This window comes from Solanum dulcamara, chromosome 3 (assembly GCF_947179165.1).
Source record: "Solanum dulcamara chromosome 3, daSolDulc1.2, whole genome shotgun sequence".
Taxonomy (NCBI): Eukaryota; Viridiplantae; Streptophyta; class Magnoliopsida; order Solanales; family Solanaceae; genus Solanum; species Solanum dulcamara.
Window position 1 is genome coordinate 22739013 of NC_077239.1, and position 72089 is coordinate 22811101.

Consider the following 72089-nt stretch of genomic DNA (forward strand, 5'->3'; position numbering starts at 1 on the left):
ACAAGAGAAGTACAAGTATAAAAGAAAATCAACTGACACTATCATATGTAAATGGGAACGCTTAAACTTCTAATGAGATCCCATAAGGGATGGATGCAATCATACCAACACTAATGCACCAGATCCCATCAGAACTCTGAAGTTAAACATTCTTGGGCGAGAGTAGTACTAGGATGGGTGACCCCTAGGAAGCGAAAGAGGAAATGAAACACAAATATCCGTACCTATTCCCTACGTTTACAAGTAATCCTAACCTTTGGAACTCTGATATTGATTGCTCGACGAAAGTATATGTTATGGCAACGGGATAAAGGAACTCTTTATATAGTCGGTATAAGATCGGGAGGAAGGTTTTGGTTGACATTCGAGGATGAATGTTCTAAACAGGGGAAGGATATTACACCCTATACTTCGGTACCTTGGAATGCTTCTTAATCTTCTTAAGTTTCTGGGAAGGCTCTTAAGTTTCTTAGAAGTCATCATGTGAGTCAGATAATCTATAAAGCTATCAAATAACTCTAAGGAGGGGAGAATGAGATACCCCAATAATAGGGAAGATTGAAAATAGGGTTATAAGAATCTGGAAGGAGTTGGAGGCCAAGTAATGGGTCATAGAACTCGACTTACTTACATAAGCTACCCACCTTTGATGTCTTACATACTCGAGCTACTTGAGTATGCATCGAGCTTAAGTAGCAAGAAATACATAGGCTCTTAAAATGAGACGAGATTGCGAACCCACGGAAGAGATGAAAGGAGGTGCAGCACCTACTCAGAAGAAAGCAGGTGATGCACCTACTTGGACCAAGTAGGTGACACACCTACTTAAGGTGGTCCCCATGCTGCCACGTGGCAGCTTTGGATTGGATGCATGAGTGAGGTGGCGCCCTAGGGGCTGCCACATGTCACCCTTATGGGGGCTGCTACGTGTCACCCCTAAGAGGCTGCCACCTGTCACCTCTTAAGGAGGTGTATATATGTACTACATTCTGTACATATCTTATTTCAGCACTTAGAACAGAAGAAATAAAAACAGAAACTCTAAGAGGTTAAGAGAGAGGGGCGAAAACTTTGGCCAAAGTTAACTTTCAGCAAGTTTGGGAAGCCATTTGTTAAGGTATGGCTTGGTTCTCTTCTCCCACGTTTTGGCAAGGGTTTGGACATTTTATGAGGGTATTAATAATGTAAAGTTAAGGTTTGTAGAAGCACCAAGTGGATAACTGTCACGACCCAACCCCGTAGGTCGCGATTGGGGTCCGATCTGGACCCCCCGTATACATATCTATCAGATGTGGTCACATTGAACTGTAAATAAACAGTATCATGTAACAAAGCCCCATTGGGCGATAACATTTTTATAAACCTGTAGACCTTTTCGTTTGTACCACAACACGATAGGGCACGCAAGATGACAAGGCTGCCATAACATAATAACATTTATCACATATCATGTAGACCCAGCTGAATCAAACTGACATACACAACCCACATATACATGTCTGCAGACCTCTAAACATATAAATGACAACATATGGCGGGACAGGGCCCCCGCCATACCCCTAAATAGATGAAATAATTTTTATACATCTGTGGACAGTATCAAAAACTAGGCCCCGATACAATGGAGCCTCTTCCAGTTGAGCTGCATGGAATCCTAAGCTGACAGACTCCCAAAACCTGCATCTGTACCTACGGGCATGAACGCAGCCCCCCGAGAAAGGGGGTCAGTACGATATATGTACTAAGTATGTAAAACATAATATAATACAACTGGAAGCATATCTGAGATAGAGAAACAGGGGATAAGATATCAATTCAGAAACCTGTACCTGTACTTTGTGAATTGCAAAAACATGTATGTTCGAGTCATATCATATAGCCGGCCCTTTCGGGGGTCCGGTGAATCATCTCTGTAAAACCATCATGGCCCCAGTGCCATCACTACCTTATTACAACACATCATCATATCTATACACGTATCCTGGCCCTCTATTGAGGGACTCAGGGAATAATGCAGTAAACTGTGTACGAGAACATATCCTGGCCCGGGACTCAAGGAAAGAAGTGTTATAATATACACGAGTAGAGTAGTGAGTAACTATATGCAATTTAAATCATTATCAGAGACTCAACAGAATAAGAAAGTTAAGCTTTTGTTTGAGGACCCGAGTAACGGTGTAGTCATCTCGAGTGTCCTCTAAATGCCATTATGGGCTGCCTCAAAAGTGATCTCGGGGACCCTAGACATGTATTAATGTAGGGCCAAATCATTTATGGAATCAAAACACTTAATCTCGTATAGTCTGTAAGACTTGGAGCCTGTACCTTTTTAACATATACCAGTTTCCAGGGAAATAGTTTGACTACTGTAGGAGTTCAATATGCAGAAGTAAATAAGAGATGTTTGAGAATAGAGTTACCCTAGAGCTCAGATCATATTCAACTTACAACTAAGACAAAGGCATGCCCAAAAGAAGAAAGAGAATAAGCTTTATGTAGTCTGTACTTTCCTTCAGGGGATCCGCATACACATATTTCGTACCCGGCCCATCATGGGGCTCGGTGAATCATTATGGCATCATAATCTCATTTTTGTATCAAATACGTGTCAAGGAAAATGAGAGATAGCTTTTCACACACTACTGTTTAACACGTAGAAACCTTACTAGGCAATACTCAATCCTTACAGAAATTCCAAAACTAAGCAGTGGATAGGGGTTATCAGGCGTACTTGGAGTTTTGGGAATGGAATTATCCCCACATTCCACACACAATTCACTTAAGGCTAAAACTTGCCAAAAGAAAAGAAAGATAGTTGTATGAGCTTATACCAAAATATGCCAAGAGAAAGCTTTACATACCTTGTCTGAATTATTCCTTATCCTGCTTGCTTCGCCGTCCTTTGAACCTATTCAACATGAAAGTAATATAAATATCAACCCCTCTTAACTTTCCAGCATCTTAGGTTACACCTTAGTATCAATGGAATCTATTTCCTTAGTCGTTTCCCCGACTAGTTTTGTTATTCGCTAAGGCATCGACGAAAATTGGGCAGCACCTCCCCTGTAATGTGCCCTATCCAAATTTCCAATCAGGTCCCTAAGACCTACAGCCAACCAACAACAACAACCTGCAGCAATTCATACCAACAATATACAACATAAACTCCAAACGACTTATTCAAAAATACGATATCAAAATAGGGCGTCTAGCCTTTATTTTGTGACGCCTTTAATTATACATAACGAGGGGTCATGTGTCTTCTACCAGCAGCACACTAACCCACATTATGACATATTTAGGCCAACAACAAGCCACACCCCTGCAGCAGCAACTCACAAGAACGACACTTTATTTCGATGACAATTCACTTCTAGCGACTCTAATTTAGTTTATTTCGAACGTCGAGCATTTCTACGACATTCTTAAACTTCCAGCAGCATACAAGGGGTGTAATACACCATATAACAATACCATAAACTCCAATTTAAAAGTAAAGGCCTTACCTTATGTTAAACTTGTCAAACTCGCCAAAACTATCCAAAATGTGAAATCTGGACAGCTTACTGTTTTACCTCTTCGCTTCGTTTCGAAGGGCTAATGGAGGGAAACAGGATTTACGTCCTTCATGAAAGTTATATACATGTGTCTTAGGGTCGCAAACAATTTCAAATCATCCCTACATCAATTTTGTACAAAAAGATATGACCAAAATACTTACAGCTGTCCGTGTAGAATTTCCAAAACCAAATCTGAGCAGTACCTCCTCTACGCTTCATCACCATATTTCGAGCTGATACATGTAAAACTGGATTTTTGAGTCTGAATTAAAGTTATAGATCCACGAAATACCTTTCCAAAACATATTAAATCACTCAAAACGAATTTGTACACAAGACGTTATACCAATATTACTAATCACTGTCCCTTCCAAAAACGGGTTTGTTAACTAGCGTTTTCTCTTATTTTCTCTTCCAAATTCCAATTGCAAAGCTGGATTTTTACTTCCATTAAGGTCTTAAAATACATATATACGTATCCACGTACTTAAGGTACACCGTATATAATTAATTCACGGAAGAAAATTGGAAAACTAACCTTTAAACTTCAAGAACCATGGCTGCCTCTCTATTTCTCTCCCTCACATTTTTTTTCTCTATGTTGGCTGATGTTTTGATGGATAACTGAAGTATATGATATATATCAACATATATATGTGGCTTTAGGGTGTGACACATGTCAACCCCAAGAGGTGACACATGTCCAGCCCCTATTGGGCCACCGTATCATGCTGCCAACTATGGGCTGCCACGTGGCAGTGGGGTCCACCCCCCAAGCAGGTGGGTCACCTACTTGACCTCAAGCAGGTGGGTCACCTTCTTGCTTGACGTGCTTCCACGTGTCGCTTCTTCATTGGCTACCACGTGTTGTCTTTTTTTCCCTTCCTCGTGGGCTCGTAATCTCGTCTTATTTTATGTACCTATGTAATCCGTGCTACGTAAGTTTGATATATGCTTAAGTAGCTCAAGTGCATATGACTTTTAACTTAGTAGCTTACATAGGTAAATCGAGTCCTACGACTCATTACTTGGCCTCCAATTCCTTCCGGACTCTTATGATTTCATCTCCAACCTTCTCTAGTATGGGGTATCACATTCTCCCTTCTTTAGAGCCGTTTGATAGTGTCGTAACTTAAGTGGCTCACATGCTAGCTTCTAAGTAACTTAAGGGACATTCCGAGTTCAAAGATGTGGGGTGTAACATCCTTCCCCCCTTTAGAACATTCGTCCCCGAATGTTAAATGCAACCTTCTGTAAGACTTTATATAAATTATAGAGGGGTTCCTTTCCTTTATGCTATCACATGCATTCCCATCTATATTATTAACATACGAGTTCTCAAGAGTTGGAGTTACCTGTAGACATCGGTTACAGGTGCAAATACTTGTATTCTATGTTCTCTTCAGTTTCCCGATCATCCTCTTTCTGGTTTTGGTTTTTCCACCGTAACTTGACGGAAGATACGTCTTTAGTCTACAATCTTCCAGTTTGCCGATCCAGGATGGTGGTAGGATTTTCCTCATAGGATTCCATCTACTGGACCTCATTTATGGAATATACCCTGGGTGACTCGTCAGTATCTAATGGACTGGGCGTATAGTTTCCAACTGAGGTGGTAAGCTTAACTTACCAGCCACGTTGCCCACCTTATGAGTAACTTGATACCATCTAATATAATCTGGGTCAAGTTCCTTTTCTAGGTGACCCTATGATGAACATCCAATCATCAACTTGAACTCTGTATGTCGACGTCGATTATCTGTATGTCATTCCTGCCGACTCTGGGCTTTTAGTCAATAGCTTGCTTAATCATGTCGAGGCCATTGGAATACTAGTGTAGTAATTATTATTGTAGGCAACTTGATAAGTGATGGATAATCATTCCGGCTACCTTCGAAGTTAATCTCCTAGCTTGTGACATATCTTCTAGCGTCTAATAGTGCGCTCAGTCTGTTTAGTAGCTCGAGGGAGAAATGCGGTACTAAGACCTGTCTGTGCTCCTGACCTCTTCTTGGACTGATCTCAAGGCGTTAATTATAATTGAAGTCCCTTTATCTGGATATTAGAGGAGGAAACCTCACGGAACCTTACCATTCTCCATGTTCTATAACTCCCTCTAATTTCAGCAGCATAGGTGCTCTTGATTGGAAGCAAATGGGCTGATTCCTTAGCCTAATCACAACAACTCATATAGCACCCTACTCTTACCAAGTATAAAATGGGTGCGTAATGACGTGGATAATTTGGGAACCGTTAGCCTCGTATAGTCTTTCTCGACTCTTTTCAGAACTTTAACTGGCATTCGATCTTTTGGGTCCTGCTTTTTCGCCCTCAGAGTTGGCTACCAGGTGGTGTCGAAATTCCCTCGCCCACTGGCCCATATAGCCATTCTGCGGTTTCCCTCTCATTAACTAGCTCTATGTTGACGAGTTGTGGCATTCGAGTGCGTCGTCAATTAGCAATTAGCTAATCCTTCTTATTTTGCTTAAGCCCTTGTTACAATTTCCTTAACGTATCTTATAATACTCTAGGTACATAATCTCATATCGTTTCTCTGTCACTAGTTCAGATTCTTCCATCTCGTGTGATCACACCAGCACTAACGCATTAAGTTCCATCAGAATATTGAAGTTAAGCGTGTTGGGGCGAGAGTAATATCGGGATAGGTGACCTCCATGGGAAGTCTTCGTGTCACGTTTCATTGTAACCTTTTCCACGAGGTGCGGGCACTCAACTTAGCTCCAGATTTACCTCAACGCTGTCTCGCGAGTCTTTTTGTTTTGCCCTGTCCTTTCATCTATTATCTTGCATCTAGTATCGGCGTAGACCTTTAGCTCCACGATCCTTTATTCACTTTGTGTTCTCCTTATTTTCTACCACAGGAGGGTTTCTATTCCTTTTTCTTTGGTTATTTATCTATCGCAACATCATTTGCGACTAACTCTATAACCAACATTTTGGCTTTTGGTCTAGCATACTGTTGTTATCCTTTGTAGTGTCTCTTGAATTATTCGATATCCTTTCATTGGTACATTATTCTGTTTTTATACGCAGCTGCCTTCTAGTGTTATGTTGTTCAGGGTCTCGTCACAAACTTCTTAACGCTACCTTATGTAGCATTCCGGCTTCCATCCAATTATTGGTAACTTCCGGACCTTTCCAACTTGGTTTACCAAGATATCTTATTGAAGTTTAGACGTCTATCTCACATTTATTGCTATATCAATTGCCTCCTCCTACCTTTGCCATTTTCTCATTAACTTCCCCCCTTTAGGGGGTACCCGCACTTTTCTCTGTTTGTACTTTGTTCTACGTCTCTATGTCCAGTGTAAATTTTTGTCCAATTCTTTTCATCAATCTATTTGGTACCGCATCATGTCTTCGTTTATCTACATGTTTATAATGTGACTATCCGCGTACGGAGCCTTGATTAAATTACGAAGCAACGAGAACCTTTCCATATCTAACATGATGTCTTATTTACTAATCAATACTTGAACAATGTGACCCAGGGAACAACTCGTCCAAGGCCACCTTCTACTTTTTCTTTTTCCAAGAATTACTTAGCACCTGTAGTTGTTCCAATCCCAATTAGGTAGTGCTAGTATTCCGACGATAACTATTCCAGGTTTTCTCGAAGTAGTGGTTTTGTCCCAACCTATATCCTTTGCTTCTTGGGGCAAATAGAAGTTACATCATTTGTTCATTAAGTTTTCCATCCTCGTCCCTTAAGGATTCCACTATTTTTGGGGCGACGTTATGTACACGCGTCATTTCTTTGTATCTTAAGCCCCATGCTCTTACTGCGTTCTCAATGCAGGCCTTTAACTTAGGCAACGCGTACGAAGTGCGTCTTACTAGTGGTTCCAATTTATCCCTTTATACTCGTATCACACTGTTCAGTTCATACTTACATATCCCCCTTTTAATTCGTATTCGCATTCAGTTCCTGACATTTCTTTGTGGTGCTTCTATTAGAAGTTCTTTCCCCAATTAGTCGGTGGAAAATTATAAACTATTATCATACATCATTTTCCAACCATTGTTGGAAGAAATCAGAACCTTTTAAACATCACAGTACTTCTTCTAATACTTGACCTACCTGGTCTCCTTTTGAGTTTATCCTTGAGTTATGAACAACTCATCTAATTTATAATTAGGAGTTGAGGGCTTGGTATTTTTTCAAAAAGAGTGAAACTCATTCGCGGGACATCTTATCCTTCATCCTGAGCCCTATGTTTATATTTCTACAGTACAAATACGGCTGGAGATACCGTAGTCTAAACTTTACTACTTAATTAAGCTTTTGTTCCTCCGAAATAAAATTCTTCCAGTAAAAAGGGTGCCCCTTGTCGGCGACCTGAAAGATACCTCTTACAGTTTTAGTTAAACACAGTAGGGGTATTTGGTATCAATTTCTCGGGCATCTCAAAAATCTATGCTTCATTTCCTTTTCCTTGTTCTGGGAAAATTTCGGCAGAGTTTCCTCTACATTTCTTACTTATCCCAAAACCTACACGCAGAAAATACCAACAATGCCTCACAGGGCCAACATATATATATATATACATATCATATCACAGCCGCATAGGGCTTTCAATGTCATCTCATATCACAGCCACACAGGGCTTTCAACGTCAACAATAATATAAAAATACTGGACTTACCTCATATGTCCAACTTCAAACTGCATCTGTTGATCTTTCTGTCTGCTTTCCTTTCAGGTTTCAACTTTATATTTCAATACCTTACCCGACGGATATCTTCCGTGGCTTTACTTTACTTACCTGCATGCTTCGTAACTTTCCATGTCGTCAATTACTTCCTTTTGTTGGTGTCGTCCTTCTATTAAGATCCAATGTTAGTATACGGAATTTTCCTATGACTCGGATCTAAAGCACAATCTTAGATGTAGAAGAAAAGTAACATCCTAAATATCCTATAGCTTCCTGTTTATAGATGTGGCGCGCAACACATCGATAACCAAGACTCTATTAGAGATGGTCTGTAGACAATCCGAGGACGAACTGCTCTGATACCACTTCTGTCACAACCCAACCCCGTAGGCCGCGACTAGGGTCCGATCTGGACCCCCCGTATACATATCTATCAGCTGTGGTCACATTGAACTGTAAATAAACAGTATCATGTAACAAAGCCCCATTGGGCGATAACATTTTCATAAACCTATAGCCCTTTTCATTTATACCACAACACGATAGGGCACGTAAGACGACAAGGCTGCCATAACATAATAACATATATCACATATCATGTAGACCCAGCTGAATCAAACTGACATACACAACCCACATATACATGTCTGTAGACCTCTAAATATATATATGACATCATATGGCGGGACAGGGCCCCCGTCGTACCCCTAAATGGATGAAATAATTTTTATACATCCGTGGACAGTATCAAAAACTAGGCCCCGATACAATGGAGCCTCTTCCAGCTGAGCTGCATGGAATCCTAAGCTGACGGACTCCCAAAACCTGCATCTGTACCTGCGGGCATGAACGCAGCCCCCCGAGAAAGGGGGTCAGTACGATATATGTACTGAGTATGTAAAACATAATATAATACAACTAGAAGCATATCTGAGATAGAGAAACACGGGATAAGATATCAATTCAGAAACCTGTACCTGTACTTTGTAAATTGCAAAAACATGCATGTTCGAGTCATACCATATAGCCGGCCCTTTCGGGGGTCCGCTGAATCATCTCTGTAAAATCATCTCTATAAAACCATCATGGCCCCAGTGCCATCACTACCTTATTACAACACATCATCATATCTATACACGTATCCTGGCCCTCTATTGAGGGACTCAGGGAATAATGCAGTAAACTGTGCACGAGAACATATCCTGGCCCAGGACTCAAGGAAAGAAGTGTTACAATATACACAAGTAGAGTAGTGAGTAACTATATGCAATTTAAATCATTATCAGAGACTCGACAGAATAAGAAAGTTAAGCTTTTATTTGAGGACCCGAGTAACGGTGTAGTCATCTCGAGTGTCCTCTAAATGCCATTATGGGTTGTCTCAAAAGTAATCTCGGGGACCCTAGACATGTATTAATGTAGGGCCAAATCATTTATGGAATCAAAACACTTAATCTCGTATAGTCTTTAAGACTTGGAGCCTGTACCTTTTTAACATATACCAGTTTCCAGGGAAATAGTTTGACTACTGTAGGAGTTCAATATGCAGAAGTAAATAAGAGATGTTTGAGAATAGAGTTACCCTAGAGCTCAGATCATATTCAACTTACAACTAAGACAAAGGCATGCCCAAAAGAAGAAAGAGAATAAGCTTTATGTAGTCTGTACTTTCCTTCAGGGGATCCGCATACACATATTTCGTACCCGGCCCATCATGGGGCTCGGTGAATCATTATGGCATCATAATCTCATTTTTGTATCAAATACGTGTCAAGGAAAATGAGAGATAGCTTTTCACACACTACTGTTTAACACGTAGAAACCTTACTAGGCAATACTCAATCCTTACAGAAATTCCAAAACTAAGCAGTGGATAGGGGTTATCAGGCGTACTTGGAGTTTTGGGAATGGAATTATCCCCACATTCCACACACAATTCACTTAAGGCTAAAACTTGCCAAAAGAAAAGAAAGATAGTTGTATGAGCTTATACCAAAATATGCCAAGAGAAAGCTTTACATACCTTGTCTGAATTATTCCTTATCCTGCTTGCTTCGCCGTCCTTTGAACCTATTCAACATGAAAGTAATATAAATATCAACCCCTCTTAACTTTCCAGCATCTTAGGTTACACCTTAGTATCAATGGAATCTATTTCCTTAGTCGTTTCCCCGACTAGTTTTGTTATTCGCTAAGGCATCGACGAAAATTGGGCAGCACCTCCCCTGTAATGTGCCCTATCCAAATTTCCAATCAGGTCCCTAAGACCTACAGCCAACCAACAACAACAACCTGCAGCAATTCATACCAACAATATACAACATAAACTCCAAACGACTTATTCAAAAATACGATATCAAAATAGGGCGTCTAGCCTTTATTTTGTGACGCCTTTAATTATACATAACGAGGGGTCATGTGTCTTCTACCAGCAGCACACTAACCCACATTATGACATATTTAGGCCCTTCAACAACAAGTCACACCCCTGCAGCAGCAACTCACAAGAACGACACTTTATTTCGATGACAATTCACTTCTAGCGACTCCAATTTAGTTTATTTCGAACGTCGAGCATTTCTACGACATTCTTAAACTTCCAGCAGCATACAAGGGGTGTAATACACCATATAACAATACCATAAACTCCAATTTAAAATTAAAGGCCTTACCTTATGTTAAACTTGTCAAACTCGCCAAAACTATCCAAAATGTGAAATCTGGACAGCTTACTGTTTTACCTTGTCGCTTCGTTTCGAAGGGGTAATGGAGGGAAACAGGATTTACGTCCTTCATGAAAGTTATATACATGTGTCTTAGGGTCGCAAACAATTTCAAATCATCCCTACATCAATTTTGTACAAAAAGATATGACCAAAATACTTACAGCTGTCCGTGTAGAATTTCCAAAACCAAATCTGAGCAGTACCTCCTCTACGCTTCAATCACCATTTTTCGAGCTGATACATGTAAAACTGGATTTTGGAGTCTGAATTAAAGTTATAGATCCACGAAATACCTTTCCAAAACATATTAAATCACTCGAAACGAATTTGTACACAAGAAGTTATACCAATATTACTAACCACTGTCCCTTCCAAAAACGGGTTTGTTAACTTGCGTTTTCTCTTATTTTCTCTTCCAAATTCCAATTGCAAAGCTGGATTTTTACTTCCATTAAGGTATTAAAATACATATATACGTATCCACGTACTTAAGGTACACCGTATATAATTAATTCACGAAAGAAAATTGGAAAACTAACCTTTAAACTTCAAGAACCATGGCTGCCTCTCTATTTCTCTCCCTCACGTTTTTTTTCTCTATGTTGACTGATGTTTTGATGGATAACTGAAGTATATGATATATATCAACATATATATGTGGCTTTAGGGTGTGACACGTGTCAACCCCAAGAGGTGACACGTGTCCATCCCCTATTGGGCCACCGTATCATGCTGCCAACTATGGGCTGCCACGTGGCAGTGGGGTCCACCCCCCCAAGCAGGTGGGTCACCTACTTGCTTGAGGTGCTTCCATGTGTCGCTTCTTCATTGGCTACCACGTGTCGTCTTTTTTTCCCTTCCTCGTGGGCTCGTAATCTCATCTTTTTTTATGTACCTATGTAATCCGTGCTACGTAAGTTTGATATATGCTTAAGTAGCTCAAGTGCATATGACTTTTAACTTAGTAGCTTACATAGGTAAATCGAGTCCTACGACTCATTACTTGGCCTCCAATTCCTTCCGGACTCTTATGATTTCATCTCCAACCTTCTCTAGTATGGGGTATCACATTCTCCCTTCCTTAGAGCCATTTGATAGTGTCGTAACTTAAGTGGCTCACATGCTAGCTTCTAAGTAACTTAAGGGACATTACGAGTTCGGTAAGGGTTTTCATTTCAATTTGGTGTTTATGGTGTGGTTATGGAGTGTATTACACATCTTATATGTGTCTAGAAGTATAAAAATTGCACAAGGATGCTTGACGTTAGAAACAAACTAAACTAAGGTCGTTATAGTTAAACCAAAGTCGAGTAGTGTGTTTTGGTTGTTGTGCTCTTCTTGAAGGTGGTTTTATTGTGTGTTTCAGGGCTGGAAAATATTATAAAAGGGGTGTAGGTTCATCTGGTTGCAGTCACACGACCCTCCATTTCGTAGGGTTAAAAGGTTTTACGAAATAGAGACTAAACACCCTATTTTGGTATCATAGTTTTAAGCGAGTTGTTTGGAAGTTGTGTTGTGTAATGTTGAAGTAGTTTACTTATATATATGCTGATGATTGTTGTTTTTGGTTTGATGCTAAGGTTTGGAGGTTAAAGCAGAAGTTTGGATAGGGCAAGTTATAGGGGAGATGTTGCCCGATTTCCGCTAACGTCGGAACTAGTAATGAACTAGTCTAAGAAAATAGATAAGGGATGGGTTCCTATGGGTAATTGGTGGTAGAATTACAAGATGAAAAGTTGAAGGTCACTAACCTTAGAATTACTTTCATGTTAAATAGGTTCAAGAGATGACGAGGCGAACGTGTTAAGAGTAATCCGTAAGAGGTATGTAAAGCTAATGCTTCCTTCTTTTGGCATGTTTTGGCATACGTATGTAAGGTTTATACTTTATTTTGGCATGTATTCGGCATAAGTGTATTAAGCTTATTCTATCTCTTGGCATGTTTTGGGCATAAATATGTAAAGCTAATCTTCCTTTTTGGCATGGTTTTTATGAAGCAAGTATATGACTTTTATATGATTCCAAGGGAGTTCCTATCCATAGAGCCACTAGGATGGACAATTTCTTGATTTCCCAAAGACATTTGATTACTCTTTTATACGAGTATATAACCCCAGAAGTTCTATTTTGATGTAATCCATAGTGACTTTCAAAAGATACTTGATATGACTCTTGTCTTAATTTTGAATGATAACTTATTTTAATTATTCCATTGAGCCCTATAATATATTTTTAAATATGGAAATGATTTCAGAAAGACTATTTTGACATAGACCATCGTGATATCTGAAAGACATGCACTACGATTATCGCTCAATTTCTCTTATATGACTTGTCATCAGAGTTATACTATCGAGTCTTTGGAACTGTTTTATATTTTATATTGCATTTAGTTTCTCACTACTCCTCTCGTGGATGCCTCAATGCTTCTTTCACTGAACCTGGGCCAGGATTTGTTATCATATGTACTTCTCTGAATTGTTCGTCGTGCCCCAACGTGAGGGGGCATGTACGACTTGTACATGGGATTTGTGGAGTTATGATATGCCATGTACATATATGATATGATATGATATGATGTGACCATCGGATATGATATGATTTCTTATGAAGATATTTCCTACTCTGGAGTTATGATATGTTGTGGTGCCAGTAACGGGGCGGCGACCACGATTTGTTCATCGAGTCCCATAATTGGGCCGGATATGGCATATATTTTCTGCATACATTATCTGTGGTTATAAAAATCATTTTAGTATTCTGGATATTTTGCTCATTTTTGCACCTTTTATTCTGGTAATGGCTTTACTTATTACAATCCATGGTTTACATATTCAGTATATTTTTTGTACTGACCCCATTTCTTCGAGGGAGTTGCGTTACATGCCTGTAGGTACAGACACTCAATTTTCTGATCTGCATACCTAGGACATCCACCCTGTTGGTTGGCAGTGCTCCTTTGTTCGAAGCCCAATTTTGGCACTAACTTTTCTGTTGTATATTTATACATAATGGTTAAGGGTACGACGGGGCCCTTTCCCGTCATATGATTATGCTATCATTTTGTAAAGGTTTGTAGACTTGTGTTGTGGGTTCTGTATATGTGTTTTGGGCTCATGTTCAGTGACGGCCTTAACGGCCTCCGTGTACTGCATCTGTTTTCATGCGCCCTGTAGCGACCCCTTTTTTATTTCTACTTTTGCTTATTCTGCTAACACGCTAAGTGGGGCTAAGGATACTTATGGGTGCCCAACTCAGGCACTAGTCATAGCCTACGGAGTTGGATCATGACATCACGGATCATATAGGGTGACTGTGCAGTGCACTCCATCCAATTTTAATTGGGGTATTTTGGTATTTTCCCCATCCTTTTATTGATGTATTTGGATGGTTGCTAGGTACAAATTATAGTTTATTAACTTATCCTAAACCCTCCTAAATCCCTCATTCGCTCTCATTCACCCTAAACACAAATCATATCTCTAGAATTTCTCCCAAGTTCATCTCTTCCACAAGCAATGTCTTCAAGGATTCACAGTTCAAGCCTCCCAATTCAAGGAACATTTAGGTCTTTAATTGATCAAGTTATGTGAGAATTCAACCATGGATCCCTTCCATCCATGGATCCCTTCCATCCATGGAGTCCTAAAGGTTTTTTAAATTATTCTCTTTTTATAGATTATCTTCTAGCCTTAATTCTTGTAAAATTGCATTGAGTCAATTTAATTATGGTTTATTTCAATCTTAATGATTAAATTACACATGATTCAACTTAGATTTAATGTTTTCAATTGATTTTTCATGGACCCATGCATTATGCTATTTTCAAGTATGAACTTATGAAGTTGATCATGGATTTTTATGAATGATTTATGAATGATTATGAAGGAATTATGAATGACTTGTGAAAAGTAATGAATGATGTTTTAAATGATGTTCAAGCAAGTATCTATGGTTGTGAAAGGATTTGTCACACACTCATATTAAAGGTGAAAGGTTTTCTCACCGACTCACAAATTCATAAAGATGAAGCATTTTCTCATTGTTTTATGAATCATCATGTTGATGAGCTACTCTTATGATAACTAATTGTAATATATTATTGTCTTTCCTAATGATGTTAATGACTATAATTTATGACTTTCATTGGGATATTGACTAAGTACTGAGAGGACTTTGAGGTGGGGTTCGGTCCGGAAGCGCAAAGAGCGACCCAATGAAACTCTACTAGCAACCTCTAGTCCCTAACTACATTGCACCCTATGGTTGAATTTACAGCCTAGCGAGTGGATCCACAAATAGCTTAAGTTTATGATGTTCTCAAGGATTCTATCTTGGCAAGTAGCCTCTCTCTTTTCAGTGTGAGAGTAACACCGGATTCCATGTTATAGCTCGCATGGTCTTATATGTAGGTTAAATGTTCTATCCCACACAAAGGTATATGGAATGGTATAAGTTCTCATGATGTTTTATGAGGCATTAACCATATAATTATGCTATTTAAATGTTTTCAAGTTTTACTCATGGTTTTAAGACCTTGGTCATACATTGCATGTTCATATTACTTATGTTCGATTATCATTGTTCATGCATGATTCTCACATACTTAGTGTATTCTATGTACAAACACATACTTTTTCACATACTTAGTACATTCCACGTACTAACACATACTTTTGCCTATATTATATCATAATATAAGGTCCAACGATCATCCACATCCCACTCATGTTTAGAGATTGAGCTTACTTTTCTTTTATTGGTGAGTCCTCTTGGTTCGAGCACAAAGCATTTATTTTTTGTTGTTTCCTTATGACTTTACTTTTTATATTGGTGATCTAGGATGTTGTCCTATACCCCTTCTAGACTAGTAGAGGCATGTTAGATGTTCCTGGAGTGTATGTTGTCATGTTTTCATTCGGAGTTGATTTCTCCCTTATCGAGATATTCATGTTGAGACTTTTATTCCGTATTTATGATTTATTCTTAATGATATCATTTACCTTATGTATGCTTATGTATTTTATGCTATGAGGCTTGTTGGAGTCCCTAGGGATTCGAATCGTTGTGTCACACCTAGGGCCTAACTTGTTTCATGAAAAACTATGTATCAGAACATAAGGTTTAAGGTGTCCTAGGGAGTCTAACATGCCACATCAAGTGGAGTCTTGTTCATTGGTGTAAAGTGCACTATATATATGAATAGGAATCTATGATGCATTTAGAAAACTTCACTTATTTCATCATTCTTATATCATGTGATAAAGTTTAACTCTAAGGCTTTTCCCTCTTAACGCCTTGTCTTTGCGATGACATAATCATGCCTCTATAAACAATCCCCATAAGAAAAAATGCTTAGGAGGAGCAACAAGCTCAAAATGACCCTTTGAATGAGCTGGTCTCTCATACAATGTTTTGGGCCGCATTATAAGTGCTTGACCAAGCCATTGCTGCTCAAGCTAATAGGTAATTTAAAGCTCCCATGAACCCAAATATGGATATGACATCTAGCCGAGTTCGTGACTTCACTCAAATCAACCCTTGATAGTTTTATGGTTCTAAGGTGGATGAGGATTCACAAATGTTCATTGAGGGTATTGGTAATATTGTGGATATCATGGGCATTGGTCCAGTGGAGAAGGCATACTTGGCTACACATCAACTTAAGGGAGTTGCACAAGTTTGATATGACCAATGAAAGAGTAAAAGGGGTAGAGATGATGGTCCCACTGATTGGGAAGAGTTCAAGAGTTCTTTCTTTGATCGTGTCTTTCCATTGGATTTGAGGGAAGACAAGGTGTAAGAATTCATTAATTTGAGTCAAGGAAGCACGAGTGTAAAAGAATATGCTTTGAAATTCACTAAGTTTTCAAAATATGCTCATTCATGGTTGTCGATCCAAAAGATCATATGAGCAAGTTTGTTTCATATGTGTCGGACTTGATGGTCAAAGAATATAGGACTGCCATGCTAATCAGGGAGATGAACATCTCTAGGATCATGACACATGCTGAACAATAGAAGAAGAGAAGTTGAAGGAGATGTCTGGAAAGGAGTTCAAGAGGGATCGAACCGACGATGGTGAGTTTTCATATGGTAAGTCGGGCAATGACGACTGTTCTTAATTTCACCAAAAGTTCTCCAACTAAAACATTTCGAACACTTCGGTTCGAAAGTATGATAAGTATGAGGTGCCAAACCTAAGATTCAAGGAGAAGCTCCAAGTTGGCAAATTATTCCCTCATGCAATAAGTGTTGGAGAAATGATAGAGGAGAATACTTCATGGGATATGGGGCATGTTATAGGTGTGGTAAGATGGATCACCATTCGAAGGATTGAAGTGGTGGTGCTTAACCCTAGGCTTAGACTCATGCTACAGGATGTCTGATTTAGCAGGGTGGTACTATAGGTTTTGATGGTGGCTAGAGCCAAAACCGATGCTATGCCCTTTAGACTAGGCAGGATTTCAAGGAGTCTCCAAATGTGGTGACTTATATGTTAAATGAGTTTGATGTTTATGTATTATTAGTTTTGTATGCTACGACCCTACATTATGATATAATCTAGGCAAAAAGTATACATTAGTGTATGAAATGCACTAAGTATGTGAGAAGTATGCATGAATAATAAACATAGGACATAATCAATACAAAACATGGCATAAAAGACCAATATCTTAAAACATGAGTAAAACCATGAAAATATTAAAACATTAAACTCATTGGTCAATGCATCAAAACATAATCATCATGAGAACTTCATAACATTTCTTTAACTGGTGTGGGATAGGACCTTAACCGACACTTAAGACTATGCAAACTATTACATGAAATCCGATGATCTCCACATCGAGAAGGGGGAGTCTACCTTTCTAGGGTATACTTCATTCAGGTACTATCTTTAACTATGCTATATGTGGATCCACTAACTTTTCCATATGGATATCTTTAAACTTACGTAGGAAATGTACTTAGGGACTAAAGGTTACTACTAGAATTCCCTAGGGTAACTATAATGGCTACCAAACCAAACCCCACATTAAAGTTCTCTCGGTGCTAAATCACTATCTAAAAGGAACTTTCATGAAAACATAGTAATTAACATCACAATGAAAGATAATAATACATATCAATCAATTTTTATAAAGATAACATAAGAGTAGCTCATCTATCACCATCATAGTAAAATCATAAGAATAGCTGATTAACTAGCTTAATTCATCAAGAATCCATGAATTGGTGAGAATTGTCCTTATCACCTATTTTAACATGATTGTGTAAGAATTGACCTTAGAGAAGTAGGTTGGGAAATTAGCTAATACTCAGAACTCTTGCTAGTAAGACGGTTTTCTAGGTAACACTAACCCAAATCCCAAGCAGGTGAATGTTGTGAGTACCTATAACGATCGTCCATTATCTAAGTTGGCTCCTCAAAACAAAGTTGTTGATTCAAAACCCAAAGAAAATGTTGTTGAGAAAGGTGAATCTAGCTTGCTAAGAGCTGACATAGAACCAAAAGCAAAACCACCTCCTCCATTCCCACAAAAGTTCAAAAAGAAGAAGGAGGAAGAGTGCTTTGAGAAGTCCATCGACTTGCTGAAATAGGTAGATATTAACTTACCTATGATTGATGTTTTGTAGGGTATCCCAAAGTATGCCAAATATGTCAAGGATATCGTGGCCAACAAGAGAAAGTTGGCAGAGTATGAGATAGTGGCACTCATAAGGAGTGCAGTTCGAGAATTTTGAACAAGTTTAAGCTCCCAGCCAAGCAGAAAGATCCTATGAGTTTCATAGTGTAGATAGCTATTTGTAAGTATAGCAATGGTAGAGGGCTCTATGATTTTTGTGCAAGTATCAACTTGTTTCCCAGATCTATGCTTAAGAAATTGGGTTTAGGAGACCCTAAGTCTGCCATAATTTTGTTGCAATTAGTTGATTGCTCTGTGGCTATGCCATATGGTATAGTTAAGAATGTTCTAGTCTAAGTGGGATCTTTTATCTTTTCTGTGGACTTTGTTTTTCTAGACTTTAAGCCTGACCCAGAGGTTCATTTCATCTTGGGATTATTGTCAATAGGAGGGGCATTGATTAATGTAGCTATCAGAAGTTAACTATGAGGGAACATGATAAGGTGGAGGTGTTTGATGTTTATCAATCATTAAAGTTGCCTGCCGTTTATGGGGAGCTATCTATAATAATTGTGATTGATGAAGAAATGGCAGCGCAATGTGTGTTAGCAAAAGACCTTTTGGAGAGAGTGTTATTGAGTCAATATATTAAACGTGATGTTGAAGCAAAGGAATTGGCTACTGTGTTAGACATTCCAAATGTAAGTATGTTTAAGAAGCACGTGGAGATATTGGATAGAGTGTTGGTCGTTCACCCAAATCATCAATTGAGGAAGCTCTTATATTGGAGTTGAAATCTCTTCCATTCTACCATAGGTATGTCTTTTTGGGTGACAATAATATTGTACCTGTAATTCTTTCTTCTTCTTTGTCTCAAGTGCAGGTTATAACAGCTCTAGAGGTGCTCAAAAGGTAAAGGAAAGCCATAGGATGAGAAAGGCCTGATCTATATAGGATTAGCCCAGCTTTGGGTATGCATATGATCTTCATGGAAGAAGGGCATAAGCCAGTTGCACAACCACAATATATATTGAATGCTGTGATGAAAGATGTGGTCAGAAAGGAAGTAATCACGTGGTTGGATGTAGGCATCTTATACCCCATTTTAGATAGAAAGTGAGTAAGTCCAGTTTAGTGTGTGACTAAAAAGGGTGGGATGAATGTGATCACCAATGACAAAAATGAGTTGATCCCCACCAGAACAGTCACTGGATGACGCATATGCATGGACTATCGCAAGCTGAATGATGCGACAAGGAAAGACCACTACCCAGTGCCCTTTATTGATCAGATGCTAGATAGGTTGGCTGGGCAAGAGTACTACTTCCTGGATAGATATTCGGGATATAACCAAATCACTATTGCTCTTGAAGAATAGGAAAAAACCACTTTCAATTGTCTTTATGGGACATATGCTTTCCAACATATGCCATTCGAATTGTGCAATTCTCTTGCATTTTTTCAAATGTGTGTGATGGCGATCTTCGATGATATAGTGGAGGATATTTTTAGAGATCTTCATGAATGACTTCTCAATATTTGGGGAGTCCTTTGAGTTGTGTTTCCAAAACTTGGACAGGGTCTTAGCAAGGTGTGAAGAGACCAATCTTGTCCTAAACTGGGAAAAATGCCATTTCCTAGTAAAGGAAGGGGTTATGTTAGGCCACAAAGTATCCAAACAAGGGCTAGAGGTGGACAGAGAAAATATTGAGGTGATTGAGAAACTACCTCCTTCGATTTCAGTCAAAGGTGTCCGTAGTTTCTTTGGACATGTCGGGTTTTAAAGGAGATTTATCAAAGACTTCTCAAAGATTGCTAGACCCATGTTCATCCTTCTAGAAAATGAGTTAAAGTTAGATTTTAATGGTAATTGTATGCAGGCATTTGAGCTCTTGAAGAAGAGGATGACTGAAGCCCCAATCTTGATAACTCCCAATTAGGAGTTTCCTTTTGAGTTCATGTGTGATGCCAGTGACACATCAGTGGGAGCAGTCTTGAGACAAAGAAAGAAGAATATGTTCCATTCCATCTATTATGCAAGCAAGACTCTCGACTTAGCTCAAGCAAACTACACTGTCATAGAAAAGAAGATGTTGGCAATAGTGTATGCATTTGACATGTTCAGGTCATACCTGGTAGGTACTAAGGTTGTTGTTTATACTGAACATGCAACTCATAGGTACCTATTTAACAAGAAAGATACCAAGCCGAGGCTCATTTGATGGATCCTGTTACTATAAGATTTTGACATAGAGATCAAGAATCGTAAAGGCTATGAGAATCAAATTACTGACCATTTGTCTAGACTTGACAGTTCATCTCATATTGGTAAATAAATGTATATCAAATAAGAGTTTCCAAATGAGCAACTGTTATCTTTGGAGGTGATTGAGTTGCCTTGATGTGCAGATATTGTCAACTATTTAGTAAGTGGAGTCTTCCCACCAAGCGCAACTATACAACAAAAGAAGAGTAGGAGTTTCCTTTTGAGCTCATGTGTGATGCCAGTGACACATCAGTGGGAGCAGTCTTGAGACAAAGAAAGAAGAATATGTTCCATTCCATCTATTATGCAAGCAAGACTCTCGACTTAGCTCAAGCAAACTACACTGTCATAGAAAAGAAGATGCTGGCAATAGTGTATGCATTTAACAAGTTCAGGTCATACCTGGTAGGTACTAAGGTTGTTGTTTATATTGACCATGCAACTCATAGGTACCTGTTTAACAAGAAAGATACCAAGCCGGGGATCATTTGATGGATCCTGTTACTACAAGATTTTGACATAGAGATCAATAATCGCAAAGGCTATGAGAATCAAATTACTGACCATTTGTCTAGACTTGACAGTTCATCTTATGTTAGTAAACAAATGTAGATCAAATAAGAGTTCCCAAATGAGCAACTGTTATCTTTGGAGGTGACTGAGTTGCCTTGGTATGCAGATATTGTCAACTATTTAGTAAGTGGAGTCTTCCCACTAGGCGAAACTATACAACAAAAGAAGAGCTTGATATATGAGGCCAAGTTTTACATATGGGATAAGCCATAGTTATTCAAACAGGGTGTTGACATGATGATCTGAAGATGTGTGCCCAAAGTTGAGTTGCACCAAGTGCTACATAGTTTATATTCATTATCTTATGGTAGACATCATGGAGGAGAGCGTACTGCTCACAAGGTACTTCAGTCTATTTTATTTTGGCCTATATTGTTTAAAGATGTTGCAGGGTATGTCAAGAGCTAAGATTAGTGTCAATGGATGGGAGCGATATCGAAAGGGCATGACATGCCATTGAATAATATCCTAGCAGTCGAGATCTTTGATAAGTGGGGCATGGACTTCATGAGTCCTTTCCCACCCTCTTATGGTAACCAATACATCCTGATTGTAGAAGACTACGCATCCAAGTGAGTTGAGTTCGTCGCTCTTCCCACCAATGATGCAAAAGTGGTGAGAAAATATTTGAAGAAGAATATCTTCACCAGGTTTGGAACTGCTAGAGCTATTATCAGTGATAGAGGTAAGCATTTCTTCAGGCTAAGTTTGTACTGTAGCATAAGGTGGCTATAGCGGACCACCCTTAGACCAATGGACAGATTGAAGTATCCAATAGAGAGGTGAAGCAAATCTTGCAGAAGTCGGTGAACGCAACAATGAAGGATTGGTCCATTAAGCTAGATGAGGCACTTTGGGCTTATAGCACTGCATATAAGACACCTATTGAAACCTCGCCGTACCACATGGTGTTTGAAAATGTCTGCCACTTGCTAGTTGAACTAGAGCATCAAGCCTACTGGGCCATAAAGAAGTTGAATCTAGATCCATAGCTAGTAGGCAGGAAGCGAATGGATTATCTGTATGAGCTGGAGGAGTTTAGGCCACATGCCTATGAGAATACCAAACTCTACTAGGAAAAGACCAAGAGATGGCATGATAAGCACATTGTCACTCGCACATTCAAATCGAGGAAAAAGATACTTCTCTCTAATTCTTGATAGAGAAACTTTCCAGGAAAGTTGAGGTCTAAGTGGAGCGGGCCCTTTGAAGTGGTAAGAATGATATCACATGGAGTGGTTAAGTTGTGGAATGCAACGAAAACAACAACATTTGTGGTCAATGGGAAAAACACTCAAACACTATTTTAGGAATGACGTTGATCATGAGGAAGAAGCATTGGAGTTGGAGAATGAGTGAGGAAGGATCTGGGTCGTGCCGCGATATTAAATCAGGTGCTACACGGAAGGCAACCCATGATTTAGTGTATTACTTAGGATTTTAATTTTGAATTTTTTGTTCTAGGATAGATTGCATTTGTATTGTGTTTTTCTAGTAAAATTAGTCTTCGGTTGAGTTTTAGTTGAAAACAGAACACACAAAAAAATAGAAGAACTAGAGCCTAACAGTGGAGTCCGCGACAGGAGAACGTCGCTAACTCGCTCTCTCCAAGCACAAATAGGCCCAGGTGAGTCTTTCTAAATTTTTTTATGATTTTCAAGTTTTAAGTAAGTTATGTGAAGTCTTCGCGTAGTAGAGCTACGCAAGAAAGATGCGCCCTCTTATTTCTATTTTTAGCCCGCTCAACAGTTGAGTCCGCGATGTCAATCCTATTTTTCATTAAAATTTTGGGTTTTAATCCTATTTTTCTTCAACGACACATACCCGTTCCCCTTTTTATTCCCAAGTTCGCCCATGCCCTTATTTCCCCTCACCAAAAGTCACGATTTTCCCTCTCCCTAACGCCTTAACACTATTCTTCTCCCCTCAAATCCTCGTCGCACCTTTGGATTTCAACAAGTATTCTTTGAGATTTATTCATCTAAAGCAATCAAGGTGTTTTTCTCTCTACTTTATTTTCTCTCTTTTTGCCGAAATTTCATGAAATTAGAATGAGAGGGCCAAAAATTTCCACCTAAATTCTTGATTTTTGGTTGATAAATTGTTCAAAATTGTCATGTAGGAAGAACATTGTTTAATAAATATATTGTTGAGTGCTTAGGTTTGTTAAATCTTGTTGAATTGTAAAAAGCATAAGATAAAATGGAATGACTAGTTCTATACACCTAAGCTCTTTTGTTAGACTCAAAGTGTGCATGCTTAATATTTAATTTATGTGATTGTTTGGTTGAAAGTTCATAATAGTTTCCATTCTTGAATTGGTCATGTGCCATGTGTGTTAGGTTGGGTTTATATTCCATGTTGTGTCTTGATTGATAGAACTTTTTCATTGTGTGTGTAAAGAGAAATAAGGAGTTTAGAGTTTAGGAAGTGATCTAGGCATTTCTTTGGTAGCCTCGTTTAATATACCACTTTGTTGTACCACCAAGATATATATCCATAGTTACCCCCTTTGAGCCTTTGACTTGTTATTTTGGTAGCCTTGTATAAAGCTTGTTCCCATTCTTTCTTGAGATCGTGAATTCGATCAAAAGAGCCTAAGTTCTTTAAAAAAAGGAGAGTGAAAGAATAGGAAAGGATACAATCTTGTTCCCTAAAGTGATAGTCATTGGTGCTCGATAACTAAAAGAACTGTTGTTAGGGAGTACAAAAAGAATAAAACCTCGTTGTTTTGAAAAAAAAGGAGAAAATGAAAAGAGAAAACTCCCTAAAAAAATGTTTAAGTGCTTAAAAAGAAAGGGATGAACTAAGAAGAAAAAAAGGGTATAAATGAGGTTGTTGAGAATGTGTGTGAAGTTGTTAAATGTAGTGTATAAAACGCTTGGAAACATAGCCACTATGCATATCCAAAAATAGCACCTACCTGTTTCCTAGTCTACATTACAATTCGAAAATTGCTAAGTGATCCTTAACTCTTAACCTCCTTAAATTAGTGGTGCATTGCACTAAGGGCAACATATGGTCATCTCGAGTAACATGTGAATTCATTTGTGAGGGTGAGCGAACCTCGTCTTTAATACCCATTGCTGTTCAAATTGATATATTTATGAGTGAATATGGGTAAATTCTTTATGGTGAGGGCACATGTTCATTAAAGGAGTGGTAATTTTTGCATGATTCTTGACCGAGCAATTAACATAAGTTTGTTGCATTATAGAGTCAACTCTTGAGGTTAAGTTGTGTTGGATTAGTCATTTTTGTGGGGAAAGTCGAACATGCTTGTTTTGATGTGAGCTTTTTATGTAACTAGTTATGGATGAATTACTTCCTTATGTACATGTTGTTCAGTGTTGCATGCATGAGTATGAGAATTTGTTCGAGGATGAACAAAACTATAAGTGTGGGGTGGTGATCTTGGACATAATTATGCTCCCAATAGCAATCACAACCAATTTTTGTAGCCTAGTTTGAGAATAAATTCCCTAAGTTTATTACATTTCAAGAGTCATTTATATGTTCTTGAGCTAACGGGTTGTAAGACCCCAGAAGTTGAAAAATCGAAAAATGAGGTTTGAAAGAAGTTTCTCTAGAAAATCTTAGCTTTTGGCATCAAGTGACTCTTCACGAGGCCCTTCATAGCCCATAGTGCTCACTACAAGCCATAGAGGGGATTCGTGAAGGTCACCAGTTAAAAAAGGGAAAGTTGAGGAGGGATCACAGATGTGTACCACGAGCCGTGGTGTGGTCCATGAAGTCCAACTCCCCTTGTCCCTGCTCAGGGCGCCTACCACGGAAGGAACCACGAGCTGAGGTAGACACCACGTGCTCTGGTGACTTTCATAAAGGTCAACCTTCAGAAACCCAACTTTATAAACTTTAAGTCAATGACCACAATAACCACCACGACTCGTGGTAAGGGTCACAGACCATGGTGGGTCCCCCGTGCAGGTGCAATTTAGTTTTAAGTTGGGGGTATTTTGGTTATTATCTATGTTTTCATTAATGGATGTGGACAGTTTTTGGGACTATATCCTAACCTATTAACTACCCTAATCCCTCCTAACCCTATCATTGTCACCCTAACTCTCTAAATAAAAAATCTTCTCTCTAAAAGTGTGCTCTCCAATTCTCCTTCATCCTCAAGTAAATTCTAAGGGTTTCTTCAAGATCAAGGTTCCAATTGTCTACAATTTAGGACTTCTAAAGGTTAAGGGATATGGGAGTTCATCCTTGGTCCCTTTCACCTATGGAATCCCAATTTTTCTCTAACATTCTCTTATGATTTCTTCTTCCAAAAGCCCTAATTTTATGATTATGCATTGGGTATCTTAATTATGATAGATTTCAATGCCACTAGCATAATTATACAATTTTAACATAACATTGCATGATTTAAAGATGAATTTTAATGACCTATGTTATATGCTAGTTTCAAGCATGATTTATGAGTTATGATCATGATTTTAAAGTTATTTAAATCAAAGTTTTATGAATAATGTTCAAAGATGCTCCAAGTAAAGAAAGTTATGAATGATTTTCAATGATGCTATAAGCAAAGAAATGATGGTGCAATAAGGAAAATTCTTGCACAATCATGTTAAAAGGGGTGATGATGATAATTCTTACCAATTCATGGATTCTTTATGAATCAAGCTAGTTAATCAGCTATTCTTATGATTTTACTATGATGATAATAGATGAGCCTCTCTTATGTTATCTTTATAGAGATGCATTGATATATATTATAATATTTCTTAATGATGTTAATGACTATGTTTTCATGAAAGTTCCGTTGGGATAAAAAGTTAGCACCGAGAGAACGTTAAGGTGGGGTTCGATTTGGTAGTCATTGTAACTACCCAAGGGAATCCTAGTAACAACCTTTAGTCCCTAACTGCGTTGTCCGCGTAGGTCTAAAGATGCCAATATGGTAAAGATAGTGGATCCACATATAGCCTAGTTAAAGAGAGTACCATGACAAATTATACCCTGGCAAGGTAGTCTCCTTCTTCTCGAAGTGGGGATCATCGGATTCCATGTAATAGATCTCATTGTCTGAAGTGTCGGTTAAGGTCATATCCTACACTAATTAAAGAAAAGTTATAAGTTCTCACAATGATGATGTTTTGATGCATTGACTAATAAGTTAAATGTTTTAATTTTTTTATGGTTTTAAGCATGTTTTAAGATATTGGTCTTGCATCCCATGTTTCATATTGATTATTTTCCATGCATACTTCTCCTATACTAACGCATACTTGTGCCTACATTGTATCATAATGTAGGGTCCGACGATTATTACACACCCTCTATTCGTGAGTACAATTGAGCTTGTATACTTTCATTGTTGGTGAGTCCTCATGCTTCGAGGACAAGACACTTTATTTTTATTGTGTCATATGACTCTCTCACTTCTCTTATATTGACATGGATGAGCTAGGAGCTTGTCTTATGCCCCCATCTAGTAGTAGAGGTATGTTGGATGTTACGACTCTATGTTGTCTTTCATTCCGTATTTTGAGACTATGCTTCCATGTCGATGCTTTAGCTTATTTTTCTTATTTACCTTATGTATTATCTATAATGATATGTTAAGAGGCTTAGTTGTGGTCTTTCGCAATTCTAATCATCGTGTCGCACCTAGGGTCTAGCTTGGATCGTGACACTAATGTGATTAGATACTTTCAGGCTAACAATGGAGGAATGAACCTTAAAAGGGCATTACCAAGGCATGCGATGGAAAGTAGAAGCTTAAGAGCGAAGTTGGGAAGCAAAATTGTAGAATTTGTACTGGCAGGGAACAACTCCGCATTGCACTGATGATCTAGGAGTGAAGACTGAATTTAATGGAATTCTTCACTCAACCATTTGATTCTACGCCAGGTCCACAATGTAGATTTAGTTCATGGAGAGTGTAATTTCACTAACAAAGCTGAGGATTTCAAAACTGTGAAGGAAGAAAATAAGTCCACATTCGGATTTTAGTGTTAGTTATGGCTTTTCACAATTTTCGAGACTATAAATAGCACACTTGTAATTTTTTTATTATTAAGTCTTTTATTCAGAGAATACGAGTGGGAACAATGAGATAATGACTTTAGGGTTAATTTTCTCATTCTCTTTCTTATTAACTACTCTTTGAGTGTTTATTAATTGCTTTGAGATTGTAATTCAAACTATGAGTAGTTAAGTTTCCCCATTCTATGGCTGTAGCTACAAGATTATGGTCAGTATTACTCCTCTTTGGTTGATAATGGGTTGTTGTTCATGATTACTCTTGTAGTCTTGATTTTAATATTTTAATGTCTAACCAACGTTAGAATAAATTTGTTGTCTATCTTGAACTCGGAAGACGGATAGGATATAGAACATGGACAGTAGGGAATATGTTTGTTCTAGGGCTAACTAGAATGATTCGTGTATAGGATCCCCATGACACATACCTATACGCCATGTTTGGTTACTAAACATGATGATAACATTAATGCATATTTGTTTGTTCACACCTATCTCCATTCAACGATGTAGTTAGGCTATCAACAAAGGTAGGCAATTAAAGGTCGGAACACCATGATTGTAATATCAACTCTATGAATCAGTAATCTAATGACCTATTGGATACCAAAGTAAGGAATATTATGCCTAACATCTAGAAACGCTAAAACCCTGGAATTCATTTTAACCTGATTAAATCTCCAGTGAAATATTTGAATCATCTTTAGTAGTAGCTTTTACGATTGTTTGAAATTTAAGTAGAAAATAGCTCAACTCTTTACAACACATATTTAATTTAGTTCATTGAAAAGCGATTAAAAGCCTAATTAAAGTCCTTTGGGTTCGACAATCCGGCTATTAAAATAGTCACTTTACTATTTATGAGACCGCGTACACTTGCGTGTGCTTTGGTGGCAACAAATACCCTTTTAAATACAACTAAACAACAACCTTCATTGCATGAGATTATCAACATGATGTCATTTCATACTTGGCATTTATGTTTACTCCACATGCCTTGTACAAATGACAATAACAAGTAGTTAACAAATAAACATTACATACATTGGAAAACAATAACCATCATCAACCTTGAAACAAGCATTGGAAACTCCAAAGTACTTGAGATTTTTCTCTTTTCAATGCCCTGGCTCGTTCTTGGTCTAAAAAATAATAATAACACTAAAATCAATTAAGAAAAGCCTAAAAAATAAAAATTATACTCAAATCCTAACCCTTGACCAATTTCATGATCATCCCACCCAATCTAGGGCTTTCTTCAACTAATTCAAGTCAAGAAACCCTCCCCTAAATAACCACCATAGATTCTGGGTCTAAGAATTAAATACGAGCTTCGGAGAGTAATTAGCTTACCTTTACAGAAGAAAATGATGGAAAACTAGTGGTTTTTGCCCTAAATTGCCTCTGCAATTACCCAAAATGAGTTAGCCAAATAATGATCATTTTGGGATTTTCTGCACTAAATCCCGACTTACCTAGCTATAACGGTGCTGCCATAGCGAGACCACAAGCTATAGCAGGAATTAATTTTCCCACTATAGCGGTGTGACACCTACTATAGCATATTACACGAGACAGAAATTATAAATTCTCTCCAAAATATTCCATATCGCAAAACACCTTTAAACCTTGACGTTCCAAACTAACCTAGTCACGCCAAGTTTGATATCGGGAGTTATACTCACCCAAATTCAATTTTGAAAGGCCCTATACAATAATTAATGTCTTAGCTAATAGAAAATCAAACCCAAGCTTAGACATTATCCCGAACCCTTTCCAGATTTTTCTAGACCTCACCTTACTCAGATTTCATCTGAGACTGGCCTAGCCTAAACTTTTTAAGTCACTACCCAAATTTTTTCCATCCCAAGTCTATTCACCATTAGAATTCTCATAATTGGAAGAGGTCATTACAATAAGTACCAATTTACCCATTGCTCATCCCCGAGCTATCAAACACAAAATGTTAGGTAAGTCAGAAAAATATTAGTAATTAAATCCAAAAACAAGTAAGGGTACTTGTCCCACATGCCCTTCTCATTTTACAAAATGGATTCCTCAACTGAATAATGTTTTCATTAGACCTTTACCAATCTAATCTCCTTAGTCTTCAATCTCCAAACATCCCAATCGAGAATTACAATTGTCTCCTCTTTGTACTGAAGATCCTTGTCCAAAATATCGCATCCTACTTGATAATGTCATATCTATCACCGTGGTACCTCTTTAACATGGACACATGAAATAGTGGATGGACCCAGACAAGCTAGGCAAAAAAGCTAGTCTATACGCTACTAGCCCCACAGAGTTAAGAACCTCAGATGGACCAATATAACGAGGGCTGAGCTTACCCTTTTTCCAAACCTCATGACCTCTTTTGTAAGTGACATCTTCAATAAAACTTATTTACCTACTTGAATGTCATTTCTCTTACCTTGTGATCTGCATACCTTTTTTGTTTGCTTTGGGATTCCAAAAGCTTGGCTTCAATACACCTTACCTTTTCCAAAGTTTCCCTCACCAAGTGAACTCTCAATGGTCTCACATCACCAGCCTCAAATCATCCCATGACCGATCTGCATCCCCTCCCATAGAATGCCTCAAATGGTGCCATATCAATGTTGGAGTGATAACTATTATTGTAAGAGAACTAATATAAGTGTAAGTACTAATCCTAATAAACCTCAAAGTCATTCATACTTGCTCTCAGTATGTCCTCCAAACCCTGAATTGTCCTCTCCAACTGTCCGTTGGCCTGTGGATAAAAGTTCATGCTGAAAGTGAGTAGACTTCCCAACTTTTCATGCAACTTACACTAGAACTTGGAAGTAAATTAAGTACCACTATATGAAATGATAAAAAGGGGTTGTAAGACCCCGAAAGTTGGAAAGTTGAAAAATAGAGTTTAAAAGAAAATCACAGAAAAAGTTGTAGCTTTTTAATTCCACGACGCCTTTCACATACAAGGCACCACAACCAGTGGAAAGGGGCCATGGAACTTGCCTAGAAAAAGGTGAAGTTAGACATTAGTTATAGGGACCCTTCAAAAGAGCGTGAAAGGTTGGAAAGTCAAAAACAAGGTTCAAAAGGAGTTCTCAAATAAAAGTCTCAGCTTTTGCACTAGGTGACCTCTATGGGCTCATTTCACAATTAGTGAACCTGAGTACTGGATGTATTGGCCATTGTGGTAGAATCCCTGAAACTCAGATGATCAAAGGAGGGGTTCACGACGGGGACTGCGGTCCGTGGTAAGGACTATGAGCCATGGTGCCCTTCATGGTGGACACCTCCTACAGACCCCTATCAGCTTCCTCACCACACCCCCACGACGGGTCATGGTGACCTTCACGGAATGTGGTGGTCTCCATGGAGAAATCCCTGTAAATCCCCAAATTTCCTAGAGTTAAGTCAATCACTACGATCACCACCACAAGCCTTAGTGAGGTTCACCAACTGTGGTGGGTCCCCCATCCAGGTGCAATTTTAGTTTTAAGTTGGGGGTATTCTTATTATTCCCTATATTTTCATTAATGAATGTGGACAGTTTTGAGAGTTTATTCTTACCTATTAACTACCCTAATCCCTCCTAACCCTCTCATTCTCATTCTAACTATCTAAAACAAAATCTTCTCTCTAAAAGTGTGCTCTCCAAGTCAACGTTTGCCTTAAGCAAATTGTAAGGATTTCTTCAAGGTCAAGCTTCAATTCTCTGCAATTTAGGGCTTCTAAAGGTCAAGGTATGTGGGAATTCATCTTCGGGCTCTTCCATCCATGGAATCCCAAAGATTTCTTCTCACAATCTCTTATGATTTCTTCTTCCAAAAGTCTTAATTTTATGATTTGCATTGCGTCTTCTTAGTTATGACATATCTCAATGCTATTAGCCTAATTATGCATAATTCAAATTATATTGCATGATTTCAAGATGACTTTGACAGACTTATGTTATATGCTAGTTTCAAGCATGATTTATGAGTTATGATCATGATTTTCAAGTGATTTCAATAAAAATTTTATGAATAATATTTGAAGATGTTAAAAGCAGGTTGCTAACTGATTTTGGTGAACCTCTGCAGCCAACTTAGCTTGATCATCCATGATTTGTTTTAGCATATCCTCAACACTCATGTTTACTGATTTGCCTGTTTGTTAGCTACCCTAGCCTTGCTAATTATAATGTTGTCCACCTCCTTATGGCCTAAATTGGGTCTGTCCATGATGCTGATTTTGCTAATTTCCATTCCATGAGAAATTTGGATGGTTCATCCAACTAGGGTTGTAAGTGTTATCATAGTTCTAACAACCTCCACCCCTTGGTGCATTACCTAGGAAGTTCACCGTTTTCAAATTTGTTCCATAATACTCAAGCATGTGTTCACTGCTGCCACACACCTCACACCATGTTGGTTGTTGATATACCACATATACTGGAGCCTGTTGCTGCCTCAATGCCAAGTTGTTAAAATGTGTGGTCATCACATTCTGCATTGCTAAAATTTGGGTTGTTAAGGCTGTCACAGAATCAACTTCCAACATCCCTGCCTATTTTTGTACCACCGACCTAGAGCTTCCTCCATTCCACTCATGATTTCCCTAAGGTATGTGATTAAGCAATGCATAGAGCTCATTATATGTCTTCTCCAAAGCTTGTTCACCTGCAGCAGAGTCAAGAAGAATCTTGACATTGGGTTCCAACCCTTCAATGAAGGTATGGACCAATACTTTGTTAGCTTGATGATGGTGAGGACAACTAATGAGTAAAGATTTAAACTTGTCCCGGGCTTGGTAAATTTAGTGTGCAAGAGTTGTACCATATTATGCTTCAGTTTGAATTTACCTCCAACAGTCGATTTCTAGATATTGTTGGTAACATTTGTGGTTCGAGGGATTGACACATTCCTAATTGTTCCTGTTGCCATATTCGCAGGAACCTCCACAGGTGCCTCTTGATCAAACTCCAAGTTGATTTCTGGCACATGATACTGCAAAGTTGCTCTTCTTCTTTGTTGATGTAATAATCTTTCAGTCTTAGCTAGCGGCTCTACAATCTCCCTACTCCTTCCCAATGTATTGTTTAAGGATACCTGCAAGAAATCACATGTAAGATCAGGTTGTCAACACTAGCGCAAATAATAGAGAAACTTCAAAATAAAACAACTGCCAAATTTAAAGTCTCCGGCAACGGCACCAAAAACTTGTTGCTACCAAAACACACGCAATTGTACGCGGTCTCATAAGTAGTAAAGTGACTCTTTTCAGAGCCGACTTGTCGAACCCAAAGGACTTTAATTAGGCTTTTAATCACTTTTCAACGAACTAAATTAAATGCATGTATTTTAAAGAGTTGAGATATTTTGCTACTTCTAATTTCAAACAATCATAAAAACTACTACTAATGACGATTCAATTATTTCACTAGAGATTTAATCAGGTTAAAAAGAATTCTAGGGTTGTAGCATTTCTACATTTTAAGCATAATATTCCTTACTTCGGTATCCAATGGGCTATTAAATTACTGATTCACAGGGTTGATATTACAATCATAGTCTTCTGACCTCTAATTTTCTACCTTTGTTGATAGCTTAATTACATCGTTGAGCGGGGATAGGCGTGAACCAACAAAAATGCATTAATGTTATCATCATGTTTAGTAACCAAACATGATGAATAGGTATGTGTCACGGACATCGTATACACAAACCATCCTAGTTCACCATAGAACAAACATGTTCTCTATAGTCCATGTTCTATCTCCTATCCGTCTTTCAAGTTCAAGGTAGACAACAAATTTATTCTAACGTTGGCTAGACAGTAAAATAGTAAAATAAAGACTCAGCAGTAATCATGAACAACAACCCATTATCAACCAAAGAGAAGTAATATTATACCATAATCTTGTAGCTACAGCCCTAGAATAAGAAAACTTAGCTACTCATCGTTTGAATTAAAATCTCAAAGCAATTAATAAACATTCAAAGAGTAGTTAATATGAAAGAGAAAGAAAACTAACCCTAAAGTCGTTCTCTCGTCGTTCCCATTCGTATTCTCCCATTTGTATTCTCCAAAAATAAAAGACTAAATAATAATTAAAAAAATTAAAAGTGTGTTATTTATAGTCTCAAAAATTATGAAAATCCATACCTGGAACTGAAGTACGCAACTCAGACTTGTTTCCTTCTTTCACAGTTTTAAAATCTTTAACTTTTTCGATAAAATTACATTGTCCATGAACTCGGACCTAGCACGGACTCAACTGTTTAATCGAATAATTTAATTCCATTCAATTCAGGCCTTTACTCCTGGATCATCAGGGTGACGCAGAGTTGTTCCTTGCCAGTACAAATTCTTCAATTTTGCTTCCCAACTTCACTCTTAAGCTTATTCTTTCCATCCCATGCCTTTTTAAGGTCCATTCCTCCATTGTTAGCCTTGAAAGTATCTAATCATGTTGGTTAGCTCAAGCACACACAAATAACTTTGAAAATGCAATAAACTTAGGAAATTTGTTCTCAATCTAGGCTACAAATATGAGTTATGTTGGCTATTGGGCGCATAAATACGCCCAAGATCAGTATTGAATGTCATTGTGTTTGTGATTGTGCATGTTGTTTGTGTTTGCTGGTTGGCTCGAATAATACGCTTGGTATTAAATTTATATGGTTGGGTCGGATACCATGCTGGTACAATTTACTAACAATGGTTGGCTCGGGTCTATGCCAATACACTGACAGTTTGTGTGTGGGTTCCTTAATAAAACTAAATTTGCATTGTTGTGATCATGTGGACATGTTTCATGTGTTGTTAAATCAAGATTGTGACTAGGAGTTTATTTCTGTTGTTGATGTATAGTTATATGTGTTGACTTACCATATATATTGTGGTTACTTGTTTTACATTCATGTCTTGGAAATGGTTGTTTCGTCCTACCAATACACTATGGTTGTGTACTGATATTGTATTTGCTTTTTCTTTTTTGAGTACAGGACATATTCATGATGTTGTTACGAGACCTCAACTTTGATCCACATGACATTTGAATCCAAGGATGAGTTATTTCTTTCGGATTGCCATGAATTTCATCCTTGTTTTTTAGTTCATTTTTCTGGACTCAAAACATTCTTAGACTAGTTTTATGTTTATGGTTTGGGGTCGCATCCCCTTATTTTAGATACATTAGAGTTTTGGTACTATGACTTTCAGGTTCTAGGGTTTTTATTTTCACATTTGTTTTGAGAATTGATTGAGTTTATGAGAACTCGTTATTTTACTTATTTTAAATGGATTTTTATTTATTTTATTGCATGGTTTGACTTCTTAAAATGATTATGGGTTAAGTGTTGGGGTTAATAATTGGTTCTCCCACCATAAGATTAGTGTGGTGCCATTCACGAGGGTCTTGATTGTGATATAAAATTATATATATATGATAAATAAAACAAATTTTATAACCATTGAAGAATTACACAACAAAGGAAAGAATTAAGATTACAACTCAATCTTAATCAACAACCTGTCACATATCCATTACTCACCATTCTAGCCTCTTCCTATCTATTTACGTAGTAGTAACTCATCTCATGAAGTTCAAAAAAAAAAATTATAAATAAATTATATCTTATTGTGTGACAGTAAATCATTTCATTTTTTTTGTCGAAACCTAATACAGAGGGCCATTGGGATGTCCATGATCTAAGTATATTTTTCTTCATTGAGTATCGATTGTTTACTCAAAATAGTTACAATATTTTCACCAATATCAACATTATTCAAAGTATATTTTTTTTTCAAAAACATACTTGTTGAAGTAGGCACGTCGATGGACTGTTGTCTGCTTCAACCTCAAATCTCTATTATATAATAAGAGAAAATACAATATAGATATCTATTTATATGTTTTGTAAATATAGTCTTTGAAAAATTATTCTTTCAATTTCGGATAATATTATATTCAGGTCTAATGTTTGTTCACATACTGCTCATATACAGATAAAACATTAGGTTGTTATATAATGTTTTCAATAAAACATAAAATAACTTGGACCATGGTCTAACATTTTTATAAATAAAATTTTAATTTTCTCAAAAAGAATCATTAGACCTAAATCTAATAGATTCATAATTTGCAAGGAAAAAAAAACTATCCCAAAAAACATCAACCATGAAAACTCTGTCTACACAAATCTTCTCAGTCGCGTAAAGAAATTAAAATTAATTAAGTAAAAAAAATAAAAATAATGCATCATAAAGCGACATTTGTTTTGCATATTCAAAAGAAGTCTTTAAATCTGTAGTCAAATAAGTTTGTTCCTCATTTGTTATTTCTAGTATTGTCTGAAAGATAAACAGAAAAAAAATCTAACAAAAAAAAAGTTATATATGTCAAAATGAAATATGAATTAATATTACTTACTGAAATTCAAATTCAACTTCATAAGACGTAAGAAAAGATCCGCTGACATTTTTACCATATCTTAGATCATATAGACTATTATAATATGGTCTGCATCATCAATTTTGCAGTTTAATGCGTTAAAAATAAAAAATAATCTAAGCACATACATATCCAACAAACTAATAAAAAAATAATAGCATATAAAGTGACACAAAGAAAATACGTATAAGATTATGTTATTTGTGGATCTTTCGTTGTATCATCACTCAGTGGAGCATTTGAAATTGATAGTTTGTCTCCATGTATTCATTCTCAATAACATATGTCCGTATTTATTTCATAAAATAATATAAAATAATAAAAATATGTTATTATGTTTTAATATTATTTTATAACGTGAATACATGCAGAAGACATTGAAAATGAATACATGGAGACGAATAATTAATATCCAAATGCTCCACTGAATATTGATACAGCAAAAGATCCACAAATAACATAATCATAAAGTATTTTCTTTGTTTCACTTTATATATTATTATTATTATTTCATTACTTTGTTAACTATGTGTGTGCTTAGATTGTATTTCATTTTTAAAGTATTAAATTACAAAATTAATGACACAAACCAATTTATAATAGTCCATATAATCCAAGATATGCTAAGAATGATCAACCAATCGATCCTTTTTTACGGCTTATGAAGTCGAATATGAATTTTAGTAAGCAACATCAGTTTTTCACTTTGACATATATATCGTTCTTTTTTGATATTGTTTTCTTTCTATTTATTTTCAAGACAATACTAGAGGTTAGGGCTGTACAGGGCAAACTGATAAACCGCACCAAACCGACAAACCGAACCAAACCGGAAAAAAAAACCGACTAGTGGTTTGGTTTGACTTGGTTTGGTGTTTGGAAAAAAAACCCGACCATTATAGGGTTGGTTTGGTTTTAACTAAAAAAAGTCAAACCGAACCCAAACCGACCCGATTATAGATATACTACTTTTAAATTATGTTATACATAAAAATATTTATTAAAATGTAATTTATAAATATTTTTTAAAATTTTTTCATAATTTTTGTTTTCTTTCTTACATTTAGATTTGGACTTGAGAAGGTCATCTAAATAATATACAAAAAAAAAACATCTTATAAAGTTATATTATAAAGTTAAAACTTCAAACAATGTTCTGCCTCCATCTTATATGTTGATATTTTGTACTAGAACTCTTTTTAAGAAGCACTGCTCTGTGCTTTTTATTAGATACTATGAAAAATCCGAGAAACCCGAAAAAAACCCGAAAACCCGAAAAAACCCGAAAAAACCGAGAAAAATTGATATCGAAAAACCCGACTTTTATTGGTTTGGTTTGGTTTATAGATTTAATAACCCGACACAAATGGTTTGGTTTGATTTGTAAAAAATCCGAACCAACCCGGTCTATGTACACCCCTACTAGAGGTAATAATTGAGGAACAAACTGAATTGGCTAGAGATTTAAAGAATCCTTTTGGGTAGGCAAAATTTTCATGGTTGATGGCTTTTGGGATAGTTTTTTTTCTTGTAACTTATGAATATATTAGACTTCCGTTTAATGGTTCATTTTGAGCAAATTAAAAATATTATTAAAAAAAAATATTAGACCACAATCTAAGTTATTTTAAGTTATATTTCAAACATTAGATACAACCTAACATTTTATCTGTATATGAGCAATATATGAATAAACATTAGATCTTAATCTAACATTATCTATTACTGAAAAGGGTAATTTTTCAAAGACTATATTTACAAAAACATTTAAATCTACATCGTATTTCTCTTATTATATGAGAGGTAGTTGATGTTGAAGCAAGTACATCAATCAAAAATCTCGCTTACCGAATAACTTTCTTGGTGAAGGAGAGAAAGTTTGACAAGCTAAGAAAGCTTGCAGTCTGTCGACTTGTCTGCTTTAACAAGGATATTTTTGAAAAAGACTTATTTTCTTTGTTCAACTTTAATTTAATTAGTGTATAATTTTCTCAAAATTATGGATCCCATTTTACCTACGTTCATTAGTTTTAAATGTATCCTTTAGTTATAACTTTATTACTTTGAATGACGCTGACATTTGTGAAAATTTTGTAACTATTTTGAGTAAAAAAATTCAATACTTAAATTACGGACATCCCGATTTTCGACAAAAAGGAATGAGATGATTTACCATCAAATAAATATACATAATTTATTTTAGAGCAAAAATTTTAAATTCATTTAACCGACACCACTTAAAATTTATCAATATTAAAAATATTTATCAGGTATTTATTTTGCACTTAATAAAATGTTTTATTACCATATAAATATATATAACTTATTTTAGATAAAAATAATTAAATCATTTTACTAACACCACCTAAACTAACACCACCTTAATAAAATAAACTTATGAACAAATATTGGGCCTGTCACACCACGAAATTTTCGTCACTAGTATAATATATATATATATCACGGGGCCAACATATGTTATTTGTAGTTTCATATATTCGACACAGATATAATTTGAAGTGTTAACCAATTTTTTAATATGATTTTTCGATATTAAATTTTTAAATTATTATAATTTATAATGTTTTTATGTAACTTTTAATAATATATATTATTTTATTTGTCTCAATTTATGTGGCACTGATAGATTTTTTATATGTCTTTTAAAATTTTTAAGTTGTTAATTATTGTGACTTGTAGTACTTTTTGTATCATTTTAAAATAATATATGTTACTTACTTTGTTCCAATTTATGTTGCACATATAAAATTTTGAGAGTAAATCAAAATTGTATATGTCTTTTAAATATTTTAAACTATTAATTATTGTAATTTATACTATCTCTTACCGGCCCAATATTTATTCACAAAGTTACTAACATCTCATCAAGTGTAAAATTATGAATACCTACAAATATTATTAACAAAATAAGTTATGTAGATGTATTTATATGATGGTAAATCGTTTAATTAAGTGTAAAATGAATATAAATATTATTAATATTATAAATTTTAAGTAGTGTTAATTTATGGTAGTATATCTAAAGTAAAAATTATTTAAATCAAATAACAAATAAGGAAAAAAATATTGATAGCACATTGTTATTAATTAACTAATAAGGGGAAAAAATAAAAGAAAAGAAGATTCTCTAATTTTTAATAGACTGAAGTGAGCTGTAATTCCGAAAATGTCCCTAGTCCCTACTATCCCAAGCTGCTCACTTTAGGCTCTAATTAAACTAGGGGAAACAGCCCGTGTCATCACGGGCGCAATGTTATAAAAATTAAAATGAGATTATTAATATATTTTTGTCAAATAACAATTAGGATAAAAATAGAAAAAAGTATGCATACTCTATTGATATTTCAAATAATTCTATATTCTCAATTATCTAGGAGTATATGTAGTAAGCAACTGGGGAAGATGGTTTATTTACTTTATTGATTGTATTTGAAAATTTTAAATTTTACTATTAGTTTTCATATATTTTTTTAACGATAATGATAACATTATGCAAAAATAATTATTTTTCTTAATTTATTAAAATAAACAAGTAAAATAAAAAAATATTTTTAATATAAGAACCAATAACATTTATTTACTTTATTAATTATAATTAATGAATATAAATTGATTTCCCAAAAAAATCCCAACAAATTTGAGGATGGCATTTTTCAATATTCATATAATTGATTCTTCTCATTGTTTATCCTTTCTACAATCTCTTCTTCGTATAGATTTCATTTTCCTCTGTTCACTTTTACTTATTATATTTAAATTTGATATATTTATTTAAAAAAATAACTGACATAATTATTTTATAACACTATTTATATTAATTGATGTTTAATATTGATTTTAAAAAATAATTTAAAAAATAAATAATTAATACTAAGATAAATCACGGGGAAAAATTGTAATTTCTTAATATGCAAAAAAATAATAAGTAAAAATAAAATTTATTTTTAAAAAAATGAACAATAAAATGAATAGAGAGAGTATTTATCTATGACATTTATGGCAAATAGAAAAGTGATAAAGAGCCCGTTTGGATGAGCTTAAAAAAATAACTTTTATGTATGAAGTGTTTTTAGAACTTTGAAGTGCTGAAAGTTGTTTTTATAATAAGCAGTTGAGGGTTTGGATAAAAATGCTTAAATGAGGAAAATGATGTGAATTTTAGGGTTAAAAGAATAAAAAGGGTAGTTTGAAAATTTAGTTAAAATATAAGGGATATAAAAGTAATTTCCATGGTCAAAGAAAATGACTTTAAGCACTTAGAAAAAAAAAATTAGGAATTCTAACTTTTCATTTTTGACTGACTTTAAGAACTTTATGACTTAAAGTTAGCATTAGGCAAACACGTCTAAAAGCTAAAAAAAGATTTTAAGTTAATTTTGACCAACTTAAAGTTCATCCAAACAGAGTCAAAGTTCTTAATCTTCACCAGGGGCACGTTTTATGACATTTATGGCCAATAGAAAAGTGAGATCCATCATACTTTCTAATAGGGGGCATTGTTTGTAATTAAATAGAAAAAAGTGGACCCGTTTTAGAGCTCTTTCTGTGGTCCAAATAAGAAAAGCCAAAATACAATTTTTCTAAGCAAGTTTATCTTGCAAAATCATTTAAAGACTTTGATGACATTTATGGCAATTAGAATTTGGGACCCATCATATTCTTCAATGGCAGGCATGGTTTGTAATTAAATAGAAAGGGATGGACTTTTTAAAGAGCTATTGCTGAGGTCCAAATAAAACGGCAAGAAATACAACATTTCTAGCAAGTTTATCTTGTAATTTTTCTAAAGACTTTAATACCCTCAAGCTTTGATTTAATGCCAGAAAACCGAAATCTTGAAACCATTGCTTCTATATTATAGAAGAAAAAAAAGAATATATATATAAAAGGAGGAAAGTTTTTTAGGCTCAAGTGCGCCATATACAAGTCTTTAACAACACAGATCATCGTTTAGTTTCATTCTATGCCTATACTCTCCATCATTTAGATTGTGTGATTCATTTCTTTTCTCCATAGTTTCCACTTTAATTAGAATCTTTATTTCTCTATCGCTTCTAGTAGATAGACTCCATTTCTTCATGCCCTTCTTAAGAAGTTTTAACTTTCATGTCAATCTAATTTTGAAATGGACAATTTCAAATTAATTGCATCATGATTATAAAATTATCTTTGTATCGCCTGCTATATGATATGAGATATCAATTTCAAAATAAAATAACCTAATGATCAAGATGCTATGCTTTTGTTTTTTCACAGGCTTTAAAAAAAATTAAGGTTAAAAATTAATAACAGTAATAGAACTATTTGAAAGATAATCAACAATGGTGGCTTACAGAAGTCAAATCTTCAAAAGCAAAAGCAAACTTTTGAAAAAGCAGACTTTGAAAAAGCAAACCAGCAAAACGCGTAGAAAAAAACAGCATAACGCGTAGAAAAAGTTGACAGCAAAATGCGTAAAATTTATTTTTACGCATTTTTATTTCCTATAAATAGAGGGCCTCTTGCCCTCATTTAATTCATTCCAGAAAGAGAGAGTAAGAATTCAAAAAGAGTTATACACCAAGATAAATATTGTAGTCTTGAGTGTCCTCTTTAGTAGTTGTTCCTTTTACAAGAGAGAAGTGTTAATTGTTGTTTTCTCCTTGTATTTGAGAGCAGTGTACTCCATATTTAATAGTGAGATCCTTCTACCCCGTGGTTTTTCCCCTCTATCAGTTAGAGAGGTTTCCACGTAAAATTCTCGTGTCTAATTTATTTTTATAATAATTGTCATATCAAACTTTATTTGTGGTTCTTCCTTCCCCCAACACTATTAAATCTAAAAAGAATACCTCGACTGCACAAAGTCATGATAAATAGGAGTTCATAAAACTCCTCCTGACTTTCCGAAAGATTATCATTTTGAGGCCTGAAGTCGTACAACATAGGACAAAGTATTTAGTTTTTTTTAAAAAAAAAAATTAAAATATTGAAACAAGAGAAATCAAAGGATGGTAGCACCAAGAATAAGCTGTCTCTTAAAAACATGCATCTTATTTGTAATATCCGCATAATTAATAAATTCTATTGTGTTTGCAAATATTGTTTTGGATTTTACCAAATTTAATGAATATTTAGTAGTTAGTGAGTAAAATTAGCTAAAGTAATTGATTTTTATATCATAATCAAACATTAATTGGGTTAATCATAGTATGAGACAAAATGTAAAATCAAACTTTGATTCAAGTACTTGAAGAAAATGCATATTATCTCGTGGCAAAAACATTAAGCTTGTGTTTGGATGTCATGCAACATGAAGTGATGGTTTCAAATCAACGTTTAGATATGTAATTTGAGTTTATGATTTCTAATCTCAAATTAAAGTCAGGCATAAAATAGTCAATCAACACCAATAAAATAATAAAAGATCCTCAAATGTGTCGATCCAACAAAACTCAATTCTTAATCTTATAGATCTTGCAAATCAATCTAACCTATTTAGAAATAGAAGGATCGGATTCGGTCTTCTCCTTCCATTTTGGAGGATCGAATTGGATCTTCTTTATCCATTAAAAATTATGGACGACAAAGAGGAACCCCAAAAACAGAATCAAATAAATATAATTCAAAATGCAAAAAAGATAACCACAAACTGAAGATTATAATATGGTATAATCAGTTACCTGATTCAACAACAGCAGATCAAGACAGGGAAGTTAGAACTTGTCGATCCCTAACTCTTTCTTGTCAAAAAACAAAGAAGAAGAGATTAAGACCAATCCTTCAGAGTTATAAACCTACAAGTCTTTTTAAAATCTACCGCGTGTCATTTCAAAAGCCATATGGAAGACACGTATATTTCTATAGTCTAAATACATATCAACTTGATGGAGTGAAGTGACCAAAATGTTCTTATTTTTTCAATTTTAAGACAAACAACATATATATCGAAACCACTCCTTAAATTACACAGAAAAAAATTGTGAAATTAATGAAGTTTGGCGTTAAAGAGAGAACAAGGGTACTATATATTTGCAATACCAAAAAATATTATTGTTGCAAAGGAGAATTGTTTATCTATATATAGTAGCGTCTATGAGGTAATAGATCAATTGCATTTACCTCAACTCAATTTATATGTAATGAAGTTATACGGAGAAGAAATGGTTACTCTAATAAAACTATATGTAACACTCAATAATATGTCTAAATGGGTAATAAACACACAAAATTTAAAGTAGAAAATTGAAACGGTAAATACTTATCCCTCTGGATATTTACACCAAATTTAATAAAGTGCAATTTTTTTAATATCCATATTCATTGTTTAACATGATTAAGTGATATGTATATTTTATTTTTCCTTATTCATAGTCTCGTTATTCTTCCTTATTCATAGGCGCACTAGCACATTACAATTCTTTGTACTCTCATTTCTGCTATTTCTGTTACTATTTATTGCTTTCAGTACTTTTGATTACTCTATTTTATCTGTGATGCCTTCGTTATTTATTTTCCTATAGCGCTTTGAATTTCTTAACCTTATCTGACCCCCTTTTATGCCTTTTTTGAGCCGAGGGTCTCTCGGAAACAGCCGTCCTACCTTGGTAGGAGTAAGGTCTGCGTACACTCTACCCTCTCCAGACCCCACGTTGTGGGATTTCACTGGGTTGTTGTTGTATATTTTATTTTTATTTTCAATTATTAAGCTTAAAGTGATTAATTCAGAATATACATTAAGTATTGGTAAATATTACTATTTTAAAACAAACATGCACACACTATTTTTACTCAAAGTATAATAGGGGTTGATGAAATGACACTACAAAAGAATTTTTTTTAAAGAGAAATAATTAAGGCAATCTTTTCGGCCTAAGTTTTATTCAATAACAACAAAGAAAAATATTTAGCATCATTTAAAGTTACAATATACATTGCTTTGAATAAAAAAATTTCAATTGACAAGGCAAAAATATTCTTAAATAATATATATATTTTTATCTATTACAATCTTCATCTTGCTAATTTGTTGTAGTTATTTTCTTTTCAATTCAACTTAAATTCGCTTCATTTAGTCGAAGGCTTATAAAAAAACAACCTCTCTATTTTATGACTGTAGATGTCAATAGACGTATGTCATAGCATCGTTAGACTTCACCAGTGGAATACACTCAATATGCTATTATTGTTATAGTAATTTATTTAGTTGGCATATTTTTCATTGCATACCCATTCAAAAACATTTATTAAAAAATAATTTAATTCAATTATTCTTATTTACTCTTTAATCTCGATTAAATACTATTCTATTTTTATTGAGTAAAAGCAAAAAAAATTTAAAAAAGTAATTTATATTTTAATTTTCTAAAATAATAGCTAATTAAATCAGCTACTTTTAATAAATACGATAATTAAAAAGAACCGGATGATGTGTAAATGCAACAAAGAAACGGTAACTATTGCTGTGTTAGTCCACGAAAACAATCGTGTGTTTAGAAAAGACACGATATTTGTGTCAGTAATTAGGAAGAAATGACAAATTTTGCGCAGTGGAACAATCAGTGGGGTCCACTTTGTCATTTGGCAATGTTTTAGAGGATGTCACAAATTGTTGTCGGTTAAATTCACGAATATACCGTGTGCTTCGAAAAATGACAGGAAACAAAAAGAACTACCTTCATAATTAACAAAAACAAATTAACATAAGTGGTTTTGTTTGTTAATTTGTATTTGTGTCAGACTGTGTCGTATCAGTTAATTATGAAAGTATTTGGTTTTGTTAATTGTCGTTTCCTAAACACACGTTAGTTTTGTGAATTTAACCGCGATAATAATTTGAGTTTAACTTTGGTGCACTATATAATTTTGTTTACTATTAGGTAATTTTAAAGATAATTATCATAATTTTTTAAGTAGTATTTACACTTTTTAAAAATATTATAATTCTAAGTTTAGAAAAATATTAAATATAATGTGAATTCGAATTTGTAATGACCCTGAAGGTCATTTTTGACATTTTCAATAAAATTATCGTTTTACCCCTTCCGTTAGTTTTTCCGAGTCACTTTTGGTTGTGTTTGAAAGTTAGTTTTTGATAGTCTTGTGAAAAGTTGATGTTTTACTTGAGAAATGGATTTTAAAAGCTTAAGTTGTCAAATTTTGAGTTTTGGAGTCATTTGAAGTTTCGAATCTCAGAATGAAATTCCGTCGATTCCATCAGTTCAAGAATGTGGAAATTGGCCTAACAGAGTTGTAGGAATAGATTTGGAGTTAAAATGTGGAATTTAGGTCCGAAGTTGGAAACTGAGTTAAAGCTTGATCCAAGTCGAATTGGATTTCTGATGGTTCCAATAGTTTTGGGAGGTGATTCTAATGCTAGAAATGGATTCGTTATAATTTACAGAGGTCTCGAGGGTATTTTAAGTGTCGAAACTAATTTAGTTGCGACTTATCAGATTTTGGGTCAAGGAGGTCCCGAATTCATATTCCGACGATTCTACTGAGTCCAGAACGTTGAATTTAATGGGATTGCATATCTGGTTTGTGTTCACAAGGTTCCGATCAAATCCAGAGGGTCCATTCGGAGACTTAACCTTGTGAATTTGATGCTGTCAACTAGTACCCCTAGTTGTTCTTCGCGTTCGCGGAGGAGTCCAGCCGCGATCGCGATGCACCTATCTTCTGACCTTCGCGATCGTGAGGTCTTGGCCGCAATCGCAATGAAGGAAGGGCCTGACATTCGCGTTCGTGACGTAAATGGGTCGCAACCGCGAAGGGTTAGGTGGGTCTGAACAAGGTCTTTCCCAAAAGATGGGAACATGGTCAATTTCCTCCATTTTTAACGTTCTAAGCTCGGTATAGGTGAATTTCAAGGAGATGTTTCGTGGAAAACTATTGGGTAAGTCATTTTCAACCTATATCTTTTATTCCCATTAATCAATTCATGATTTTAACTTCAAAATTTGGATTTCAAGTTGGAGATTTTGGGGGATTTTTGCCTAATTCGAAATTCTAACAAAAGTTGGGTATGTGAACTCATTTTAACTCCATTTTTGAAATAGTTTTCACCATTAGATTCCTTGTTACTTGGAGAATGTTTTCATCTAAAAATAATCAAATTTCGAGTTCGATTTTTGATATGAGATTCTTGACCATTCTACCCTTTTCACCCGAATTGCTTGATTTTAGTGTCAATAGCTTTGAAATGTGATTGCGGGTCTATATTTGATTAGATTATGATGATTTGGAGTATCGTCAGAGGGGAAAATGGTGATTTCGGATACTTCATGACTTTTGGATAAGGCAAGTGGAATTCTAACCTTTGTTAAGTATGTTGAACTTTGTATCTTCCTATGTAAGGGGATTAGGGTGTGTTGGGTCAATAGATTGAATTGAATTATTATGAGTTGAAGTGTGATAGTGGAATTCGAATAAGGATAATTGTCTAAGTGTTATGAATTATGAGGCATTGATCTATTGTGTGATTATGGAATATATGACATCTTATGTGAATATTTATCCTATTTCACTCATTACTTGTGCATATGTTATACCTGTGATGGCTGAGAAATGATATGAGTGAGGTACTGGATATTGGGACCGAGGTTTCTATCAGTTGAGGTGATATGCCGAGGTTTCTTTTGGCGGCCGAGGTCTTTTTCGGCGGATATTATGGCTGAGATCTCTTCCGGTAGATATTGGTCGAGGTCTTTTCCGGCGGATACATGGTCTATGTGAGGCCCTATGAGTTCCGGTCTGAGGTGATCAGCCGATGTGTATCATAGGAAAAACATGCATCACGATATCTGACATTGCATTTGCATATATTTCACCCTGTGATTGATTATGAATTGAGATCTTTTATGTACACCTGAGTATAGCGGTGAGAACGTATTTGTACTTTTTATTTGTGGACTATCTAGTATTCTTGTATAATTATGATATAAACTGTATAAATTGGGTTGTCTGAGTGCAGATGTGTAGTTGTAGAGGATTATGGTTGGGATGTCAGGAGTACCTCTGTTTTGAATTGCTTTACTTAGGATCTAGTTTTCATTTTGTTGAGTACCGTGTTGTTGGTGCTTACCCCTTTCTTCTATATTTATGTAAGATCTGAGCCCGACACCTTCTGCTCTTAGTACTTCTTTGATCGGGCCGAGCTCCTGGACGTGTGAAAGGTAGCAGCTTGTCTTTTTCGGCACACTCTCGTCGTTCTTTTACTTTGTGCTTTGTTCTACTTGAGGACTGAGACATATAGACTTGTATCTTTTTCATTTCTGTTGAAATAGTGGCATGTACATGTGACACCAAGTCTTGGGTAGTTTAGAATCTATTTTCAGCTTATCCTTATGTATATCTTATTAGACTATACATTTTCGCTTTTATTTCTACTTACTTTGCATTGTTCAGACTCTCAGGCTGACTCGTCTTGGTGGGTTAGGCGAGTATCATCACACCCAATTTTGGGTCGTGATAAATTTGTATCATAGCCCCAGGTTCATGGGTCTCACATGTATACAAGCTCAGTCTAGTAGAGCCTTGAGGATCGGTGCAGAGATGTCCGTTATGTATCTTCGAGGGTCTATGAAGACGGTTAGGAAATTCTCTTTTTACTTCTTTCAATTCTGTCGTTCATGGATTCTTGTATAAGTTCTAAGTTATCGCGTGTTCTTTCGGCAAATGTCTAGGACTCGAGCATCAACTTCTACTGGACGAGGGGAACCTGTAACACCCCAAATTGTTTTTGTCAAGACTCGAACCATTCTTCATATGTGTGTAAAATCGAACTGAATGACTTGTAATTTTATACATGAGTTAGGATAAATTCCTAAGTATTTGAAGGGTATTAGATGTGATTTAGGGTCATAAGGGATCCCTAAAACCAAGGCAAGTCCAAAGAATTTCTATCGGCTAAGTTTTCGAATGTGTTCGTACAAGGTTCAACTTCAAACTACCATATCTCCTAGAATATAATTAATTGGGTAGCCCATCACCTGTCAAATTAAAGGTCTTTGGTTCTTCTTTCCAACGCCATCAAGATTGCATATTTTGGAGTTTGTAGTAGAAAGTTATGATCGTTTTATTGGAGCATGTCAGAACAAGACAATTCAGTGAGCTCACCTGCCAATTTGGCGACTGGCTGGGATGGTTCAGCGACAAGCCGATTTAGCTCACCGAATGGATCCAAAATCCTCCGTAAACTGTTATTTTAGGCAAGCTCAAACACCCTTTGGTGACTCGCCGAATGATTCGGCGAGGAGATACTCAGCTCATCGAAATTGTCGATGGGATTTATTAAAATGTGATTTTTCTCAATCTTTCAACCTAATAATATTCTTATACGTAGAGATACTCTCAAAATCCTAAATTCTCCTTCTCCCAAAGATCAAGAACTTCAAGAAGGAGATTTCTTCAATATTGGGAGATATAAAGACTCCAAGTTCAAGAACTCATTCATAAATCCATAAATTGGTTTCTCAATTTCAAGCGACAAGGTTCCAAACCCAACACTTTTATCCAATAACTCCTAAGATTCAGGTATGTAAGGCTAACACAACGGTAAACCGAGTTCGTCCACGTGCCCCTTCATCTTTATTGATTCAAGTTCAGTTGAGTTGGAGTTGTTAAGTTCCTTGCATTGAATTCTTGAGTTACCTATTGTCTTTTGGGTTCCTTGTACATATTTAAAATACATATTGATGTTTCTCATGGGTTGAGTATTTTATTTGAATGCATGTTCATGTCTTCATTCACATGAACCCTAATTGAAGATTATATTTAATTTTAAGCATTGATTGTACAAGAGTTTGATGTTTTCACATAAGTTGATTTTTTTCATTATTTTGAACATGGATATCTTGGGAATAAATGATGGTTTTGAGACAAAGTTTTAATAAGTTGTGATTGATTTTCAAAAATATATTTCTGGAAGAACTTGATGAGTTGTGCATGAGTCGAGCCCGAGTTGAATTGAAAGAGTCTTTAGGATTTTTAACCTTTTGATCTTGATTTTTCTATGCATTATTTTGAGTTAAAATTGCATGTTTTAAAGAGATTTAAAAGAGTTGATCATTTAATCTCAACGAGTGGATTGAATTGAGTTGATTTGAAAGAGCATAATGAATGAGATGAGATTGAGTTTCGATGGAAGTCTAATGAGACTAGTCGAAAGTTTTGATTGAACTGAATTATTTAAGTTGCATGAGCATATAAAGTTTTGGGAGTAGTATCGATCACCTAATTGAGTGAGAGCAAAACTCAATAACTACGTACCAAGCGTAGAAGAGGATTGAACCATTAAAGTTGGATGTTTTCCTATTTCATTGTCCTGAAAAGATAGAACTTGATTGATTGGTCAATCCAGATTGGTAGATTTGTCCTTTACCTTGGCAGGTATTGGACGAACATGGCAACAACGTCGGTTCATTGTACATCACCTACTTATAAGTGGTGGGATTATTGTCGGTTAAGAGAGACTCCCAAATTGTGCATGAAAGTATATAACATGTTTGAATAAGTTGCATATTACTAAGTCCTTCTTAAAGCATTGTTATATTTTATACTTGCATATTATACTGAGTTGGGTGAGTTTCATTTTATTTTGAGTACCTTTGATGTATTGCTATTTTATTCTGCCATATTACATACTCGTACATTCCACGTACTGACGTATATTTGGGACTGCTTCATTGAAGATCTATTTCTTTTCTGATAGTAATGAGACCTCCTTGCCTTCGAAAGGATCATATTTATTCTTCCCATTGCTTATGAGTAGTTTTTTGAGGTAGCCATAAACTTGTCATTGACACCATTTAGGTAATAGAGATAGAGGCTTCATGGACTAGATAGTGATGGATTTATTTTGATGTCTTTAACTCTTGATTAGTTTTCTTTCAAACTACATTTTTGATTTGAATGGTGGAGATTGATGATTAAGTTAGCCCACTAAGATTTGTTTTTCTCTTAAACTAAGTCTTCTGCTGAATCAATAAATATCTGATCAGGCCAAGTGGCTTATGAGTGCCGGCCATGCCTAGGGGAACCTCTCGGGGTGTGATAGTGCCAGCCTCTAAGACTGCTACTGAGACCCCAAGTCGGGGTAGAGGTAGAGGTAGAGCCATAGGCTGAGGTAGGGGCCGGGGCCGAGGACCAGCACCATCCAGGGATCATGAGAGGGGAATTTCTCCTGAGCCGGTGATAGAGTCCAGAGGAGAGCAGGTTCTTCCTCAGTATGCGGCAGAACCCTTACTACAAGACACCTTATTGAGGATTTTAGGCGTGCTTGAGACTATGGCATAGATTGGCAGTGCCGTGGTGATACCCGATACATCACAGACCATAGTGAGGGTCCAAGTTCTAGGCCAGTACCAGGCTCCTGAGGTTTAGGGACAGGCGGGATAGCCGCAAGTAGTTCCTATAGATGAGGTTCCTTTAGCACCAATAGTTGAGGTTCAGGATGCACCAGTAGCTGCATTGACTGAGGATGAGCAGCGTCGTTATGAGAAGTTTAGGAAGATGGACCCACCTCAGTTCCAGGATCAGAAAACTGAGGATGCATATGAGTTCTTGACCACTTGTAGGGAGTTTCTTAAGACAGTTGGGCTGGCTGAGTCCCATGGTGTTCGATATGTTACTCTTCAGCTTTGTAGGCTGGCTAGAGAGTGGTAAAGGACATATTCTAGATCTTTACCTGTTAGATCTCCTCTAGTGACTTGGGAGGCGTTCACTATTGCTTTTTATGATTATTTCTCCCTTAGAGTGTGAGAGAGGATATTCTTCTTAGGTTTGAGAATTTGAGGCAAGATGGGATATCCATTTCGAAGTATGAGGTTCGTTTTTGCCATCTAGCTAGATATGCCGCCGCTATCATCCCTGATGAATTTAAGGCAAATGAGGTGGATTGAACTTTTGAAAAAATATGATTTGACTATTCTATATCACCTTGGGAAGGACAATGTGGTGGCTGGTGCATTGAGTAGGAAAACTTCTAGCATAGGAAGTCTTACAGCTATTCGAGTTGAAGAGGGACCCTTGGCTAGGGATGTTGAGAAATTAGCTAATGGGTGGTGAGATTGCAGCTTTCTGATGAGGGCCGAGTGCTTGCTTTTATAGAGGCTCACTTTTTTTTGATGGATTAGATTCAAGAGAGGCAGTTTGAGGATGAGAAGTTGTGTCTCATTCGAGACAAGGTGATGAGAGGTGAAGCTAAGAAAGTAATGCTTGATTCTGAGGGTGTTTTGAGGATTGAGAGTCTCATTTGTATGCCCAAGGTAGGAGTCCCATTTCACACGATACTCTATTCATCCGGGGGCAGCAAAGATCTACCATGACTTGAGTTAATACTATTGATGGTATTGTATGAAAAAGGACATCGCCGAGTTTGTGTCCAAGTGTTTGATATGCCAGCAGGTTAAGTGTGAACACCAGAGGCCCGAAGGTGAGTTTCAGAGGATGACCTCTCCCACTTAAAAGTCGGAGAGGATCACAATGGATTTCTTGGTGGGTTTGCCCACTATCATGAGATGATTCGATTCAATTTGGGTTGTGGTCGACCGATTGACCAAATCAGCTTATTTCATTCCAATTAAGGTTAATTTCACAATGGATAGGTTGGCTCTGCTCTATATTAGTTAGATTGTTAGGCTTCATGGGGTTCCTACTTCCATCATATTGAATCGGGGCTCATTGTTCATATCTCAACATAGATTGGGTATCCGATTGAATCTGAGTACCTCATTCCACCCTCAAACGGATGGATAGTCTAAGAGGACTATTCAGGTACTTGAGGATATTCTACAGGCATGTGTGATTGATTTTGGTGCTCAGTGGGATCAACACTTGTCCTTAGCAGAGTTCGCTTACAATAACAGTTACCATTCCAGCATCCAGGTAGCTCCTTTTGAGTTCTTGTATGGCCGTAGATGTAGATTGCCTATTGGATGGTTTGATTGTGTGGCGATGGATAGCCTAGACACTAATTTGCTTCAAGATTCCATGGAGCTGGTTCAGTTGATTCAGGATAGGTTGTTGACAACTCAGAGTTGCCAAAAGAGCTATGCTGACAGGCGGGTTCGACCTTTGGTATTCATGATCTGGGATCAAGTATGGTTGAGGGTCTCGCCCTTGAAGTGTGTCATGAGATTCGGGAAAAAGATCAAGCTTAGCCCTAGGTTTATTCGCCCTTTTGAGATCTTAGATCGAGTGGGTGAGGTGGCTTATAGATTTGCCTTCCACCTAGTCTATCCTCTGTGCATCCAGTATTTCATATCTCGATGCTACAACGCTATATTCCGAATGAATCGCATGTGATCTCCTATAATTCAGTGGAGTTGAGCCCAGATTTGACATATGAGGAGGAGCTTGTGGCTACTTTGGACAGGCAGATCAGGAAATTGAGGACTAAGGCGATAACTTTGGTGAAGGTCCAGCGGGGGCATCTGTCCGTGGGGAAGGCTACTTGGGAGTTAGAGTTAGACATGCTTTCACGTTACTCCCATCATTTTGATACTCCAGGCATGTACCTTGCTTTATGTTCGAGGAAAAACATGGTTTTTAGTAGTAGATGATGTAATGACCCTGAAGGTCATTTTAGATATTTTTGATAAAATTATCATTTCCCTCCCTTTAGTTTTCCCGAGTCATTTTTGGTTGGATCTGAAAGTTAGTTTATGGAAGTCTTGTGAAAAGTTAAGGTTTGCTTGAGAAATATGTTTTAAAGGCTTAAGTTACCAAATTTTAAGTTTTGAAGTCATTTGGAGTTTCGAGCCTCGGAATGAAATTCCATTGATTCCATCAGTTCTGGTATGTAGAAATTGGTCTAGGAGAGTTGTCAAAATCATATTTAGAGTTAAAATGTGGAATTTTGGTCTGAAGTTGAAAATTGAGTTAAATTTTAATCCAAGTTTGACTTTGGTCTATATTTGGGGTTCGGGCTCTCGAATTAAATTTATGATGGTTCCAATGGTTTTAGGAGGTGGTTCTAATTCTTGAAATAATTTCGTTATAATTTTCAGAGGTCTCGAGGGTAATTTTGGGTATTTCAAGTGCCAAAACTAGTTTAGTTGTGACTTATAGGATTTCAGGTCAAGAAGGCCTCGAATTAGAATTATGATGATTCCATTGAGTCCGAAACATCAAATTTAGTAAGGTTGCATATCTGGTTTGCGTTCACGGGGTTCGGATCAAATACAGAGGATCCATTCGGAGACTTAACCTTGTGAATTTGATGTTGTCAACTAGTACCCCCAGTTGTTCTTCGCGTTCGCGGAGGAGTCCAGCTGCGATCGCGATGCACCTGTCTTCTGACCTTCGCTATCGCGAGGTCTTGGCCGCAATCGCAATGAAGCGAGGACCTGAAGTTTGCGTTCGCGACGTAAATGGGTCACAATCGCGAAGGGTTAAGTGGGTCTGAACAAGGTCTTTCCCAAAAGACGGGAACATGGTCAATTTCCTTTATTTTTAACGTTTTATGCTCGGTATAGGTAAATTTCAAGGAGATTTTTTGTGGAAAACTATTGGGAAAGTCATTTTCAACCTATATCTTTTATTTCCATTAATCAATTCGTGATTTTAACTTCAAAATTTGGATTTCAAGTTGGAGATTTTGGGGGATTTTTGCCTAATTCAAAATTCTAACAGAAGTTGGGTATGTGAACTTGTTTTAACTCCATTTTTGAAATAGTTTTCACCATTAGATTAATTATTACTTGGAGAATGTTTTCATCTAAAAATAACCAAATTTTGAGTTTGATTTTCGATATGAGATTCTTGACCATTCTACCATTTTCACCCAAATTACTTGATTTTAGTGTCAATAGCTTTGAAATATAATTGTCGGTCTATATTTGATTAGATTATGATTATTTGGAGTATCGTCAGAGGAGAAAAGTGGTGATTTTGGATTGTTCATGACTTTTGGCTAATGCTAGTGGAATTCTAACCTTTGTTAAGTATGTTGAACCTTGTATTTTCTTATGTGAGGGGATTAGGGTGTGTTGGGTCATTAGATTATATTGAATTATTATGAGTTGAAGTGTGATAGTGGAATTCAAATAGGGGTAATTGTCTAAGTATTGTGAATTACGAGGTATTGATCTACTGTGTGATTATAGAATATATGACATCTTATGTGAATATTTATCCCGTTTCACTCATTACTTGTGCATATGTTATACCTGTGATGACTGAGAAATTATATGAGTGAGGTACTGGATATTGGGACTGAGGTTTCTACCGGTTGAGGTGATTCGCTCAGTGTAATCACACCTGATTCTGGGTCGTGATAAAATTATACTGTAATCCAAATTCCTTCCTAATTTTTAGACTATTTCCTTCATTAGTCCACCACACTCTCTCTCTCTTTATCATAGATATTGCCATGACAACCACAGAACGACGGTGTTGCAGTTCTTCTCTTTTTTTCTTTTTATTCTTTCTATTTTCTTTAATTATTATGTTCATATTTATTTTTTATTTCAATAAAATCTAATTCATGACATTAACATATATAATAATAACTATAATGTGATGTGTAATCGGAAGATTGAAAGAGATGAAAGATGTAGGAAATTATCCAAGAATTTACTGGTGTTTTATGAGAAATACAACAGTAGAAAACTGAAATGAACACTTCAAAAAATACTTAATTTCATGAGACAATACCAACAAATTCTAGAAACAATAAACAAAACAAAAACTAATCTAAAAAGGTTATCTTTGATTGTAGATATAAAAAAGAATTGAAAAAATGCAATTGTTATGGATTGAAGGAAGGATGCACAAAAGACTACTGTGAAGGAGAAAGAAATGAATATGTATGTTTGTAGAATAATTAAGGAGAAAGATAGGGAAAATGCATAAATTCCCTCCTGAAGTTGTATCGAAAAGTTAGTTACACATTTAAACTGTCATGGCGAACTATTACACACCTAAAGTATCTAAAAGTGAAACTATTACCCCCTACAACTGATGTTGCAAAAAAAAAGTGCATCAGATTCTGTAAAATAAATAAATTAAAAAAAACAAAATCACCACCCCCACATTTTTTTTCTTTACACCCACCTACCCTCTTCTTCTTCACACCCACCTCCATTTACTCCCATTTTGAATTTTGATGTTTTTTTCTTTCAAAACTCATCTAAGTAAAAAAAATTTAAAAATAAAATCACCCCACCCCACATCCTTTCTTCTTCACACCCACCTACTCTCTTCTTCTTTACACCCACCTCTATTTACTCCCATTTTGAATCTTGATTTTTTTCTTTCAAAATCCATTAAGAAGAAGAAGAATTCTTCTTCCCATTTTGGTGGAGAAGATGATTGGGGTTTGAGGGGGTCGGGGGTCGGATCGGTTGTTAATAATTAATTATGAGTTAATTAGTATAAAATATAGTTAATAAAAGAAAAGTTAATTAATAAAGAAAAGAAAAGAAAAAATATAAAAAATCGGATGGGTGGTTAATAATTAATTAGGAGCTAATTAGTATAAAAAGTTAATTAATAAAGAAAAAGAAAAAAATATAAAAAATTGGATGAATAGTTAATAATTAATTAAGAGTTAATTAGTATAAAATATAGTCAATAAAAGAAAAGAAAAAATATATAAAAAATTATAATTTCTGACGTGACGATGACATGACGATGATGTGGCACTGACGTGTCTTCATGTGGCAGCGAGTGTAATACATCACATACTATGAGAGTGGTGTTATGTATTCAGGTGTGTAATAGTTTAACTTTCAGGTAGTTTAGGTGTGTAATAGATCGTCATGATAGTTTAAGTGTGTAAGTAACTTTTTGTATAATTTCAGGAGGAAATTTATGTCTTTTTTTCTAGAAAGATACTGCAGATGGTGAGGAAGACAGAACGTAAAGTAAAAAAAGAGAAAGATAGAGAAGAAAGAAAAATAATAATAATTGTGTTTAGTCTTTTTTTTTAAAAATAAATAAAAAATACTTGGTAATCTGTAATAATAGATAGCTATTACCTGATAGTATAAGAAAATCATACACTGACAATGCACCAAAGTTAATCTCTAATAATTTTTTTATTTTTTTTTATTTTTATTTTTTATGGGAACAGACCATACACGAGGCTCCCACCTCTCATGCACGGCCAGGGGTTGAGCCGCTCACCCCCAAGCTGTATTATACATAAAAATAGAAAGATACACGGAGGGGGGCATAAACCTAACCTCCAATCCTATGGTGGTTCATAAGCCGATATTCCTAATAAGGTCAATCAGCTCATCCCCGATACAAGCACACAAAAAAGGATCCTAGAATCTATGCACCTATAGGAGAGGACTCCTCTCGATACAAAGAAACTAGAAAAACATAAATAAGGGAGACTCTCCCTTTACATAGTAAAGGAAAAATCTAACTATAAAAGGAGATAATCTTCATAAAAGCTATATATACAACAAAATTTTAGCGTAAACGAGAATCATCAAAGAACATGACTAAAATTATAACATGGGGAATCACAAACACTGCAATTGGGTGATCAATCCAAGGATGCAAAACAAAGTAGTAGATCATGGAGGCTTCTTAATCCGTTTGGTCTTCCTCCGCCTAAAGCTAGGTAGGCCGATTCTATCTAGCATGTAGTATCCTCGAATACCACGAGGTAGCTGCTGGAGGATAGTGTAGTGGCCTGGAATGGTAAGAGTGTGACTGTGCTTGGAGAGAGCATCCGCAGTGAAGTTTGCCTCCCTGTATACATGTCCGCAAGAAAAGAAGGCAAATAATTTGGTAATATCAACAAGGTCATGAGTTACCTGGTGAAGGCTCCACGGAGGTTTCATCTGGTGATTGATCCATTTAGTGAGCAACTCCGAGTCAACTTCTACGATAACATGATGAAAGCCCTGTTGAATGCACCATCTAAGCCCATAAGTAGCCGCCTCTAGTTCAGCTTGATTGTTGGTTCCCTCCCCTAGTGGTATGGCGTAAGCGAAGAGGAAATTACCCATGTGATCTCTTACAATGCCACCCCCCCAATAGCCCCCGGATTACCCAACGCGCTACCGTCAGTATTTAGCTTAACGAAACCGAGTTGTGGCTTAATCCATGAGACTTGGGTAATCTTCATCTCATGACTACACTTATCTATGTAGGAGATAGTGTGGATCCAGTTCGAAGGCCAATGGATATAGGGGTATGCGATTCTAAGAAGATTAGAGATGTCCTTGAAAACTGCAAATTTTACTCTCGCCAAGCTAGAACTCTTCCCCCCGTATTTGCTCGCGCATCTATTCTTCCACAAATTCCAACATATAAATATTGGGGTGGAGTGAAGGATAAGTTTGTGAGCTTCTGTGCGGTACTTGCGAAGCCACCAGCTCATAATAAGGGGTTTGAGGGGCGTGACTTCATGTTTGATGCCTAGGGAATCTGAGAAGTAGTGCCAAATATTCCTAGCAAATTGGCCCGTGCTGAAAATGTGTTCTATGGTGTCCGGACCTGGGTTGTGGCAGCAACAACATGGAGTGGAATCATGGCCGAATGCAACGATCTTTTCCTCCGTGGGCAGCTTGCCTCTAAAAGCCCTCCACAGCAAAAAAAAGCATTTAAAGGGTATGTTTTTGTGCCAAGTGTAGTGGTCGGAGAGTGTCTTGGTCTTGTGTTTCCTCACAAGCTTCCATGCCGAAGAGCAGGTGAAGCTTCCATTGGTATTCAACTTCCAAATGGCCTGATCCGGTTTGTTTTCTTGCGTCTGTAGTGTGGTAGAAGTTATGAGAGTAATGAGCTGCGCTGGAGCCAACTGATTTAGCATGTCGATGTTCCACTGCCCATCTATAAGAAAATCAGCCACCCTAGCATTGTTCTCTCTTCCCAGCTCGTGTCTATAGTTTGCTAATGGTCCGACACCTAGCCAGTCGTCCCACCAGAAACAACACGAACCCGAGTGTAGCCTCCATTGAATGTGAGGTTCGGCAGTGTGTTTGTTGTGCATCATATGTTTCCACACACGCGACTGTCCAGAATGGAATTTTTTGGTGATGGGGTTGGCTCTCTGACAGTATTTGGCTCTAAGGAAATCACCCCACAGCGTCTGTTTAGCTCTAAATATCCACCACTGCTTGAACTGGAGAGATTTGCAGACATCTGTAGTTCTCTTCAACCCAATACCTCCTTCATCATAAGGATAGCACAGATTTTTCCATGAAGACCAATGGTATTTTTTCTTATTATCCTTCCACCCCCAGAAAAAATCAGCGGTAACTCTCTCAATCTGCTTGAGAGTAGTACTAGGAGGAGTAATGGCTGAAAGGAGGTGAATGGGGAGCGACTGAAGTACATATCTCACAAGTGTAGCTCTACCGCCGTAGCTGAGGATTTTGGAATGCCACCCTCTAATTCTGTTGACAACCTTAGAAACCATGTCCGTGTAGTACATGACTCTCTGCCTGCCAATGTAGAGAGGGCATCCTAAGTAGGTGATGGGACTATGCTTTTGAGTGAAATCTGTAACCTGTTTCACCATATCCACATTGTCTTGGAGCGCATTGGAATGCATCATGAAGTGGCTCTTATTCTTGTTTATAATTTGCCCCGATGTCTGCTCATATAGGGTCAAGGTCTTCATGATAATCTGAAGAGTTTCCCTCCTTCCGGAGGTAAAGATGATAACGTCATCCGCAAAACTCAAATGATTGGGAAAATGTTGTGCATTTTGAATCAATCCAACCTCACTTGAAATTGCATTTTCAGTATCTTTTTGCAGATTCAAAGTGGTATTAGCTGGATTAGAGGATGAGGCTTGTTCTGGTGGTCTGGGAAGCTCCACCGGCGGCGGTAAGGCCATTCCGGCAGACCTGATATTGTGAAGGTGTGTTGGATGAACAGTAGAGAGAGAGATTTAGGGTTCTTCGTTGAGAGAATGACAGAAAAAAAATAATTTGATCAGATCAGATTTCGTCCAATTTAGCTTCTCTATAATAATTTTGTGACATATCCTCTGAAACATTGTCAAATGGAAAAGTGAATTCTGCTGGTCAGTATTGCTTCACTTTGCATAATAAGTCAATTACCAATGTATATGTAATGAAGTTATAAGGAGAAGAATTGGTTAGTCAATAATATATCAAAATTGCTAAAAAATTCACAAAGCTTAAAGTAGAAAACCCTAGTAATTAAAACAGTATATACTTATCCTTTTGGATAGTAACACCAAATTTGGTTAAGTGCAAAAACTATTTTTTTTTCCATTACCCATGTTTATTGTTTAACATGATTAAGTGAGATGTATATTTTTGTTTTTATTTTCAACTGTTAACGTAATTGATTAATTCAACATATACATTAAGTATTGATAAATATTACCGTTCTGAAACAAACACGTACATTATATTTTTATTCAAAGTACAATAGGGATTATTGAAATGACACTACAAAAGGATTATTTATTTATTTATTTATTAAAATGATTAAGACAATCTTTTCGGCCTAAGTTTTATTCAACAACAACAAAGACAACTATTTGGTACCGTTCAAAGTTAAACAATATACACTGCATTGAATATTTTTACCAATTGATATGGTAAAAAAATATTTTTTAATTATACAATTTTATCTATTACAATCCTCTTCTTTCTACTTTGTTGTAGTTATTTTCTTTTTTAATTCAGATAATTTCACTTCTTTTAGTTGAATGTTTATCAAAAACAACGTATTTACCTTATGACGGTAGATGTAAAATATTACGATCCGTGATCGGGTTATAATGGTGCCTACTACAAATTCCCAAGTAGGCAAGTCCAAACTTAAAATACAACTTGTGGAAGACAACAATTTAAGTATAATAATGGAAAAAGGGTCAATAGTGCTCTTAAACTATTTGAAATGAACAAAAATACCCTTCATTTATAATTTAGTCCAAAAATGTCCTTACGGTCAATATTTTGGTACAGAAATGCCCTTATAGTTATTTAATGGGTCAAAAATGCCCTTTTTCAAATAAATATATTATTCATTTATTTTTGAACACACATTTTTCCTAATAATATTTCTTTTATTAGCAAATTTTAATTCTACTTCAATTAGAAAAAAATTAAAATATGTAAAATGTTTCTTATTTTATTATAATTATTTTTTATTATTAGTTCAATAAAAATTAATGATGGATTTATTATGATCTTATATATATGAGATATATTATCCATTAAAACTTAGAGTACATTAAATTATTTTATTTTAATTGATAAAATGAGATTACAAAAAATAAAATAATTTTCTACATTTTTATTACTTAAAGTGGTTTAAAAAGAAAGAAAACAAGAATAGAGTTCTTTAAAAGAAATATTTTTATAAGAAACAAGATTTTTTTTAAAAAAATATATATTTATTCGGAAAATAGCGTTTTTGACCCATTTTGTAATAATAGGGGCATTTTGACCCATTAAATAACAATAAGAGCATTTGTGGACCAAAGTATTGACGGTAAGAACATTTTTGGACCAAACTATAAACTGAGGGTATTTTTGTTCATTTCAAATAGTTTATGGATATTTTGACCCTTTTCCCTATAATAATAATAATAATAAGTGGAAGACATGAATAACATATAGGAATGAGGCATATCATAAATCTGTAGTTCGATTCAAAATATACAAAAGAGGCCTAAAAGTGAACAAGAAGACAGACTAACACAAGAGCAAATCCCCGAACCTGGTGTAACCTATATAGGAGATACTAAGTACAGAAAAGCTATATGTATAAGAGAACTGACTAACAAAAAATACAAAACACAGGTCAGTACAAAAAGACGGAAAGAAGCAAGTCTCATAACGCCTGGAGCTCTCCACGATTCGAGTCTATGACGGCCAAGGAAGATCCAATGCTCACGAATGATGGCTCGTACTGAGAGCCGCATCAGAAAAAAGATGCAGAAGTGTAGTATAAGTAATAAAATATGGGATACTCATAGGCATCATAAGTCGGCCGAGCTCATAAGCAGCACGATAGTTCTAACATGAGTATGATAATAGGATAAAAGTAACCCAAAACTACTAACAAGTGAAGCATAAACTAATCTACCATACCAAACAACAACACAATCCGTTTATCACACAATAAAGTGCAATGCATATGTGGCCAATGCAGAAGTGTAGTATAAGTACTAGAACATGGGATACTCATAGGCATCATAAGTCGACCGAGCTCATAAGTAGCACGATAGTTCTAACATGAGTATGATAATAGGATAAAAGTAACCCAAAACTACTAACAAGTGAAGCATAAACTAATCTACCATACCAAACAACAACACAATCCGTTTATCACATAACAAAGTGCAATGCATATGTGGCCAATGCATGATGAATGCAAAAAGTTTTAGAGTTGCCTCGTCGGCTGTCCTGTGGACACTTTAGGCAACTGTGGAACCCCATCGGAGGTTAGCAAAAAAAATAAAAACCTGAAATTCAGTCTGTGGGCCGTCGAAGCTTATCAACATAAGCCTTATAAGGAGTAAATGGTACAATTCTCTCAAAATCAAGTTTCGATTAGTAAAATCCATAAAAAATCAGTAATCCCATTCCCTTGGACCTAAAAACCGATGGAAAGTGTAGTGTAATCAAAAGTAGTTCAAAAATCTCTTTGCTTTTAAAATTAGATGCAAATATGCCATGAACATGCTTTGACACCATCGCAATGCAGTCATCATCACAAATCAATCCAAGTCATACACACAACCGGGTAAACATCCATCACAGTTCAAATGTACTAACCTGAAACTCCTGCCTGCCCAAGCTCACGACCTTAGGCCCAACAATTCAATCAAATAGGGAGATAAACTTAAACATAACTCAACAGAGGTACACAATTCGCCAAAGCAACCATTGTGCATACAAACTAAGTTTCACACCACCTAGGAGCAATCTAATGATCTAAGTGACAACCAAGCCAAGAATCAACCTAAACCAAGGCTCATCGACAAAAATAAAAAATAAGCTATATAAATCAAAATGGCCAATAATGTTCACTAAGGATCAAGTACACCTATAACCTAGTCCTAAAACCAATTTAACTATCAAACTACTCAATTACATAGATAATCGAGCTAAGCCAAGTCTAAAAGGGAAAAACCATAACCTATCTCAAGGCCAAAAACCATACACGAGCAACTACTCGGGTGCATTTCCCTTTTGGAGAGCCTCAAGATCCTGTCAAGATATCAAGAACATAACGAGTAAGTAAACACAAGACTAAAAATACCCATATCATAATTAAGAAATTTAGACCGAAATTGGGTAAAAAATTAACCCTCAAATGACATTACAAAATTACAAAAATAAAATCGTCATTATGTTTCCCTCAAAGTAAGGATTACATTCCCCAAAAGTTGGGCGAAGGAGGAGTACAATGCGGATCTCAAATGGTCAAAATACTAATCATTAAAGAATGAAAAACAAGAAAATTTAAACCAAAAACAAAATTGAACCAAGGAATTGAAGCTCTAATCATATTTAGAAAAAGGAAAGGAAGAAAAACACTTTTGAATCACTTGTGCTGAACAAGAAATGAGGAATTTCACCTTGGTCTGAGCTCAACTCAAATAGGTTATTTATTTTGAAAGAATGTGAAAGAAAGAAAATTTAAACCTAGTGATAATCGCAAAAATGGTCAAATAGCTTTTTCAGCGGCCATCACTAAAGCCTACAAGGGTCATAACGCGACCCACTCCTAGGAGGCGCCTGCCGCAAAAATGGCTTCTAGGTTGCTTAAGTGGCTGCTGCTAAAGCAGTAAGCCGGCCGCTAAAGCAACCCCCACCCCCTGATACCCTATCGCTTAAGTGACCCCTTGGTCACTAAAGCGGCTAGGGCAAAAGAGGCCAGGGTCACAAAAACGATGTTACCAGTTGTTGCTGTACCATTAGTTTGGAACAAAGTGCTCCAACTTCAATCAGACCCTCAGAACTCATTTGGAGACGAAATGATGCAAATCAAAAGTGCTATCTACTCAAACATGACATTCTAGAGTCAACAGAATCAATGAAACAACCAATGAAGGTCGTATTATCAAAATATTGACCAAAGTCAGCACTTATAAAGAAAATGAAGTAAAATGACAAAAGCCACCAACTCACCTCGAGAGACTCGAGAATCGAACTGAAGTTTATTCTAGACTAAACCTAACATTCCAGAGATAACCGCGTTGATAAAATTTCAATCCATGTACGTTTACCAAGAATGTTAACTGAAGTAAACTTTAGCCAAAATTTCAAAACTAGAACTCCTAATTGCACAAACTCAAAAAGAAAATCCCAAAACTCGGATCAATCATCACACTAGACCAAAATAACCATTCTAAATCTAATTAAACTAACAAAATATTCATCCAACATCAAAATCTTCAAATGTTGACTAAAGTCAACTCTTTGAAGCCTTAAACCTCCGAAATAGCCAAATCAATTAAAAAATCATCTATCCAACTTGGTAAGTATGCTACCCATCCCAACACCATATAAAAGCTAAAAGGAAGCTATAGAAATGGGTAAAACAGTAAAAGTATGCAAAAACATAGAAATGACCATGAGGGTCATTACAACATCCACTACTAAAAAAACTTTTGTCCTTGAAAGCAAATGAAAAAGAAGTACTTGAAGGCTCAAAAAGGTAAGGATATTGGGTTCAAATATCAAGATTGGTCTCCCAAGTCGCTCCTCAATCGGATGATGCTTCTACTGAACCTTCACTGATGGGATCTAATTAGACCTCAGCGAACACCCAAAAGAGCTGGAGCTAAAGTTATCTCATAGGCCACCTCTTTTATCCGTCTCAAAATCTAAACAACGCCAATGAACCTGGGTCTAAGCTTGTTCATCCTCACAAATCTCATCATGCCTTTCATGGGCAACACCCACACAAATACATGATCACCAACTATGATCTTTAAGGGTCATAGCCTCTGATTTGCATTGCTCTTTTGCCTACTCTAGGTAGTACGGAGTCTCTCCTTGTTCACATAAATAATATCTATAAAATCATGGAACAAATTGATGCCCCTTGGACTAAGCTCGAAGGCATCAAACCAGTGAATCAGAGATCAACACCTCCTATCATATAACACCTTGAATAGAGCCATCTAAATGCCAGAATGGTAGTTGTTATTTTATGCAAACTCTTCAAAATCCAAGAAATAATACCATTGACTCCCAAAATTAATAACACAGGCCTGAAGCATGTCCTCCAAGACCTGAATAGTCCTCTCAGACTGACCGTCAGTCTGTGAATGAAAGGTTGTGTTGAGATCAACTCTATTACCCAACTCTCTCTGAATAGACCTCCATAAATATGAAGTGTACTGAGTACCATGATCTGAAATAATGGACACTAGCATACCATACAAATGGACAATCTCTTGAATGTAGATCTAAGCTAACCTCTCCAAATTATAGGTAGTCTGAACTGACAGTGTAACACCCTCTAAAATGTTGTATGTGGTGTTCTAATTTTCGATGACCATGATACTGCTTCTATATTTTCAAATAAATCTTTATAGGATGGTTCAAATTAGGTGATTCAAGTTGTTGAAGAACCCCAACATCATTCTAGGCAACTTTTGTGAAGACCTTAACTTAAGATTCAGAGGCTAAGTAGGTCAAATAAATTAATTGTTGCAAGATCTGGTGCTATGGCAAAATGGACTATTTGTAGAAGAAAAATCATATCTCACTGTAGGTTGATCCAATTCAGTTATTTTTTAAATGATATAAAAGGATACTTCTAGAGATGCACTTTATATGAAGACACTAAATCCTAATTAGTATGTTATCTTATTCAAACATAGCTTCGTAAAAGGGTATTTCGTAAAAAGAAGATTCATCTCACCAACCATGAAAGATCTAGATCCATTTGACATCACCCATGACATCACAATCCTCCATTGAATTTTCAAGATCATTATTTATAATTATTTTATTTATTGTTAGGTCCCTCCTTCACATCTATAAATACCTACCTTATTTTCTCATTTTATTCATCAAGCTTTCTGAAGCAACTCTTCTCTCTATACATTTCTTTAGTCATTGTCAAATATAGTTTTAGTTTTTAGTAGTGTAGAAAATACTATTTTGGTGATTCATATACTCTGAGTAGTACAAAAAATATTTCAGCGAGGAGAAAAGGCTAGGGTTCAAGAGTGTTTATTGGGTTCTTCAAATCTGAGTAAAGCTTCGAATTTTAGGTATGAAAGGATGCAATGCGAATATTCCTTCTACTCTCATGCCTAAAGTATTTTGATTTTATGATAAATTATATTTATTTACCCAACTCTCTTCAAGCTTTATTCTATGGTATGTGGGTGTTTATCCATGGCTTCTTCCACCCATGATGTCCAAAACTCTTTCAACTAAATCTCTTGATTTCAAGTAAGATTTTCTTATGAATAATTCTTATTTCTACTAAATAGAACAAATCATGGTTAAACTAATGATTATTGGTCTATTTTGAGGCAAAATGGTTTCATATGTATGGATTGATAGTTTGCAATTATTTTCTCTACTTAGCTCTTTAAAGGTTCTTGAAATTCATGGTAGGTTGTTTAAAGCATGATTTTTTATTGATGGATTTCAAAGTATATATGCAAAATTTCATTTGCATACATGTTTGAAAGTTGAAGTGATTTGAACTCACCTAGTTTTACTATGTTTTCAATGAAATTTAACTTGAAAGCTTTTGAATCCAAATGAATGTATATGAAAGCAATATTTATGATCAAAAGAGTGTCTTATATGAATGATGGATTCTTTATGCAACAAAGAAAATCTTTGCATATTCGAATCACCAAAGATTTTAATGAGCTATTTTACCGAATGTGATGTTTTGAAATCTCAAACTTTATGGTATGACTATTTTGAAGTATTAAACTATTTTGTGGGATTGACTTAGCACCGAATAGTGCATTGAGGTGGAATTCAGTATGGGAATCCTAGTAGCAACCCCTTTTCTCATTAACTATGTTCCTCCATAGGAGACCTTGTAGGCAAGACTAATATATCCACGAAAGCCCTTAAAGTTAAAGTTAAAGAATAAAGGTAAAGTTGACGGAGTTCTACCCGAGGCAAGTAGACTCTCCAGCCAACGTAGGAGGTTATGTTGGATTCCATGTAATAGCTCACATGGTCTTAATTTTGGTTATAATCAACTTCCCACAAATGAACATTTCAAATGCTATTTACATGATTACTCATACATGTTTTATCCACGTATGTATGATTTAAATGATATCTACTTGATTTCTCATGCATGCACTCCTTTAAGTACTTTACCTTATAAATTTCCTAAATGTTTTACATTGTATTGTTTGCCTACATACTTAGTACATTCAAAGTACTAACGCATACTTTTGCCTACATGATATCACTATGTAGGAACTGGTGCTCCTCCTTGTTCTCCTCCACGTGGCTATTTGAGATTTTATTTGAAGACTACTTTTGGTGAGTTCCCATGTTCCGAGAATAATACTCCTTTATATTTCTAGATTATATATATATTGAGACCTTTAGACACTTACTATGATAATTCATTATATTTTGATTGAGGGTGAGCTGGGAACATGTCTTAGCCCCGTTAAATCTAAAAGTTAGAGGTATTGTTGGACATATATAAGTTGAAGATTTACTATTATGAATTCCGCCTGTTTATTTATTTTTATTACCTATAGAGTCTCAAAAAATGCTAAGAGGCTTTTTAAAGGTATTTTCAGGTTCCTTATTCGCCGTGTCATGTCTAGGACCTAGGCTCGGGTCGTGACAGACATAAAGTGAGTAGACTTGGTCAATCGATTTATGATGACCCAAATAGCATCAAAACTTCAAAAAGTACATGGCAAACCTACCACAAAGTCCATAGCTATCCGCTCCACTTCCACTCTAGAATGAGTAGTCAATGAGTCAAGCCACCTACCCTCCAGTGCTCCTACTTTATCTGCTTGCAATTCAAGTACCTAGACACAAAAGTTGAAATGTACCTCTTTATCCCACGCTATCAATAGTGCTGCTCTAGATCATGATTCATCTTCATCACACTAGGATGAATAGAATATCTAGAACAATGGGACTTTTCTAGAATTAACCTAACCAAGTCTCCAACTCTAGAATCATAGATACAACCCTCAATCCTTAGAATACCATCTAGGTATAGTACCACCTTCCTTGCCTCGCCGCTAAATCGATCCGTATCACCCTCAACTATGGATCATCAAACTATTGTGCCAGAATCTACCCCCTTCAAAGAAGATCTAGCCTCTACACAAGCAAGTACCCTGTCTGGCTCAGAAATATCAAGTCTAACCATCTGGTTGGCTAGGGATTGAATGTACGAAGCCATATGTCTCTCCTCTAAAGATAAGAAAGATAAAATCCCTATCTCACTCCCTTCTTGCTCAAGGAATCTACTACCACATTAGACTTGCCTCGGTGATAGAGAATCGAGATGTCATAATCTTTTTCTAGCTTCAGCCACCTGCGTTGTATCATATTAAGGTCCTTCTGGCTGAAGATATACTAAAGACTATGATGATCAGTGAACACCTCACAGTGAACCCTATAAAAATAGAATTGCAAAATCTTTCGCCTGGTTCTCTCTTGCCTGCCCATGGATTCAGCAGCAGTTCGGGCGGGTTTTCTTCTCCACCAACAACCAAGACGCATGAAAGCGTTTTAATGCGAAGACTACCGCCGCCAACTCTAATCATGAGTGGGGTAGTTTTTCTTGTGAACCTTTAGCTGCCTAGAAGTATAAGAAATAACTCTACCCTTTTTCATCAACACACAACCTAGGACAATATTGTAAGCATCATAGTAGATTATACCCACGGCCCTCAACCAAAAGAGTCAGAATCAGAACTGAAGTCAACAAGGCCTTGACCTTCAAAAAGCTCACCTCACACTCATTAGACCACTAGAAAGGGATATTCTTATGAGTCAATCTAGTATAAGATCCCTTTAACAAAGAAATCTCTCCATAAACCATTTGTAGTAGCCTGCTAAATCGGCAAAATTGTGAACCTTAGTACGAGAAGTAGGTCTAGCACAATCACGATATGCAGTGATCTTCATTGGATTCACCCTAATCTATTACTTGGACACCACGGGCCCCAAGAATATGATAGACTCAAGACAAAACTCACACTTAGTGAATTTCATATACAACTGGTAATCTTGCAAGGTCTGGAGTACAACCTTCTGATGCTTCTCCCTACTCCTAGAGTAGACTAGAATGTCGTCGATGAGCACTATTATGAAAGAGTCTAAGTAGGGCCTGAACACACAATTTATCAACTCTATAAATGTTGTTGGGGTATTATTCAACCTAAAATACATGACTAAGAACTCATAATATCCATATCGATTCCTTAAGGCAATCTGAGGGATCTCCGATGCCCTAATTGTCAACTGGTAGTAGCCCAAACTCAAATGTACCTTAGAGAACACCACTGCACCCTGAAGGTGGTCAAATAAGTCATCAATCTATTTACATTGGATACCATTTTTTGATGTTCACCTTGTTCAGCTGCTTGTAATTAATACACATATGCAAGGTACCATTATTCTTCCTCACGAATAGGACAGGAGCACCCTAAGGAAACAAACTAGGTTTAATGAACCCCTTACTCAGAAGGTCTTGGAGTTGCTCCTCAATCACCCTCAACTCAGCTGAAGCCATCCGATTGAGTGGTATAGAAATTGGCTGCATACCTGGCTCAACATAAATGTCAAAATAAATATCACTATCAAGAGGAAGACCAGGTAGATCAATATGAAACACATCAGGGAACTCTGTAACCATCGGAGCTAACTCAAGAGAGGGAGTATTAACACTGGTATCACAAACATAAGAAAGTTATGCTAGACATCCCTTTCTTACCAACCACTGTGACCTTAGAAAACAGATTACATCCCTAGGCATATGGCTAATAGTACCGTCTAAATAATCGGAAGAATGCTAGGCATGCATGAAGTAACAGTCTTAGAAAAGAAATCAAGACCACATAATGATCAGATAGCCAATCCATGCCTAAAATCAAGTTGAAGTCTACCACATCAAGTATAATCAAGTCTTCCCTAGTATCATACCCCAAAATAGTCACCACACAGGATAGATATGCTTAATCCACTACTAAAGAATCATTTATGGGGGTAGCTACATGCATAGGCATAGGAAATGACTCATATAATACATCTAAACATTTAGCATAATAGGCAGAAACATATAAGTAGACCCTAGATCAAATAAAGCATATGTAGGTTGATGAGAGATGGAAATCAAACCTATTATGAGGATATCTGAAGCCTATACCTATGCTCTTCTCGGAAAAGCACACATATTACGTCCACCTCGACCAACCAACCTACCTAATTGAGGACAAGGATGACCACTCCTACTACCTTGAGAACCACCTTTAGTAAACTGAAATGGAGCTTGGGGGCCTGAACTTGACTAGCCAACATGACCTAAATACCTTAAATGTGCACCTTGAGAAGTCTAAATCGAAGTGGAATAATCTGTCCACTAGCACCTACACTAGTGCCACCATCTATAAGTTAAAGACTTGCCTGAACTATCCTAGTGGGTTAAAACTTCTTTCAGTAACCTCTACCTAAAACCCCCATACTACGGGATTGAGACCCGCTGAAACCACCTTAACAATAGGGCGTCTTGTCACTGCCTCAATAGGCCTTGCAATGAATCCCCTTAATGCTGCATGCATGATAAACTATCTAAAGAAAAGAACAACCCAAAGCCACTATTTACTCTGTATCCATCAAAAGTGGGAATGAGAGTCCCTGACAAATTTGTGCACCCTTTCGTGCTCTATTGACATAAGTATAGCCGAATGTCTAGATAACTCATGGAATTGTGTCTTATAGTTTGCAATTGACGATCATACCTGAGTCAAGTCTGAACACATCTTTAATCATTCCCTCAGGCTATGAGGTACATACTTCTTCAAGAAGGCCTTAGAGAATTGAGCCCAAGTCATCGGAGGTGACCTAATTGTCCTACACTAGGGATCAGACCTGTACCACTGCTTTGCTGATCCATCTACCTGAAAAAAGTATAATCTACCACATGAGACTCTACGAACCTGAGGTTATTCAACCTTTGCTAATAACTGACTAGAAACTCATGGGCATCCTTTCCCTTAGTACCTATGAACCTGGGAAGAGACAATCTGATGAATTGTTCTAACCTCTTCTAGTCCTGAGAGGAAAGAACTGGCCTAGGTGCCATGGGTTATACAACTATCAGAACCATTTGTACCTCCAAGAGAGGAGCCGGAATGCCAAGCTGCGTCCTTAATATCTGAATATATGATGTCCTTGCCTGGGCCAAATTTTGAGCTTTATCTCAAATCTAAGGACCATCTAGCGTACGAGGCAAAGTCCCCACCTGGGAAATACCCTCCATAAACCTAAGGATCCTTGCCAAAGTGTCCTCAAGAACTGGTATAGTCATAAATCCTGGTAGAGGTTGGGCTGACCATACCATTTGGCTGATGCTAAACATTCTTAACCTCTATATTAGGCTCTAGTGATGGTACCCTCTCCTTCTCTTAAGTCAGTGCTATAGATAACACTCTACCTAGACCTCTAGGTCGACCTCAGCCTCAACCCCTAGCTGGGGCTCTATCTTCTGGTGTAGGAGGCTCTCGCCCACCTGGGAATGACCTCATCCTAGAGATCTATGAAATCATAAAATAAAAAGTACTCAAAAAATAAAATAGTCAAAAGCGTACGATAAGGAATAAGACAAGAGAAGTATTCCTAAGGATCCCTTATAGCCTCTTGAAGATAGGATACAAACGTCATCATAATGATCCGTGCGATTCTACTAGGTACTTGCTCTTATACTGGTGAGACCAGCGAACTTAAAGCTCTGATACCACTCTATCATGTACCAAAATCGGGCCATGATGGTACCTACTACAATCCAGAAGAAAGCAAGCTTAAACTCAAAACACAACCTATGAAAGACAACAATTTTAGTACAATAATAATAAGCAGAACACAAGAATAACATATAGGAAATGGGCTATATTATAAATTTGTAGTTTGATACAAAATATACAAAAGAAGCCCAAAAGCGACCAAGAAGATAGAGTAACACAAGATCAAATCTCTAGACCTGGTATCACCTATACAAGAGCTACTAAGTAAAGAAAACCTATTTGTACAAGAGAGCTGACTAAGAAAAAATACAAAACACAATTCAGTACAAAAAAAGGGAAATCAACATTTCTCTGATAGCCTAAAGCTCACCACGATTAGAGTTTGTCACGACCATGGAAGATCCAACAGTCATGGATGGTGGCTCGTACTAGGAGCTGCATAAAAAAAAGATGCATAAGTGTAGTATGAGTACCTGAACTCAGTAGGCATCATAGGTCGAACGAGCTCAGAAAGATCATATATAAATAAGCAATACAATAGTTCTAACAAGTGTTTGACAATAGGCTAAAAGTAACCCAAAACTACCATCAAGTGAAGCAATAACTAATCTATCACACCAAAAAACAACACAACTAGTCAATCTTACAACAATATGCAATGCATATGTGGCCAATAAGCAAAATGTTCTAGAGTTTCCTCACCGATTGTCCCATGGACCTCTGAGGCAACTACAGAACCCCATCAAAGATTATCAGAAAAGTAAAGACTCAGAATTCAGTCTGCAAGCCATCAGAGCTTATCAACATAAGCCTTATCAGGAGAAAATGTTAAATTTCTCTCAAAAATCAAGTTTCCATCAGTAAAATTCATCGAAAATCAGTAATTCTCCCTTGGAACTAAAATCTGGTGAAATGTGTAGTGTAACCAAAAGCAGTTCAATAACCTCTTTACTTTCAAAAATGAGATAGAAATATGCCATGGACATTATTTTTCACCAACGTAATCCAATCAATATTAAAAATCAATCTAAGTCATACACACATCCGGGTAAAGATCCACCTTAACTCAAACATACTATCCTGGATCTCCCGCTACTCTAAGCTGATGACCTTAGTCCCAATAATTCAATTAAATAGGGAGATAAATTTAAACATCACTCAATAAAGGCACACAATTCACCAAAGCAACCAACGTGTATACAAACTAAGTTTCACACCACTAGGAGAAATCTAGGTATCTAAGCAATAACCAAGCCAATAATCAATATAAACTAAGACTCATTGATTAAAATACTAAGCTATATAACCCGAAAT

At 36.2% G+C, this 72089-nt stretch overlaps 2 long non-coding RNA genes across 2 annotated transcripts; both read right to left on the reverse strand.

The window, feature by feature from the left end:
* Positions 1-1410: 1410 nt before the first annotated feature.
* Positions 1411-4214, reverse strand: LOC129881596 (uncharacterized). Its single transcript, XR_008765629.1, has 4 exons — positions 3722-4214; positions 3507-3624; positions 2862-2908; positions 1411-1689 (listed from the first exon to the last, which is right to left on the reverse strand). It is a non-coding gene; the product is annotated as an uncharacterized LOC129881596 (long non-coding RNA).
* Positions 4215-8812: 4598 nt separating this feature from the next.
* Positions 8813-11574, reverse strand: LOC129882474 (uncharacterized). The gene is made up of 6 exons (XR_008765771.1): positions 11502-11574; positions 11310-11396; positions 11124-11211; positions 10909-11026; positions 10260-10306; positions 8813-9073 (listed from the first exon to the last, which is right to left on the reverse strand). It is a non-coding gene; the product is annotated as an uncharacterized LOC129882474 (long non-coding RNA).
* Positions 11575-72089: the final 60515 nt, after the last annotated feature.